We start from the raw sequence: 58,120 nt of genomic DNA, 5'->3' as shown, positions 1-58,120 counted from the left end.
TAGATGTTACTAGTACAAGCATAGTACTGTCCAAAATCAGGCCATTTGTTTCAGAACGTCAGTATGAATAAACCATAAGGTCTACCTTGAGACCATAACTTCTTCAACATATTTGACGACATGTGGATCTAGTCAGCAATCAGACCTTGATTTCTAGATTCATTTCTACACAAGTATTTGTCACAGCGCATTCAGACATATCTTGAAATTAAACATTTATTAGGGTTTATTTTGTGAAAAATCTCAGGTTTTGGTACATTTAGGCAACTTACCCGAAATATGATATTTTAATGAACTTTGGGAATCCATATAGTAAAGTGCACTGTACTGTCACTACTTTTCTTGTTATGAAACGTACAAGTACTTTCACAGGCTAAAAGTAACAACAAAAGTCACAGTACTTTATCAGAGTAGGAAAACTGCCTCCCTAACAAATGCATTTCTTAACATAATACCAAGAGTGTGACAACATTAACTATTAGGGAGAAGTTCAGGCTTGAAAAAATATTCAAGTGCTAGGCAAATAAGCTTGTAACCCTGTATTTTCTGCCTGGGGCAAATTTCCCACTGCCTTCCGGGCTCATTTCCCCCCCAGATAAGAAGGATAACCCTCTCTCAGAAAGACACTAGACTACAAGGCTTTTTGAGCAATTTCTTTGGAATCTAGCGTATGCTAATACAAATGCCCCTATATTGCTTTCTTTACACAGAAAAGATCATACTTTGTCATGGATTAAAAGTCTTAACTTTCAAAGATGACAAGTTAGTGAAAGTTTTTACTCTAATGTACTTCATGTGTGCGTGGGAAATAAGTAAGAAAAAAAAAATTCAAGCATCCACAGCCTTCCCTGAAACCAGGCTCAGCAAGCAAAGATCTCCAAAAGCAGAGTAACACCCCAAACGTCAGAATTTTTGCCAAACACTGCTGAAGAGCAACACTCAAGCACTTTTAGTGGGAAAAGAGGTGATAACAATTGACATGTGGAACAACATCTATTGCTGCTTTGGAATATTTGCTGTGTATTGCAGATAACAGGCCTTGGCAGTCCATACTTCCAAGTCACATTCTTATCTCTTCCATTTTAATCTTACCATTCTACTGAGTTATGGACCTTTCAGCTGGTCACATACTGCTTACTTAACACAGCCTGGACTGCTCACTTGTCTAACTCAATAAAATAGAGCACAGTACATTGCTAAAAAACACCAGAGATCATACAACCTGCTCATGCTTTTTAGACATAATGGACATGATCAGACGGAAGAGACTCCTTTCCATACCGAAGACCTGGATGAAATTGCTTAAGAATCCATTTGCAAAGCAAAACTCTCATCAAAGAAGAAAAAAGACAAAAAGAAAATAATTGCAGGAAATAAGATAAAAATGATAACTCACCACCATTAGCCACTGGGTTTCTAGGTGCTGTTTTCTTTTCCTGTGGAAACAAAAACATCACATCAGACACCTGACCTGAATCTGCTGCACAAAATATTCAGTTATTAAACATCTTGCTATCCATCTGTCTCCAATTTAGTGTACTACTTCCTTCCAGATAATTCTAAAACAGCTGGAGAACTATGTTATCCGTGGTCCAGTGCTGCTAAGCTGGACTAAGCTAAAACAGCCAAAGGTTTGACCACCCAGTATTCTCAAATGAACATTTCCAGTTCCAGCTCCTTTATTCAGACTTCAGATGAAGCATCTCTGAGTCTTTCTTGCAGAACAGCTGTTTCTTAGTATTACACTGTCAACAGAATGAAGTGTTTAACAAAAGTCTATAATAATCCGCATTTTCAACGAACGAATTTTGTGCAGCAAGACAGGAGATAGGTTGTGACCTATTTTGTTCCCTTTCTGCTATATTATGTAACACAGAAGACCAAGAAGCCAGAAGTAATAAGACAGTTGAAAAATTCCAGGCCTCTTGAATTCTGTAGGACTCTTCTTCACTGACCAATCTATGACCACATTTTTACATACATTCATTTTCTAACAGATATGTTCACATAATCAAAATACAATGAAGTAAAAAGGCTAGCTGCAATAGAGTTTTGATAGGTAAAATTGGGAAATAACAGTAAAAAGCTGAATTTCAAATAAGCCATAGTTTACTGAGCAGTATATGGCTTGTATATGTGTATTGATATACAAAAGCTCAGCAGTGCAAAATCACTATCACGTTTAGTAAAAAATTCTAATTGCGGAGTTTAAGCTACTATTGCTGATGGAGATGAACTGTCATTATTTTGTTACATGTAACAATCAAATCTGCTTCTCATAATAAGTAGAAGGGAAAAAGAAAAAAAGAAAAAAAGAAAAAGGAGAAAAGGGGGTAGAAGGGGGGAAGTGCCCCAGAAATGTTTCAGAAAGGAAAACAAGTTACACAAGTGTTCCTGCGTGCAACTTCACATTACAAGCCTAATTTTGGTTTAAATTCAAATTTTATGATCTACTTCCAGCTGCCTAAAATCTATAAATAAAAATAAAATTTAAAAAAAAAAAACAAAAAAAACAAAACCACATGGAGCACCAATCATGAAATGATATAAAGATTTCTTTTATCCTGAGATATATTTTGTGTATAATAAAAATGTACTGTAGAAATTGTACTCTGAGAGAATAATTCTTCTAGTCTTGGTAAAATGTTAGCTGCTCAACTTCCTGTGCAGACAAGCACCACCCATCTGATTGCCAATTCCATATGCTTTTTCATATTTTCTTTATTTTTTTCTATCATTGTTATTTATTCCAGTTACTGTGATCCTTAGTTATCCTATTTTTCACAGGTATCTCAACAGATAATTTTGAGGAAAACATGTACTGGGCCATATAACTGGAGATCTAGGCTCACAGAGTGGATGGAATTGAAATTTTTGATCACAAATGTGACTGAAAGATGAGTTGGAGGGAGGAATACAAGTATCAATAACAACTACATCAAGAATTAGATTTAGCTCAGCATTATATGCATTTACATTTTCAGCAGTTTATTTTCAAAATATGGGAAACTTCTCAATAGAATAAGCTCACACCTAAAGAAAGAAATCCTCCTCTACAAGACGATTTCTCAGCAACTGATATTTTAATTTAATTTTAATCCAATTTTTGTGAGTGGATACCACAATAAGGAAACTCACTGACTTTTATAATTGTGAATATTACCCAGCCTATGAAGTTTCATGGATGTGTGCCAGGAGGATACCATGTACAACTGAAAAAGACTGCAGGAAATGGTACCATTTCCATTCCTGGAAATAGAACTGGTTGAATCTGTAATGAATATTTTAGGTATCACCAACCTTGTTTTGGAATACAGGAATAAATGGATTATATTTTGATGTGTTTTTTTAGCCCTAATTTCTATAATAGCAGAGAAAAACACTTCAACATCTGTATTCTGAGCATTGATTTTAGCACGGGTAGAACGGCCCAAATAATTAGTAGAATCTGAAGCATGCCAATTCTCCTAGCAGCATTAACACAAGTAATATCTGTTTTATTGGTACTGATATTGACTGAAGTAGAAAGATCAACAACACGAACTGAGTCCTTTGCTTGTCCATCAGTAGCACAGCCATTTTTTCTACTCCTGAGACCCTCACAGCACATCTAGGTTAGGATCTTGCCTGAACTTGGCATTCATCTGTCACCACCATGTGTTTTTTTCCCCACATAAATCGTACTTCAACATACACAAGACTACTAGAAATTGTGGTTCTGTTATTGCAGTTTGAGTTCATCCTACTGAGTAGCCATCCTGCACAGAGCACGGAACCCAGGAACAATTCTCTCTCATAGTAGAACTCTAGTATGGAGTCTTTCCTGGGCATCTGGAGCCTATTCACAGGAGTGTTCCCAGAATCCCTCCACCCTCCACATTTCCAGCAGTTTCCCTGGAGTAATTACAAACAACCTAGTCATACACGAGATAAACAATCCCCAGTTCAATCACTGAACAATTACTGTTGCAAAAACCGAGCAAAAGAAAAGATTTGTAAACAATAATGTCCAAATCCCAGCAGATAAAGAGAAGGCAAACATCAGATAAGCTTGTCAGACTCATTTCCCACTCAGGGAAGCATTAACATTTGTTCTTGGCTTTTCATTAATCATATGCCCTGATGTACATTTATCCAAGTGTAATTTTTTTTTTTTTCCTACAGCTCTGAACATAGTATAACATTTAGTAATGGAAAAGCAGAGACATTCCTAATAAGTGAAGTGTCAATTCTTCCTGAATCTTCAAGTATATCTGCACATAATATGGCTCTTGGAAAAAAAATGAAACGGAGCAAAACAACAGCTGCAAGGACAATAACACTTTCGGAGTTCAGCCACCGTAAATGTCTTTATTTTGCTGAAAATCTTTTGATGAATCATTACTCATTTTAACTGCCAGTTGCACCAATTAAAGTGATGCAGCTTAAACAGCAAAGCTAATTTACAGTTTTTCATCAAGGATGAAATGTTTTAAAATAGACCTAAGTTGTATTTTGTATGTCAGTCATTTGCTAGAGGTTAATAAAAACATTAAGGAATAAAGGTAGGCAAGCATCAGAGTAGTAAGAATGTGTTTTTGATGAATTGAAATACTGCAATTTCCACAGTTATGAAGTATTATTCAGTCAAACCGGAACACCACATAATCCATCATAATGCCATGAATTAGCTACAGAAACAAACACATAACCAGAGTTTGTTACAAATCACTTGAGTAATCTAGGTCATTTGACTAAGGAAGCATTATAATGCAAAAATTATAAACAGATGACATTTTCAGCTACAAGGATGGCAAACCAGGTTATCTACTATACTGCAGATTAAAATAGATTCTTTAAAAAAAAAAAAAAAAAAAAGAGAGATTATTAAAAATGCATGCAGATTCTACTTATCCAATGCTGTGATGAAATATTAATTATTTAAAAAACAAACAAACAAACAAACCAACAAAGAGAAAACTAACCCTCATAGAAAAGGTGAGTTACTCAAACAACAGAAGAAAAGTTTCTAGTTTATTAGAAAAGCCTCATGTGGACGCTCTTGATTTCATTCCCCATGGCTCACCTGCAATTTTATGTTGCAGGTGAGTAATCAGAAATACAAATTTTCATCTGCAAAAATATTGTTTGTTACCCTTTCTATCTATAGGATTTATATGTAGGTAGTCACTTGTAATTGCTCTATATTATCCAACCAAAAAAAGATCATTTTATTCAAGCAAATCACTCACTAATTAGATAAAACTCAAAGAGAAACAATAGCTAAATATGACAGTAGGAAGGATGTACTTAGATCTAGCTTTTAGAGATGTGAAACGTAACAATATTCACTTAGCTTCCAAAACATCTCACAGAGCAGACTCTGGGCACTATACAGCTTAATACCAAATACACAAAGTTTCATACATGTAACCACAGAACAGAAATGTCATTCCAAATTGTTAGCACTCATGTTAGTACATTCTAAAGTAGACAGCTAGAAAAAGAACGAAAAAGGCAACAAAGTTGTCTTTTTCTACAAATTCAAGATAGATTTCCCAGTGAGTTCTTCCTGGTACAGCCAGAGTTCCAGTAAAGAGGAGAGAATCAGAAGGAGGATAGACCACAATTCTGAAAGCTGGAATGAGATGAAAGATGATAGGCATGTGAAATTGGAAAAGCAGAGAGGAGATTAGCAGCTCCTGAGTCAATGAACACAACAGTATACGCTCTTAGCTTTTCTCTCTCAGACAGTCTTTACTTTCTGTCGTAAGCCCATGTTTTAAATGATTGCACAAACTAACACTGCTGTATTTTATGCAAGAGGAACCAATGTCCAGCAGAGAACATAAAAAGGCCTCTTCCTGACTCAGAAGCTGAAATGTCTTTTTAATGTTGTGCTCCAATCCTTTGACCTTCCATCCCTTTCAAATGAGCCTTTATGCTTCTAGGACAGCTCTATTTGGCCCATGAAAAGTTTACAGGCATTGGAATTTGTCACTTAAAATTGACATTCAGTTGATGTTTTAAAGCATTCCAAACTGTTTTCTTCACTGTTAGAGCTACCACAGAATACATGTGCTCAAGATATACCAAGGGAAAACACAGGGTCCCAACACAAGTACCCATGTTACCTGTGCTATTGCTTTCTCCTACAGGAAGATAAAGAAGACAGACAAGGAGAGAAACTGGTAACATCTCTGAGCTACAACGCTGGGAATTGCCTTGTTCCCATTCCCTGCTCTCACAGTACCTTAAAAGATCTCTGTATCTCTTCTTTCTCTTTATGAGGCTACCAAAAACAGCACCTTGGTCTCTCTCGGCATTTGGGAGGATAAATACAAGAAAACTTGCATGTTAATTAATAAAGCGTTTGGGAACCAAATTTACATTTCCTTACAATAAGCTAAATTTTGTAAGGATTATTTCTTACCCTAAGCAGGTTGTTTCAAATAGCTGTGCCCTGCAATAGGCACCAGATGAGTGCCTCTGTTTTCATTCCTAAACACACTTTGTGTGTTCTGGAGAAGAACAACTAAGAAATGTTTTCTTATTAATAGTTTCCATTTGATCTGCCATGATTAATTGAAGAACACACTATTTCATTATGTTTCTCTTCCTGGCAGCCTGTACAGTAATTGCACACAGTAGCTAGAGACAAGCGGACTAGGAGTTCTGGAATGATGAACAGGAAGGATGAACAATTTGTAAATTAATCTCTTCTTCTAGTGGTAAAAAACAACTGAAGTATTTGTATTTTTTTTAAAAAAAGTTTATACCAGTGCTGCACACTGAATCATGTCAACCTATTATGACAGAGTTTGTATCATTCAAACAATGAACGACCTCCAGCTTTCTCCTGAAGCTCATTATTCTCCAAACTTGATTTTAATGGGAGTCCAAAGGAAAATAAAAAGATTCTTGAGTAAGAGATGCCAATTTCAGATAGAGATTAGAGCTTTTATTACATTGTTCCTATTGTACATGACAGTGGAGAATCAACCAGATAAATTCCAAACTGTGGTTTGTTACTGGGGTTGGACTGCTTGTGGTATGTAGTATGGAAGTCATGCCTGTGAGAGAAAAAAGAAAAAATAGCCTAAAGAATGTGGACACAGAGACTGTTTTTTCCTTACTATAAAAGTCAATCTTCTTATTGTGGTGACAACTAATTATTTTTTCTTCTGTTTTTCTGAACTAAATATTCAGAAATTTCACACTACAGATTTTAACTGCAGATGAGTTGTTGTTTTTTTTAAAAATGTAAATAAATCTTTCTTACTAAAATGCAGGAACTACCTCTTAACGTCCAGATTAGTAGGGGGGTTAGTATATGTCAATATATGCCACGTGCTGAGATCTTCAGAAGAGCCAAGCTGGATAACCAGAACCAAAGTCCTTTCTAGAGACATACACACAAAACAGAAGAAACAGACCACTCTTTCAGAGAAGTTGTATTTCCTAACGTCCAATTAATCTCCCTGACAGAACCATTCCCTCTAGTCCTACCACTAGTTCCATGAGAGATGAGGCTGACCCCACCTCACTACAACCTCCCTTCAGGTAGTCATAGAGGGCATGCAGGCTGTTGTTGGTCACTGGTATAAAAAAAATAATAATAAAAATAATTTAAAAAAAAAAAAGCATAGCTAATGGCGGTGACTATGTTGAAAAAGAGGTTTTTTGTAGCTGAGAATTTGCTCTTTCAAATAATATTATTGTGCTGTTTGCATTTGTTATAGCTTCCTTGAAAATAAGTAGGAGGCATTACTTTAAGAACAACTATCCACAACCAACTAGGTCATCAGATACCACATGAATGAAGGAAAATGATCTTACTATCTTTGAAACATTCACTGCTGGGGAATAGTTACCTTCTTTTTGATGCATGAAATGAAACTGGGGGAGGAGGGAGAGTGGGACTCCTCTGTATCACACCTAAGAAGATTTCTTTCAACAAATTATTACATTGACCTGTTTATCCAATCAGATCTTGTTAATACTCAACCAGAACAAGCAGGCATAACTCTGACTGTCATTTCAGGCCACCAATTTATGCAAAGAAACACACATATTCCTGATACATCTTGGGTTCCCCACCAGTGTAACCACACGGGCACAGAACCACCCTTGTTAACCAAGGCACTCTGAGAGGCAGCCGCATAAATCCAGGCAGACTGTAGTGTGAATACAGTAATAACATTTATGGTATAAACCTACTTCACCCACAATTCAGTCACTTCTGTATAAATCAGAATCCCTCTGGGCTTGTTCCTGGAGTTCAATGCAACCTAGAACTCCTAAAATCTACAGTTTAAGTGGTAAAATACATCACAACAAAATTTTTATTTAACTGCTGACTCTATTAACGTATTTTAAACTCCAGATCAAGTCAGCAAATCCCTGATTTTGCAAGATTTTTCCATACACAATATTTTTGACACCCCTACTTAAAAATAAGGAAAGACATCAAATGACAGGCTTTAGTCAGGAGAAACTATTGCACAGTTTCATCCATCTCATAATTTGGATATTTTTCCCCAGATGTTTTTTCTAGAATTTTTCAACATTTTTCAATCCACTGTTTCTAGTTTCAGCACCTTTTTGCAAGTTCAAGTTTTTTGCCCTCTCTGCAATCTACAAATATCAAATATACAGAGTCACTGTTAGCTATCTTGGAAATCATTTGGTCAAACTTCGCCACGCACTGTTGCTTTTATCTTTTTTTTTTTTTAATGTATTCTTCCATCTGTCTTCTTCATGGCCGCATTTAGAGCAAACATCAAAAAAACGCTCTTTTCCAGCTAACTCAGTTGTTAAAACTCATTCAAGATTGTCCTAGAAGAATATTTCCATAGATGGAAGATAACTGGTTATGAATAGTAGCAAAACAATACAAAACAAAGCCATTTATCTCCTTTGTTTGGAGCACTTAATTCTAAATATTTCCAATAATTTTCACATGGCTGACACAAAAGAAACTGATGATATATGGTCTCACACCAAAAGCCTGCATGATGGGTGGCTCTTAGAGCTGAAAATGAGGGTAAGCACCACAGGAGTGAGAGCAGTGACTTAGAGGCTGATCATGCAGTAAGAACTACTCACAAAAGAGAGGAAGAATGAACATCCAGAAGGGAAATCCAGATATATTTAAGGAGCACTGAATCTCAAGGATGAGACCAGTGTTGTAAGGATTAATACAATATTAAGAGCTTATAAGATAGAAATTTCAACAAAGTATTGTGCCATGACAGTTATCTTTTAGATGCACCCAAAACAGCCAGCTCTGTCTTAGCTAGCAAATCTCAACTGTGTATCAGACTGACAAGAGTCCTAGGATAGTCAGTAGTCGAAGTCCACTCTCAGCTGCAAATTTTTTGCTGTGCACATATAAACTAATTTTAATTGAATAGCTTAGATATGTCACAAGTTGTAAGCATTCATCCCATCACAGCTGGGCATACCCAACCCTAGCCTAAAGATGCAGATTCTTTTTCTTCCTCTTAGCGTTTCAGAATTACACACCTGTATGGAATTGTATGAATTCATATATACGCACAAATTTCATAACATTGACCTAGGGTTCAAATTTGAGGGTGACTGTGGTCCATGTTTTTTTAGATCCATATCTGAATCTAGGGGAGTAAGTCCAGGAAATGGAAGGATTTGTTGTTCTATTGTGCAGCAGTATAGAACCAAGACATCACTTGTGTAATTAAACAAAGGAAATAAAGGTACACCTACATTAAAATTGAGGTGTACTGGGTTTGAACTTTCAAAAAAATTAGAAAACAGTTAAAAGCAATGCTCTACAGGTGCCATACACACATTCTACCTATTCAGACTCAGACACCTTTCACCTGTGGAACTCTGCTGTTTCAAACAACTCCCAGCAAAATCATAACCCTTTGTGTGCTTGTGGGGACAAAAAACATTCTTATATCCAACTTCCTTCATTTGCACACAGGGATTTCTGCTTCCTCCACCTGAACAGACTGTTTCTTAGAAACACTAAGACTATCAAAGGAAGTAATTCACAGCCTGCATGTTTCTCACATAGCATTACATGTGGCTAATGCAACAAAAGACTGGTTTTGCAAAAGGATAGAATTTCTCTCCTGAGTGGTGGGTCACATTATTGACAATCTAGAGTGTATTAGTCCCAGCGCTGCTAGCCAGTCAAGGGCATTGTCTCACTCCGTGCTGGTGTGGCCACACCTTGAGCACTACGTGCAGGTGTAAGAATGTAAGAAGAACTATTAGAGAGTGTCCAGATGAGGACTACAGAGACGGTAAACAGTCTTAAAGGGGAAGACGCATTCAAGAGAGGCTGATGTTTCTGGGTTTGCTGAGCTCAAAGCAGACGCCTCATGGCAGCTGCAGCTCCTCACAGGGAGCAGAGGGGCAGCGCTGAGCTCTGCTCTCTGGAGTCAGCAACAGGACTCAAGGGAACGGCAGGGAGCTGTGTCAGGGGAGGGTCGGGTGCGGTATTAGGTACTTCACCAGAGGGCAGTACCTCTGGTGTAACAGGCTCCCCAGAGCAGAGATCACAGCCCCAGGCTGCCAGAGTTCAAGGAGCATTTGGGCAACGCTTTTAGAAATATGGTTTGAATTTTGAGCGGTCCTGAATAGCCAAGAGCTGGACTTGATGATCCTTGTGGATTTCTTCCAAATCAGGATATTCTATGAGATTACACTGCTACCCCAAGGCAGAGCCAATGCCTGCAAATCACAGATTCACCATGAACTGTACAACAGGCTGATTCTTTATTCCTTATCCCAACCTGAAATCTACATTAAAAGGGGTAATCAAAGATAGAGGACTGTATCAAGCAATATGCAAGACAACCAATTTTTTGAAAGTTCTTTTGAACACTTTCCATCTAGCATTTCCCTCTCTCTGAGTGCCAACCCTAGAGGTTAAGCAGTATGAAGGATTATTTCATGCAGAAGCAGAAATCTATAAAGATAAGTGAATTTGAAGCCTTTATAGATATATTTTTGAAAGCTGGGATCCCAAATTCACTCTACTGCTACACTAATGCATTACAGATACAGTCTTAAACATATTAATGTCATTTCTTTTTTGTGTGGAATAAATTTTAAGAGTCAGTACATAGTTCAGTAATTTAGCTAATTTATTAATTGGCTAAAACAGTAATCAGAGTTAAAAACAAGGGAGTAGAATCATTTAAATAGATATACTGCTTTATCTGTGGCCCCATGAAACTGTAAAAATGTTTCTACAATTCTGTAATTTAAGAACTAGGACCATTACTAAGAGAAATGCCTGGGATGTTGAATAGGAATGCAGACTTACAGAGGAACTAACCCGATAACACAGTAAAAGGCGTGAGATTTCTAAGTTTCAGAACATAACCAATATGCTTAATTACCAAGAAGTAGAAAAGCACTTGAGAAGCAAATAAGGTAATAAATACATTACGAGAGGGGTGCTATACTTTATGACATCTGACTGTTCTTAAGAGTTGAGATGCAATCCTGTAGATCTATCACATAATACTTGAATGCAATTACTGCCAGAAACAACCGGAGTTGAAAAATACCCCTATACATATTTACATGAGCTTTCCACTTGTCACAGTAGACAGGACTGTAACATTGTAGGTATACTTTAAAAAAGGAAAAAAAAAAAACAAGAGGAAAAAAGGAGGAGGAAAAAAGAGGAGGAAAAAAGCTTTCTGATCTCCTTGTCTCAATGCAACATCCTTCGCCTCACTAACCTTAGGGTCTCGTATCATTTCTTTGACAAACTGCTATAATTAAAGTGGCTTTAAAATGAGTTCGCACTGCCCTTCCTATTGTTGGAGTAAATTGCAATAGACTTCAGTGTGAAAAAAAAAACTTAAGGTCACCATATTTTAGAACCACGTAACTTCAAATTTCAATCTCCTCCCTCAACATCCAGAGTTTGGTGGCATATACAATTATGAGTAAGATCAAACAAGCCCAGTGAAGGATTATTAAAATAATCAGTTCTATAACCTGTATCGTGTATCAACTTGAAGCAATTCAGCAAAAGCACACATATCAACAACATAAGAAAATTTCCTGTTTGACAAAATAAGCTTGGTTTTTTCACTTATACCCTTGTAGTTCTACCCGCCAAAAGCTAAAAGGTTCGTAAACAACAACAAAAATATAATATACCCAATGGAGACTGATGTTTATCAAGAGGGTCACAAATGGACAAATGGAGCAGGTGGAAGCTTCCAGATCATGGGCAGACACAAAACTGTAAGTGGGTGAACCTAAGAAACAGGATAGTCTGTTCTCAAAACTGAGATGAAGCTTTAAGTGACTAGGACAGCACCACAGCTACAAATTAAAAACTCCTTAGTATAATTGTTTCTTTATTAACAAAATCCAGCCCAATTTCAGCCAAAGTTTTTGATGTGTTTATTTTTTTCCTTTTTCTCCTTAATGCAACTTTGATTCAAAGCTATTGGAAAAAACACTGTGGTTTCTGGAGCCATTTAGTCTAACAAAATGTGGGCAGATCCTGCCGATAAAGGAATGATTTCACCAAAATGAATTTCTATAATCAAAAATAAACTAGGATGGGGAAATCCAGACCAGCCTAAATGAAAGAAAACTTTAAAAACATGAATTATTTGTTGCAGCACAGTTAAATATTAATGCAGCCTCTTTAAACTCTTTCCAGTCAATCACAAAAAATGACAAAACATGGGGCTAGAAGGGAAATAAAATGTAATGTCTGGCTAACTTCCCCTCTCTGTTACATCTAAACACTGGAAAGACTCAAATAATTTACACACATGCAAGACAGAATTTGGCCTTCAGAAACATATAGTAAAGCCAAGGATTAAGCCAGTTTTAAGCCTCTGTTAATAGAGAACCTTCTAGTGCTATCCTACTGTAATTAGTCTTAAAGAGAGCTTCTTAAGTCAGTTTGATAACATAAAAAGAAACAGCCACTTTCTCATCACTTAAAAAAAAAAAAACACAGAAAAATTAAACAAAAGCAAAAGTGTAAAAAAAAAAAAAAAAAAAAAAAAAAAAAAAACCAACCAAAAAAAAAACAACACACCAACCAACCTCTCCTGGCATGCATCTGAAGACTCTCCTGGCAGCTCCACTCCCCACGCAGCAACGCTCACTACTCTAGCTGCAGCTGAAAGTCATTAAAGAAGATGAGGAACACCTGGTCTTCCCTCACCAGCTGAAAATGATCTGTTCTTACCCAAAAGGTGCCACAAAGGGTCTTGGTTACTATCCTGCAGATGTTTTGGGATACTGTTTAAATGTTCAGACTGGGATGTTTTCCCTGTCTTTCTAATTTAAACCTGCAAGGCTGAGAGTTAGCTATTCCACACTGTGTCAGGAGCTTAAGCAGAAGAGTTAAACAGGTCAGTACAGCAAGGCAATATCTCTGTTGTTACCTGCTGGGAGAGGTCATGCAACTCCTACCCTTTAGAAACCACACTTTCTCTGTTGGTTGTTTGTAATCTGGTCAGTCCTACTTCAGCTTGCTAGTTACATCACACTTGTAGGAGAAAATATCTTCAAAGCATTCCTTACCCTGTGAGCTATTTGGCAAAAAGAGAACGAAGACAACTCTTCCTCCTCTGGCTAGACTGAGAAACCCTCTGTTTCCTTTGCTCTTTAGATGTTACGACCAAAACCAAATCGTATTTGAGTCGCTTTGAATACTTCTTTCACCTGCAAAACTAGGGTAAATTTTGACGTTTATGAAGACATTTACAGGGGATTTTCAAATACTTTTCAAAAAATATGTTTGCTACTCTGTGCCTTCCTGATTCTTTTGTGCTGACTACTGTGTCCCAATAACATTTCCAGTAACTGCCAATACATTAGAAACCATGAGCAGACTCACGGGTAATGAGGTTTTACTACTCAGTTATCTCTTCTATGGTGTGATGTTCTGTTTTCTCTGCATGTGTAGGTAGTAGTTACCTCAAGCCAACTTATAAGCTATCTTTCTTTCCTTATTTCTGAAAACTCTTCAGTTCTAGTCTTTCATTTGTCTTCAGCCACTGAGACAAACCTGCACTTTCTTCTACAAAGCCTACAGCAGTCTATATCAAATAGCCAGGGATATCCCTGGGTTGAAGGCTACATACAACATAACATTATTCCTATTGCATTTTATCTCCATCTACTCCTCTTAGAAGCATTTTCTTCCTGTTACACACTGCCTACCTCTCCATTTATTTGCCTTGGAAAATTTCTCCCCAATGAATGTCCCTGCCTACATGTCTTTCTCATAGCAGGCCCGGAACTCAAGCAGATTCTGGATTAAAAAAACTGGTAGCAAGTGTGCGGAAATACAAAGCAATAGAAAAAGAAAGAGAGAAAACTAAGAATGCTTGAATGAGGTCAAGCTTTCCTCCTGGCAAAGTAATAACCCTCAGATTAGACCACTGAAACATCACCTGTGGCATGGTGGAGAATCCACTCTTTTTTCACAGACTCATGTTCCCTGCCACACAGTCAGTTTCCTATGGATGTTTGTGACAAACATCCAAAAAGCTCTTCTGACATAAGAATTTCATTTGTTGAGTCCTAGTTAAAATCTAAGATTACTTTGCTGTCTTGATTATGCTAATTTTTTTTATTTCTTTATTTGAAACACTGTAACAGTAAAAGAAGGCACAGAAAGTCCAGGTGGTTCCTGCAATGCACTGGTAACTTTCTGACACAGGTGGTGGAGGAGCTAATGAGGGGTATGCTACTTAACCTTTTTTTTTTTTTTACTAACAAAGAAGGGCTGGTTAGGGATGTGATGACTGGGGAACACTCAGGATGCAGAGATCAACAAGATGGTGGAGTTCAGGATCTTATGTGGAAGAAAGAAAGCAATAGGTAGAATTGCTACCCTGGACTTCAGATAAGCCAGCTTTGACTTCTTCAAAGACCTACTTGGATGTATCCCATAGGCTGGAGAGTTCGAAAGTAAGGGGAACCATAAGAGCTGGTTGACACTTAAAAAGCACTTCTTCCAAGCTCGAGGTTGGTGCACCCCTAAGAGTAAGAAGTCAGAGAAAGGTGGCAGTGCAAACAGAGTATGTATATAACTACCCACAGAACTATTCTAAAATCTTTCAACTGTGCTGTCATGTAATTTTTTTCTTATTAAATCTTGAACAATGCTGCTCGTTGTAGAGTAGAAGCAAGCAGGAATTTGTTTTGAAATAGCAAGGAGGGAAAGGAACAGATTTAACTCTGATCCCTCAAAAGCACATGTGTAAATCACTGATATTTTACTCCTTATAAAAGGGAAGCAACTCCTTGGCATTCTAACCACAGGATTCATTAATGGAATAGATTACATTTAAGGTTCTCTCCAACCTGAACTATTTTATGATTCCATGATATCTAATCACTAGAGATCAGTTATAAATCCACGCGAATAGAAAACAACAGCATGACTTTCAAATTGTTAGTATGTTATTTTTTTAGTATCTATCTCATAACTGAACGCTGTTGTGGGAAGGCTGAGTCTTGGTATGGATTACATCTGTTATGGAATGTAGATCTTTTTATGATGGAACCGTAATAGACTCCAATTAGAAATAGCTGGTAATTTTGTATGGAAACATAAAATACTGATAAGCAACTCAAATGTCAGGAATGTAAACTGAAAAATAAGATATTGTTAACAGCTATCGTTATTGAAAATGTTATACACCATTTGGTTTTAAAGCCAGTTATTCCTTCAATAAATACACTGGAAACATCTATGATGAAATTTTGCAGTGATGTTACAGTAATCTGTTGTTTTTAACCTGGCAGATGGCTCAGCACCACAACATTGTTTGCCCGTTCCCTCCCTTCCCAGTGGGATGGGGGAGCAAATCAAAAGGAAAAAATAAAGCAAAACTTGTGGATTGAAATAAAACTATATACAAAGAGAAAAAGGATACCCCCTACAAAACTCCTTTTGCATGATATCATATGGTATGGAATATCCCTTTGGCCAGTTTAAGTCGGATGTCCTAATTCTGCCCCATCTTAACCCCTTCAAAGTATGAGCTGAGAAACTCATCCCGACTCATAGGAATGGCCTTGGCTCTGTACAACACTACTTAGAGGCAACTATAAACATCAGTGTGTTACCGACACTGTTTTCTCCTAGAACCAAAACATGGCATCATAACAGGCACTTTGAAGAAAACAATTTCATCCCAGATGAAACCAAGATTCAATCCTAAACATTTAGCTATTTTATAACTCATGTACACAACTCCATTTCCAAGGCAAGGGAGAAGAGACATTAAGAGAAAATGGTTGTCATGGATTAGGATTGGATTAGAGAATAAATGATTTAAAGGGACCAAAAATGCTGAAGATTATTGTCAGTTACCATTTTAGGTCATCTTTCCCCTTTTGCAGACATAAAATATGTATTTTCCAGGCTTTGCCAGCAAATACTTTATTTCTACAGGAACCACTTGAGTGTTCAGTAGATCAAAGGTAGTCGTAAAGGTCTGTGTTCCTGCAAATCTGGTGAGTGTATGTTTACCTTACACAAAGGTTGTAATGTGAAACTTACAAAAGGCATGATATACACAAGAATGAATAAATTGATAGTTATGTATTTCCTTTAAAATTTCTTCATGATAGTTATATAAGAGGCATTATATGGAGAAGAAAAAAAATGAAAAAAGTACCTTACGTTACTTACACTGACATAATAATACTAACCTAGCTTCTTCTTGCATAGCCTTTCTTTATGCTTAAGTAAGTCCGTGATACTGAAGACAAAAAAGAATTCATGTTCATATATTTAAGCATATATGTTACTAAATGTGCTTGGGCTTAGACTCCACCTATTTTATAAATTAAATAAAAAAAAAAGTAATCATTGTCTTTCCATTAATCTAAAATATTATCTTATTATTCTAAAATAGTTAAAATGCTTTGTGGTAGGATAAATGAATTAGGAATAGATTTTAAAATTGCTTTTATGAGATAAGCTGCATTGTTCTTCTTGCACTACGTTAAATATATTAAACATCCAGATTCACAAGACTCATCCACAATAAGGCAGATTTTTTAATAGAGGAGTAAAATCTGGGATGAAACAGACTTTTTGTAGTCATGAAGATGAAGAAACTGAGAAAATAAGCATCCATTCTGCATGAAAACAATACATCTAATCACTTCAAGAAATAATTGTATTGTTTTACGCAAATGAAAATATCTTAAATCTTCTCTCACTTCACCTCCTTTTTTATAACCCTTGTCCCATTGCACTCAGCAGATTTACTCTTGGCTTGTGTCCTGTTCTCTGTCAGAGCCTAGACTTCAACTCAAAGAACTCTATTTAGCCTTCACAGAGTCTGGATCCAGATCTGACTTGCCAAATTATTTTCATCTTTCTGAGTTGTGACCTTTGACTTCCAGAAAACTAGTGAACTCCCCTCAGTGCCTTACACATTCAAAGCAGCACAAGAGCCAAGACAATGACAGCATAATCACTGAAATCAGTGCTAATCACTGAGGTAGATTCATTACCCATTTCTTAAATAGAAAGAATGTGAGCATATTTCTTAATTTGGAAATAGAACTGGGCAGTTTCTAAAATATCATGCAAGGTCACAAAGTTAAAAAGAAAACTATCAGTAAGATAACACCTCAAAGATTCCTTTTAATGAGATAACTTATTATTTTACTCAACTTCTCCGAAGTGTATTTGTCTGCTCCAGTAAAAGACAAAATGTACCATTTGCCAGGTGACAGACCACAGCAGTCAAAATGAGTTATTCAGTTAAGGAGCATTAGAACAAGTTCTGTGTATTCCTTTTGAGTTTGGGGCTCCTCAGAGCCTACATTTCTCCAGAAACCTTTCTCTCACCTTCTGTCTCTATAAACTATCATCCCTAGTGCAGTCTCCACAACTCTCTCCTTTGCTGACTTCACTACCCCAAATTACACTGAGATATAAACATAGATTTAGATTTCAATAAATGTTTCCTACCACACTGTTTTGTTTTCTACCTTCTCCAGAAGTACTGAATGTTGAACACTGACAGAAACAAAACACTGAATTAGGTAAACTAGCCTAGATCTCTGAGGTAACATGGTATCTTCTATCTATGTTGCTAGTCTCACTTTACGTTAGGTAAATTTCCAGGAAAAATATTGGATGCATGTTTTCCCAAACTCTTCATCATCAAAGTTATTTTATGCACCTAGATGAAGATACTTCATAGTGAAGATAGTAACATGGCAAGAAGCAAAATTAGAAGAAATCAGACAACATTATACAGAACAGACAGGTACAGAAGGAGGTGCATAGCCTGTCAAAGGAGCACCCAAGCTTCAAAGTAGTAGGACTATTTATAATAGGAGGAATTTCAAAGCTGCCTCATGTCAAAGCCAGAGATCATTACAAGGACTGCTTGAAAAATAATGCCTTCCATTTTATTATGTTGGCCCACAACATCAGAAGCAGATGTTATAATTTAAACACTTCAGATTAATCAAAAATTCAAAATCCCCAAAGCGAGTTTTTTTTTCAGAATAATCATCACAATGAAGATTTCAGGCAAAACATTCACAATCGGCTGCAACTTCAAATTAGAAATGGATAAGTCATTCTGCTTTTTACATTCAGTGTAACATTATGTGAAGGCTACTTATTTTTCCCCCTCAGACCAGAGCAGGAGTTCCTTCTGCTAATATGAAACACTCCTTTTTTCTGTTTTAGTCAAAATGTCACTGGAAAGATGGAATGCTCAAAGTCAGCTCAGATCAGCTGCAATTTTATGCATCTGTGTGGCCTTCTATGTACACAATAGCCCTCTGTAGTTATATGACTTTGCATCCCAGGAAACTGATCAAGGAGAAGGCTTATAACTTATGACCTTTGAATGGTCACTGAATTCCTCACTTCAGAAAAAATTGCACCCTCTGACATTCAGTGAATGTTTACGGAGACCAAACAGTGGATGTGAGCACAGTGAGGCAGTGGGTGGTGTGTTTCAGCAGGGACAACAGCGGGTTCGCTTCAGCTGAGTGTAGTTTTGTATGAGTGCAGCATGATGACAACTATGTTGAAAAAATAACGATCTGTAACTGAGAATTTGCTCTATCAAATAGTGCTATTATGCTCTTCTTATCTATTGTAGTTTCTGTGGAAATAAATAGGAGGCATTACCTTCAGAGCCACCTACTTTCATTGCTGAAAGAGAAAAGAGGGGAAACTGAAAGTCTCTGAAAGTTTCTAAAAAAGAAAAAAAAAAAATAGGTTGGCTGTAAAACCTCAGATATGTCACAGGGAAGAAGTGCTTTTGGAGAAGCTCAACTTGAGCACAAAATGGAGGAAAGTAACAATCTGTGACTTCCTACAGCAATCCATTCAAATCAGAGGGAGATTTTGTTACAAATTATCTGATGCTTTCTTGCATTCCATGGCCTACATCTTTTATAAAAGCTTAGAACTGTGTTGTCTCTTCCAAACTGTGTTTGTATATTTCTATCAAGCTATAGCTAGTGGGCTAATTCTTCAAACAATTGTATGGTAGATGAGAGGGTGAAGCAGGATCTGTTAACGAGTGTTCAGCTTCCCTCCACATCATCCTAGGTTGTCCAAAAACTACCAGGTTATAAGAGAATAGCATTTAAACAAATGCATTGGACTGGAGAGTTGGTATCCCAAGAATTACATACGGAAGGAGCATATTTTAATGACCAGCAATAGCCAAGAAAGCCAATGGGTAAATGGCAATGAAGTGAAGAACACCTGATCCTACTGACTCAAAAAGAAATTTATAATAATCATATTCTTGAGACCAAAGGGATTATCAGGTCTGATGCCACAGAAACTTTTTTCCCCAGGTTACACTGTGCAAGACTGTGGGAAAAGTTCTCCTCATACACAAATCAATGAGGAACATAACAGCTGCTTATGTTCCTAATGCTATACGATCTTCAAACATCGCTATTTTCCTGTCTCAATTTCATCTCCTGCTTAGACTGAAATGCTTTATGTAAATGCTTTATATACAATAAATAATTATAATTAACAATAATATTAATATTAATTAATAATATTATCATTATATATAATGTATATATAATGCTTAATATAAAGTGATATGGATACTTGGGTGAAGATATGACAAGGTATATTAAATTTCCTTCTGAGTTGGGACCTTCTGAAATCCAAGCTACCCAATGCAAACCTGTAACACTATATAAAGTGCTTTCTTCTCATCTTCCGCTGTCCAAGCTGCTGCCAAATTGTGATTCTATCTTCCTTCAGCTCATATTATGTACCCTTAATCTCAGATCCAGAAAAAGCACTTGAGATGGTATTACAGCAGCGAGTAAAAGCAAGTGCCACGGCTACAAACTGTTTGGAAGAATAGAGTTATTTGGGAATGCAGCCTGTGTACCAGCACTTGCTCTGAATGCATCTCACCAGAATGTTTTAGGTTAACTTCTATTGAAATAATATACATAATGTTATTCAACCAAAAAGGAAACTGTCTTAATAAAACAGTTATCTAGTTTGAAAGAATCCTAATAGACTTGCTTTCCCAGATAATTTGATAGTGGAACAAATTCTGCAGGACCGACATCTCAGACAGGATGGATGCTTTCCACTTCCTAAAAACCTCTGGTGCCCTAATAGTTTGTGTTATTTATTTATTAGACTGTGCTCAAAACAGAGCCTGGTAATGTGAGCTCTGTTAAGATTAAAAAAAAAAATAATAATTTGGTTTTGCTTTGTTTGAACTCTTACTGTCAATTCATTTGGTTTGAATAATATGCATGATATACTCGTAGATTTTGCTGTGGAAAATCCCTTTAATAAGGAAAAACATCTGAGACCTTGAAATATGCAGAGGGTTTTTTGCAAACACCAGAGTATAGAAAGCCTTGAACGCTTACCAAAGAGGGTGATGCGTGTCTATTCCATCTCCTAAAAACACTTCCTCCTTCAGATTTACAGTTACTAAGAACAGAGCAATTTTGATCAAAAGAAGCAGCAGCAGCTGTAAGGGAGAAGTGTTCAATTCTGATTGCTTCATCTGGAATGAAGGGGGTATTGGCACAACTTTATTATACCAGATGCAGTAGAGGGCTTTATTTCATTTAATCTGGAAAACAGAGGAATTTGTCACATACAAAATATGAAAATAATCTTGTTCTTCTTGCCACTACCTAGGCATGATGGTTATTGCCTGGGTCTTCATAAGAAGTTGGAGATTATGATGCCTATTTACTTTCTCCTGCATAATTGTTGCAATACCAGAGGGCTGGTATTTTGCTTCACTACAAAGACATGCTGAAAAGTTATTTTTGTTTGGCATTTGCTGGAATGCATTTGTTTTGGGAATGTGTGCTTCTGGGATTCGTGGCGGGCTTGAAGTTTCAACTGTACATCATAGTATACTACTTGTTACTTGGTACAGGGTTTATTAACACTTATTCTAAGAACCTTCTGTATACTAAAGTGATTTTTGACTGGCAGTGTATGCTGATAACACAAAATGGGCTCAGATAGAATTTTTTTTTTCCACTCCTATTCCTTTCAGTGGTAGTACAAAGGATTATTTAACCTGGTAAATGTATTACCAACTTATCAGTATTATCTTTGTTTGAACTCAGTTTTGGGGATTGTATATTCCATAACTTTATTTATGCCATTAATTCAACAACATGGCTCTGTGTGAGGTTGAGCAGGAGCTAAGTTCAAAGTTAACAGAAAATATTTATCCGTCATCTACTTGTTCGACAAATAGTTCTTAAAGGCCACTGTTTCTGACATATTAATATAATAAAACCTCATAGCACAAAGGGTAATAGCCATACAGAGTAGAGACAGGAGAAAGTCAAGCCCAGTATTTCTAGGTTAGACAACGTTAGAAATTGCATTTTCTTGAAAATAGGAAAAACAAAACAAGTTATTCACTATTTTTTCTCTCAAGGGAGAACAACTTATTTTCAACAGATTGGCAGGTTCATTAACACAAACACAATGCAGCCAGGAAAATGGAAGATCATCCAGATCATCTCCCTTCAGTACTGTCCAGTGTCACAACACCAGGTTGCCCCTATTTCAAATAATGAGTATACAGGACCATTACTTCTAAGTGAGATACAAAAATTGTGTGTGCTCAGTCTACATATAAACAAGAGCGAGTGTGCCATACGAATCAAATCTTGAAAATGTTACTGACAAATAAGAAACCTTTCTGCTCAGATTTCATGAAGATGAATTTGTAACAGCCATCAATGGATCTCAGGCAGAAGCAATTGCATAATGCTAGGAAAAAAGAAGAGTGATACAGCTTTTGGCAGACAAGAATTCTATAACAGTTTGAGATGCTCCTGAATTCAGCTTTGTTGCCCATCACTACAAAAATTAAGCTCTGCCACCCTTAAGTAGAAAGTCCCTTAGTACACAGTACTCATTTCTATCACACAGTCTCTATCCTATATTCTTCTGTCATGACTATTAGACCAAAAATCAGCATTAGTTACAGAAATCAAAGGTAAACCACAAGTAAAAGTCTCTTAAAAATACACAATATCTATTTGCACATATACTTGCAAAACATAGCTAGACAAATTTTTTTCTAGCATTGTTTTCATATTTTCATTACCAAGAAAAATCAGTGCAAGACTTACAGTTTGCCTGGAATCCCACTTACTATTATGGCTAATGATATATGACACTTCATGCTTGGTATCTTCATATTTACAACCTCCCCGCTTTCCCTAGTTCAGTGGCCACATCTACTTTCTCCATTACCTTCATGGGAAGCCAAAGCCCATAAGGTCTACATTACTAATGCTCCAAATTGTGCATTACAATTTTAAATATTAGCATCGACTGTTTCAGTCACTAGAGCAGGCGGTGAGCATAAGTATAAAATCACCGCTGAAATCCTCATGTTCTGTTAGGTAGGACAAATTAAAGTCGTGCTTTTGCAGCATTAAACCAAAAAGTTAGAACTATGAAATCCTGCTGTGGACTGAAACATCTTTCCTGTAAAAGATAAAAAGCATCAGAAGTCTAACTATAATTTAATACAATTTTTTTCTTTTTTTGCATGAAAATCATCACTGCTTCTGCTTATCTGTGAACCAGCTTTTTCTATACGCTGATTTCATTCACGTTAACATATATTTTTGCTATATTTAAATGCATTTGTTATGTACGCAGTTCCCGGTTCTGGAAAGCACTTCCTACTAAGAATAGTAAGTTTTGAACAGCGGTCACACCTTCCCCTGAATCATGGCCATACCAAGCAGTGGAAGACTACAGCATTCATAGAATCAGAGTAGCTTAGGTTGGAAGAGACCTTAAAGATCATCAAGTCCAACTACAACTTCAGCATACTACTGTAACTCTAACAACCCTCCGCTAAATCACATCCCTGAGCACCACATCCAAATGGTTCTTAAATACATCCAGTGATGGCAATTCAGCCACCTCCCTGAGGAGCCCATTCCAGTGCTTCACAACCCTTTCTGTAAAGAAGCGTTTCCTGATATCCAACCTAAACTTACCCTGGCACAACTTAAGGCCATTTCCCCTCATCCTGTCACCAGTGAGAAGAGACCAACCCTGCTCTCACTGTAAGCACCTTTCAGATATTAGAAAAGAGCAATAATGTCTCTCCTCAGCCTCCTCTTCCCAGACTAAACAGCCCCAGTTCCTTCAGTTTCTCCTTATAGGCCATATTCTCCAAGCCCTTCACAAGCCCTGTTGGCCTCCTTTGGATCTGCTCCAGCACCTCCATGTTCTTTCTGTACTGAGGTGCCCAAAACTGAACACAGTTCTCGAGGTGAGACCTCACCAGTGCCGAGTACAGGGGCAGGATGATTTCCCTAGTCCTGCTCACCACACCATTCCTGATCCAAGCCAGGATGCCATCAGCCTTCTTAGCCACCTAGGCACACTGCTGGCTCATATTCAGCCGACTCTCTATCAGTACACCAACGTCCCTTTCCATTAAGGAGCTTTCCAGCCACTCCTCCCCAAGACTCTAGAGTTGCCTGGGGCTTTTGTGACCAAAAATGCAGGACCCAACACTTGGCCCTACTGAAATTCATGTGGTTTACCTTGGCCCATCGATCCAGTCTATCCTGGTCCCTCTGTAGTGCCTTTGTCCCCACTGGCAGATCAACACCCCCTCCCGATTTGGGAATTGTGCTAGAAGCTCATGCATTAAAGAGAAACAGAGAGTGCCTTAAAGAGAAACCTACCTAATTTGATTCCAAAAATTCCTTTCTTGCTTCACACCCTCTGTCCTTTGTTTTCTAAGCTATCAGTCTGCTTTTATACAACTGGTGTCAGAGGACAGCGATGTTAGCAGGGCATCTTCCACGGGCTGCTCAGAGCCTGTGATGTAAAACCACTGGATTATCAAATACTGAGTGCATCCACAGCGCCACCTGCTGTGGATGAGGGGCAATAGACATTTGCTTCCCAAGTGTGTATATCCAAGAGTTTTCCTTGTGAATGTATCAACAATACCCATATGAGCAAGCGATTGAAACAGCCTACCTCTTGTGGGCCTGTCCAACTTCAACGATTTTACCATTCCATGAACTAACTGCCAAAGCAGAGGTATGCAAATAATTACTATTCCCACACCCCCCCTTCCTCCCCGCCTAAGCATCAGTGCTATAAAGCCTGTTCTAAATTTTAAATACAAGATGTTTGTTCCTTTTCTCAGACTATTGTGATTAATAAAGATTTTGAACCCAAAATCTAGTAAACAGCTGATGATACACAAGCAAACACCATGAGAAAAGGCCACATTACATATCTTTCACACACTCTTGGAGAAAATTCTGCTGCATACCACTTAAGCGCAAACTGTACTCCAGGAAAGGAAAACTTTAATTCTGCCTCAGGCTTAGCTACCAGTTTCACGAGTAAACAGAGAACCTTCAAGAAAAATAATCATGCTGAGGACAAATTTGCTTTCTACTTTCATTCCTGTTGAGGACCTAAATAAACTCAGTGAAGATGACCCATTACTGAATCAGAAAAAACAGTGACTGCTTATGTCCTCTGAAAAGAGGAAAGCTAGGTAGAGCATCAGGCAAAAGGTAAGCCCAGACTAGTGATGAGAAGAGCAGTCTTTGCCTAGGAATGATTCCAGAAGAGGCTCACCCAAGTGCTGTGATGTAGAATTCCCCCATTTCATTAGCTGTATCACTCAATGAAAATAAGGAAGTGGAACTAATTGACGTTATGAGAATAATAGAGTGAGATGAAATTTCCAGCCATTCTACAAGCAGCAGGAAGTAGCTGATGATGAACTACTTTAAGCACCCACAAAAACTTGGAAGCAGCAACTGTGGACTTGTTCAGAATTTGCCAACTGACACACTCACTGATCTTGAATGTATGGTCAGCAAGCTGGTGCCTGAGTGCAAACACTGACTTGTTGCTGCTTCTCCATAAAAAAGTGTAATAGAGTAATATATGACAGTAATCCAAAATTAACTCCTGCTCAGATAACCAGTATTCTATCCACTCTCCTCTCATTTTCACTGAGAGTAGAATAAGCATACACAATTCTTCAGTCTCCTGCTCATGAATAAATTTCATTCTCTGAAAACGTAAAAATGAGAATGAATAATGGAAAACCCATTCAGCAAATTTGCCTTGTATCCTACAAGGCTGCTTTCACAGCTGCTTTGGGAAGAGTAGTCTGTCCTTCCCTTTAGGCCATGAGAAAAATACCAATTCATCTAACTCAACTTTTCTCAAACCCGAAAAGACACAATAACAATTCTCAGAGTATCAGCAACAGCGGCTTGCTAGTGATAGTGGGAGGAACTAACTGCCCTACCTACTGATGAGCATATCCAGCACTCATGGTCATAGCAGACATCAAAGGTTTACAGACACACTTGTTCACCCCTCCCAGCAGTAAGATCATGCTGCATGGAAGTCTGGAGAACAGTGTGGCGTGGATGCAGGAACACAACAGAGGCTGTCCTGCTACCGTGATACTCATCAGTACATTCATACTAGCCTACTGAGCAAGGAGCAACATCATGGCTGCACACCAAGGAGGCAAACAAAGACAAAAAAAAATGCACTTCTTGTTCAAGTTGCATGTGTATTTCTGCTTAAATTAATCCAGGAAGAGAATAATAATTTTTATATATATATATATATATATATATATATATATATAATATATTATATATATATGTGTATATATAATATATATATATATTATATACACACACATATATATATTATATATACACATATAATGAATATAATATATATATATTTTTTTAGCACATCTTATCTTTCTGAAAATATTTAAACATTTCCAAAGCAAGATTTTGGTACTGATGATCTTGGTTTGTGCTTTCTTACGCAGCTCCACAGCTAGAACACTTACAAAATAGAAAGATGGGAAAAATACCTAAAAACCTAGACCTTAAGTTACAGGAAAACACTGTTTCTTAATTCTATCTGTTCAAATCCTTGATTAGTTTCAGGTGGGTTTCTATCTTCTTCACATTCATTTTCAACAGATACTCTAGCAAAATGTTTAATGGGAGACAGTCACTGAAGCAAAGATCTGTAAAAAAATGGGTACAGAAAATGTGCCTAATGTGTTTTAAAGTGGTACTCTCAGATGCTTGTGGTGAAAAATAGGTTTTACGTTTTTTTTTCTGAATGCCACTGAAGTCAGTGGAAGTCATTATGGAGAGTCCAAAGTCAAACTACAGGAATACCATAGGTGATTCACACTGCTACTGATTTGTATCCTTGTAATGCTTTGGTGCCTCGTTTGTGAGCCATGGACACTTTGAGTAAGGGATCAAAGACAAAGAACAAAAAAAGCGGTTCCCCCCAACTAGTGAAAAATACTCTCCATTTAAAGTATATTTTGATACTTTGTACAAATTGCTTCTGAACAAACGACAAGCCAAACTATTCGGCAGATGCTGTTTGGTGAATACTGCTGAATAATGAATACATTCTAGAAGATTGCAAGCAGGAAGGCAGAGAACACACCAGATAATTTTTTCCTCATGCCTTTTTTTTAATCTATCTCTCCTCAGTAAATACGTCAGGGGCAAGCTGCCATGGGTGGTGTTGATTTATTTGATTAATAAGTGTCCCTTCACTTACTAAGCAACCAGTAAAATAAAGTTTCCTGCAATAAAAGTATTTTATACGCTATAGTAAATTAAATTGAATATTTTAATGCCTCAAACAATGATGTATTCTTAATGATCATGTTCCCATCACATAGCTTTACTATAAGTAGTTGCATCTTCAAGCAATTTCTAAAATAAAATGAGATACAGAATTATAAGTTGCTGCAGTTGGTAAGAAAAAAAACATCTGTTCCTTTCTTACTTGGTCAGTTCCCTTATGGCTTCAAGCAGGACACAGGGCATACTATGTATCACCTAAGCATGATACAGAAGTAAAGCTACAAAGGTGGTGCAATAGGATGTTTTAGCATCAGAAGTACCACAGGTTTATTATCAATCAAGCTTAGTAGTCATCTCAAAATCTGCCATGTTAAAGTATACTTTCAATAAAAGTAAACTGAGATACCAGAGATGAGATAAAAGACACCATTTTTAAACCAAAACATTTTAAAGGAGGACACTTTTGTAGAAATGAATTTACTACACATTACAGGCATACCATACAGAAATGTGTTTCTACAACATATGGAAAGTATCTGAATCAGTTAGACAATGACCTTCATAAATCACTTCTTGTTCCAACTTTAAATTATGTCTTGTTCTCTCTCATGGGATATTCACTATATCTCATACAAACTCATAGTTGTGTATGCACAGTATTCCTACCTTTATAGAGAATTATATCATATCAACACAGAGAGGGTATGTAAAACAAAGAATAAACACATTTTTATGAGACTCTGACCAGATGAACCCACATACTTCACTTTTTATCACTTCCCTTTGGCTTAAGGGAATATTCTTTTTTGTTGTATGTGATTTATTAAATGGACTAACCAAAACTTTGGGGAATTCCTCTTCAAACTTTATCAGCAGAGCACTGAAATGCTCTGTGGGTGGCAACGGCCAAGCCAGTGCCACACAGAAGAATAACGTGGGATGAAAATCCCATTTCCCTACTCTCAAGTACATGAAGGCTCTTCATGGTTCATTCAAGCCAAAATTCAACTACCTATTAAAAAAATGAAGATTTGTGGGATTTTGTGCAAAAGTGTTACAACTGAGTGAAGGCTATTGCTTGTGGTTGACTTACCTTTCCCTTCCTGTCACAGCTGTAGTTTGAGCAAACGCTGTCTATAGTATTGTTCTTCTGTTTTGCCTATAACAAAAAATATTCTTTTAAAAATAATACAGAAACATACTACGTAACTGAATGCTCTAAAATTGTATCCCCTGCTTTTAGCAAATGTCCACCTGTTGATCCTATTCATGTAGTCTCAAATGAGCACCTCATATCAACACAACCTTCCTAGAGATTTTATATAATAACAATGCAGCTTTACTTACCTGTTCAGCATATTCTATTTCTTCTCTAGAGCTTTCTAATCCATAAAAACTGACAGAGAAAACTTATAGTCATCTGAGTCAATGATACAGCATTCAATACTTAGAAATATCCCCAAATCCAAAGGTTAGTACTAGCCCTAGAGACAATTATCTGCACCCAGATGCTTTAATTCAACAGCTGTTAAAAAACGTTTTCATGAAGCATGTATGCAAAGCTCTACCTGACCACTGCTTTTGCAAAGATAGATGCAAGAATACAATACTTCATAGACATGATTAATACTGTAACTGAGATATTTCTATCATATTTTTTTTCCTTTACTTCTGAGGTTGGAAGGAACCTCTGGAGATCAACTAGTCCAACCTCTCTGTTCAAGCATGGTTCCCTGGAGCACATCAACCAGGACTGTGTTCAGGCTGTGTTTGAAGACCCCCATTGAAAGAGATTCCACAGCCTCTCTAGGCAACCTCTTCAGTGCTGTTACCATCACAGTAAAGAAGTTTTTACTCCTCCAGACAGAACTTCTCTGTGTTTCAGCTTGGGCCTGTTTCCTCTTGCCTCTTCAGTGTTCACCACTGAGAACCCTAACCCTAGCCCCAACCTCTTGACTACCTCCCTTCAGATACACATTGAAGAGATTCCCCCAGAACCTTCTTCAAGCTGTACAGGCCCAGGTCCCTCAGTATTTCCTCCTGGCAGAGATGCTACAGTCCTTTAATTGTTTTAGCTGCCCTTAACTGGACTCTCTCCAGCATGTCCATGCCTCTTGCACCAGGAAGCCCAGAACTGTACACAGTACTGCAGGTGAATGTTCTTCTTCACCAGGGTTGAGTAGAGTGAGAGATTCATCTCCCTCAACATGAGGGCAATACTCTAATACACCACTCTAATGCAACCCGGATACCAATGTCCTTCTTGGCCACAAAGACGCATGGCTGTCTCATGGTCAACACATTGCCCATCATGATATGAGGACAGCATAGGAGACAGTATAAAAAACTTTGCTGAAGTCAGGTAGACAACATCTACTGCTCTCTACTGCTGTTATCTATGCAACCAGTTGTCCCATCACAGAAAGGACTTAGATTAGTTCAGCATGATTTTCCTTTGATAAATCTGTGCTGACTACTACTGATCATCTCGTCTTCCACATGCTTAGAGATGGCCTCCAGATAACTGTTCCACCTCCCTTTCCGGGGACTGAGATGAGGCTGACTGGCCTGTAGTCTCAAGTGTCTTCCCACTTGCCCTTTGATGACTAGGGTCACATTTGCTTTCTTCCAACCCTTAGGCATGTCTCCTGACTGCCATTACCTTCTAAAGATGATAGAGAGCAGCCTGGCAATGTAGTTCACCAGTTATCTCAGCACTCAAGGATGCATCATATCAGGGCCCGTGGACTTACGGATGTCAGAGTACCAGAATTATCTCTAACCCAATCCTTCTTAACCAAGGGAAACTCTTCCTTTCTCCAGAATTTCTTACTAGTCTCTTGGGTCAGGGATTCCTGAGGGCTGGCCTTGGAGGTGAAAACATTCAGTAAGAATATAAGTCTTTGAAAAGGTGCTGGAACTATTACTACTACTGCAGTTATTTATGAACTGAACTTGTTCTACAATATGCTGACACATGATAAATACAATGTTAAAACTCTCGGAAGACAATCATGCTTCAGCAGAAATTACATATCCGTCTTGACAGTTCAGTTATATGTGGTAAAATAAACATTCTATAGCTGTTTATTTTATTGACCAGGTTTTGAATTGAATTTTAATCTGAAATTGTTAGTAGCTGTAAGAACACAGAGGGATGGCAATGAGATGTCAGTCTGCACTCTAGAGATTATTTTGAGATCAAACATTTTCATAAAACAGATTTCATCCTTCCTCTCAAACCATATTCCTAGGCAATATTAAGAATATCAAACCCCAAATGAAAAGAAATTATGATACACAGTTTTAAATCAAGATGTAGTACGGTTGTACAGTATATAGGTAAAGCACATCCACATTGTAATAAAAACAAATGACTAAAGCACAATTATAGACCGCAGGTAGCTGTGAAGAGAAAGAAGATACCATCGGTGCTATTTTTCAGTGGAGAGAAAACACTTTCAAGAGGATATCTATCTGTCAAACTTCACTGCCGGTTAACAATTCATCTTCCCCTATGCTATATAAAAAAGTGGTAGAATTTGTCTCTTCAGAAATGCAGATAAAACTCTTCCAGCCTTGTTAACAACTTACACTATAGCGAACGAGCTGAAGCTTCGCACAGATTACCTTTGGCTTTGCACAGATGAACTTTTCTGTAACATCACATTACTTTCGTAATGCATTTAAGTTAGTGGAACTAGAAAACACTTATCCAAGATTCATCATGATTAAATAAAGCATTTCTAACATTATGACATCAGCTTTCCCTCACTGAGACTCATCATATGAATGCTGTCAAATTAATCACTTATTCTTGGAATGCCTCATTTGCATAATTGACTTCTCACATATGTGCCAGAACAACTAGATCAGGACTATCTCCACCAGTGTCTCCGCAGCATCCACCAGACTTTCTCTCCGAAAGTGGAGGGATGAGAAAAATTCCTGAACGTAGCAACTAGTTAAATCCTTTTACCACATACAGTAAAGAGGCCAGACTAACAACTCCACAGCCAACAAAGGAAAGAACTTCCTATAAACCGTAATCCAAACACCAAATTTTTGGGGAATTTGAGGGAAGGAAAGCGCCATCCCACTTAAAATGCGTGTTTTGACCATACACAGAAGGAGATATTTATTGTGTCACAATCAGACAAACAAACCATTTTTTAAATTATGAGACACTGAAAAATACAAAGTTTCAGAATTTGGGAGAGTTCCAGTTTTCCCTGTTTGAAAATTACACTCTTATTTTCATTCCTTTTTTTGCTCCCTTTCTCCTATTTCAAAAGACAAAGAGTACTGGAAATCAAAAGCTTCCTATGCAAATAAGTCCTCAATGGGCAAAAGAGGATATTTCAAAAAAAATGCATAATAGTTTAGGGATATGTGATATGAATGGAAGAGTCATGCCTCATGCAAATATTTTGTTTGTATTTTACCTGCCTATGCTTAACCTTTCAGAACATATTTACTGACATAAATAGTAGCATTTCAGGTCTGAACAGCTGCTAATCAACTCCTGCATCACTTAAATCCTGGTAACCATTTGGAAACTCAGCATCTTTGAGAAAAAAAAAAAAAAAAAGCTTCTGTTTGTATGCTTAGGGCCTAATATCAAATGTGCAATCTATTAATTTTTCGGCATGGAAAAAAAATCAGAACATATAACCAGCCACTCAGCTTGTAAATCTGTCGGTTTTTTTTCCCCTCAAGAGTCACAGATGGCTCACGTGCCCAAAACCAACTTTGCAGCCTGTACCTACGCGGGTAGGCCTAAGCAGGCATGTCCCACTCACAGCCCAACCCAGCTCTCCCTGCAGCTGCCCCCTGCCCCACTGAGCAGCCTGGTCCAGCCCTTCTGCTCAGCATCAACCAAACCTTGGTGTGTGCCCTCGGCACTGTCTAGGCTGGAACCAGGGCACAAGGAGGGCACAGAGCAGTGCTAACTCAAGTTATGACAAATACATTTACGCATTGTGATTGATTGGCTAAACACAGTCTCCGTGAACAACAAAAAACACACAGCCATGCTTTCTGTTGCGATAATGGAATTTGAGAATGGGTTTTAAGGTTGCCAAAAAAATCATAAATATTTTGCTATTTTTGTGACTCCATTTTCAGTTGACGTAAATAAGTTACCTGCTTATTCTTGCACGGAATGTACACAGTTGCAGATACTCAAAGAAAAATGCAAACATACTTCTTTCCCAGACTTGTGTAAGCCTTCTCTTAACAGAGAGAGCTATCCCTCACCTCACAGTCACACCTTACATCATCACTTCCGGCAGTAGATACAGTTGCGCACTACAGTTTTCAAAAGTGAATTACAGGAGGAGTAAGATTTCATCCAAAAAAATATGACAAACACTTTGAGACCTCACTAAGAATTGGAGCCACTGCCATCAAACCAGAGCACCATGTTAGTTTCTGAAAAATAAGGTCAAGTGTCACACTGGTGTTACAGTTTTTGTTGCTCTCTCAAACAAAAGAAGTTTTGTTACTTATAGAAATGAATTATATAATTATGTATTTTACATCCAGTCCAAGATGACTCCTCTTCAATCAGTGCAGCCCAGGCAAGCCAAAAGACTCATGGCCTAAGCCCTACAGTTGTCTTACAGACTCTCACGGCAGCTACGACATTTGGTATAACCAGAAGGATTTTAACCTGTAGACACAAGCTGTCCTTTCCTGCTGAGCATTAACCACTACCATTTCGGTGTCTCTGCCAGGCTAGAAAGGTCTGATAAGGAAAATGCTTCCTTAAACTATATATTCTCAGAGGTGATGCTATTGCCATTTAGATCTGTTTCTTTCTTCTAAATTAGCCAGTGATGTGCAATCTACAGAGCTAAAGGGACCAGTGACAAGTTTCAGACGCCTCCCCCCACTCCATATTAAAAACAAACAACCATTTTCCCTCCAATTTCAACAACACAAGAATATCAAGGGAGAAATGTGAAAACTTAAAATGCCCTCACAGTCCATTGCCTCTTAAAATAAATGTGCAACATAATGCTTAACATTGCACATTCCAGAAATAACCTTCTTGCCCTTCTCATTCTGCCCTGCTTCACGCTATTGACAAGAACCCTCATAAACCACGACTCAACAGCAGCATCTGGCAATTTTTAAAGTCCTGTAATAAAAACAAGAAAGTGTTGATAAATTTACTTGACACTTAAAAATAAATCTAATTCAGCCATGGATTAATAGAATTTTTATACCAAATAAATTTGCAAACAGTTTTACTAGAATAAAGGCTGACAATCATTTCTAGTGAACTCCTGATGCTAATTTTCATGATAGTTGTTGAGATGGTACTTTACCTATGTTTTCCCTTAGTATTGCAGAATAAAAGAATGTCAGGTATTTGCTTTAGGGTTAGGTGTTTGCCTGGGTTGTGACCACGTGCAACCTATTTCAGGCTTTTTTTAGGCATAAGTTTTGCCAAAAAGCTATATGCCTCATTAGTTAGGCATGAAATGTGCTCACGGAAGTTGTAAGACCCACAGGTTGTGCCAACAAAGCTTCAGAACTTCTGCGAGGCTTCCAGAACTTTGTTCATGCTGGTTACAAGTAACACAATTTAAGACAGAGTTAAAGAATAATGTATCCCCATCTTTAAAACATACGTCCCTTAAATGCCACAAAAGATGGAAATTTGTAATCAAGCTTCTCATGTGTGATCCTATGCTTTCACTGTCCCTCTACTTCAAATCTTTTATACCAACTGTCTTTGGTACAAGATTATTCTCTCCTTACATTTGCTTTCTACATCAGTCAGCAGATTACCCTCATTCAGTGCCTTCAAGTATTAAAGAGATCACAGTATCTGGAGGCAGACTTGCTCTGGTGCAACTGGTACACGTGAGAACAGGCTACAGTTTGATATCACACCTTCAGTTTGAAGATGCAGTTTTGTGTTGAACTTTCCAAACTGCAGGCATAACACATTTTCAAAATGATAGAGTAAATCTGCTTAAATTGCTTGGTGTAGTGGGTCTGGAGTTTTCTTCACAGAAGCTCAAATAGTGTTGTTTTAGAGTTGTGACCAGAACAATGCTGATAACCCACGTCTTAACTATTGCTAAATAGTGTTCACACAGCTTCAAGGCCTCTGTTTCTCACTCTGCCCCTCACTGAACAGAGTAGGAGTTCGCTGGAGGTTGAGAGGGGCCATGACTTATTAAGTAACGTTTGCTTCAACACAAAGTTTTCTTGCTTTTACTTTCTTTCTGCTTATTTGAACCTTCTGAGGCTGGCTGGGTAGAATTGAGCAAGCAGCTATGTAGTGCTTATCTGCCTACCAGAGTTATCCCGTAGCACTTGGACATCATGCTCTACATGCAGAGAGATTTCAGAGCCAGTAAGATAAAACATGCCAGAGTTCAGTTGGGATGAGACTAGCTACATTACTTATGTAGCTTTTGCATTTCTCTCTTTACTGCTGGTTGCTACCATTTGGTTTCAGTTACCTTGGGCATTGGTCCATCCAGCTCAAAATTAATTCTAGCAGTGGCCAAAAAACGTAGGAGACTTCTGTATGAGGTCCCCAGCCTGTTTTGAGAGACCTTTGAGAGGCTCAGATGAGCATCTGCACTTTTCACTGCTATCCAAACTAGAAAAAAAACCTCTGAATATTTTGAGATTCACACATCACCACTATACTATTATTTCTTAGACACTCAGTGTTGCCAGTATAAATTAAACAAGCTTTGTAACCTATAGTTATGACTACCCATGTAATACAGCATAAAGTACAATGCAGAGAACACAGCTGCACTCACTTTAGTTCCACAACTCTACACAGTTTCGACACTGTGATGAACTCTAATTGCATTGAAATACCTTTCTGTCTCTCATGATCAGAAATCTTCCCCTTACATGCATTTGTCTGTGTAACACTCTGCACCTATAGGACACAGGGAGGATGACAGCCTCACCTTTTAACCCCATCCATCCCAAGAGCTGAACAATGGCTCATATCACATTGCAAGCAGTTTTATGGAGACAGGGTGACTCCATGGCCTACTGGTAACATACCATTTACCACAGGTTTCTCAACTATAAACTAAAATGGAAAAAAAAAAAAAAATTTCTTTTTCCCCTTCATTTTCCACTGGTTTCCCACACTGAAAATAACATCCTGATTGACATGTGAGACGAGGTACTGTACAGCTTCAGTAAGGAATGTTAACACACAAATATAAAACAAAATGTGATGAGTAGGTAGGACACAGATTGTGAGGAAGCCTGATCTGGCTGGAGAAAAGTATAGCTGAATAGTCACCAAGTTACTCTTGCCTTAAAACCAGAACAAAACACCAGAAGGACATATAGATAATAAACAACTCACTAAACCCAATTATGCAGTCTTTCATCTCTTGCCAGCTAAGAGGAGACAAAAGTGTTCCCAGATAGTTAGAAAACCCATCCACACCAAAATGTTTTGGCTTAAATTACAGTAGTCTTTTCATTGGCCAACAGCCCTGAAACTGTCCTCTCACTAGCTTCTCTCTTGCACATGGGAGAAAGGTACACCAGCCACAGCAGAGATGACGGTTTGTTCCACTTCTGCTTTAACAGAGGAGCCCATCCAGAGATGTGGGTACCAAACCTGGGATCTGCATACATGTTTTTGATTTGGGGGCTGCTCATAAGCTAGTACAGGTAAATAGAAGGCAGCTAATACATGACATGGCCTGAATAACACTTCAGAAGTAAACCAGCAGTTTAAGGGAACTGTAGGGACAACTTTCAGGATCAGCATTATTATTAGTTTAGCGGGCTTCCACACAAATATCATTATATATATTGAAAGCAATAATTTCATGTTCATGTATTAGGTAAGATGGTCTAACACTGTTGACTTCAAAACAGCAGTCAGTTTACACTGACCAAGAACTATATAAATCTGTTTGTATTAAAATCACAATAGTTTAAGATGCAAATTCCTCCTTTTTCTTCTGATCCTGTTCTAATGGCTCAATGCTTTCTACTTTAAATATTATCAGTCCAGGGTTGGCTGCTCTCCTTCAAATTCCAACCAAGATGACAAAAGTGACTGAAGTTTAGAAGAATATTTTTATAGTAAGTAAATGCAATAGGCTCTGAAAGGTTCTAAAATAAACATTTATAAAAGCAAGGTAGGCATTTCTTTGTCAGTTAAAGTGCTCATGGCTCAGAAGTTAACATATATTTTTATGTGTTGGCTTATTGGATCAGACATGGAGACTTTTATTACAGAAAGTGGAAACAGATTGTGGAAAAGAATGTCAAAAACGCAGATGTAAAAAAATTTTACTCTCACTAAAGTTGGAGGCAGTAACTGGTTTGACTCTGAGGTGTTACACATACAGAGAAAGTGGACTGAAATGAGATGAGAGTGGTTTAAATTAAAAAAAAAAGAAGAACTTGACTGAAGTTGACTTCCACAAAAAGAACTTCACCATAAAAAATAAACAGCTAGAGATTGAACATCATCATGAAAGGAATGTAACGCAACTGTTACAATACATTATGCAGATTTCAGAAACACTTCCTTTCAGTCATAACCTTACATTAAATCTTCAGCGAAATTAAATGTACAATAAATAAAATCAAGTACTCGAGGAGGTCTTCGGATTATTTCATTGATCTACTCATTATCAACTTCTGAAAAAAGTATTTCTAGTTGCAATTCATCCTGCAGAAGCAAAATGCAGAAATTTCTAACTTTAGTGCTTACTCTCATTTTCTCTTGCTCCTCTAAAATAAATGAGAGCATTACATTAGTCTCCTCTGAACTCTGTGGCTGGTGAAAAACCCCATGTATCTAAAATTTCATTTCTTACAACTGGTGTATGAATAGTACTTCTGTGGTTATAATAAATAACTTTGCCTGAGACAGTTTTAATGAGAATGGATCTCCTTCTGGTTAGCATAACGAAAAAATTCCATCATTCTACGCAGTTTCATTCTTTATGGTGAAAAACTGAACGCTCTATAAAGAAATGAAGACGTGTTCCTTCACATACGAGAATAAAAGTTATGGAAGATGTCCAAATAAAAATGTGGAAGTATCTATTTTTCCAATGGTATTTACAGATACAAATGCATCCGCACAGATTGAATTAACAGTATATTCTGCATAATCTGTGTCAGTTGAAATAAACCGTAAAAATCACTAGTATTTCAACTCATTTTTATTTTTATTTTTTTTAAACAATAGGATTGCATGCAGTGCCCTGCTCAACTCGTCAGAAACTGGAAAGGAGCAAATATAACAAAAGAACTCCAAGATCATCCAGTCCAGTCATCCACCTATCACCAATATTTCCCCACTAAAACACATTCCTTAGTACAACATCCGAACGTTTCTTGAACACCTCCAGGGACAGTGACAATCACCACATAGCAGTAATTTACTAATGATTTATAAGACCTAACTAGCAACAAGCTTTAAAAAAAAAAAGTCACAACTAAAACACATCAGTTATATCTAGGAATTCATTCTTGTTTGTTTTAGAAGGTTGCGGCTCATCCTGAATCTCCATCAAAAGATTGGCCTCCCTTCCCTTTCCTGGAAGAAAGGCTCACTAGCATCAATGGGTTTTTCCCCAGTATGCACATACATTCAAAAAAAAAAACAAAAAAAAAAAAAAAAACAAAAAAAAACACTAAAAACCTTTCACAGAACACAAGAAAAAGTGATAAAGTGATAAACGTTCCCAATTTTCAGAGTGTAAGCAGAGCCTAGGAAACAACAAGCAAACTTGGTTGTCTGAAAAAGAGAAGATAATTCAGATTTTTCTGCATTTTTTCACATGGAAAACTTGTAGACTGTTCTAGCAAGGCATCCAGTGCCACTAGTCACTTCAGAAAATCAAAACCTTTCACACTGCACTCCTCCAGAACAAAAAGAATAGAAAACAGTACAACTGCAATTAAACTGAGACATGAGGACTGCCCTTTTCAAGACACAACTCTCCAGCCCCATATTTTAGTGGGATTTTTTTTTTTTTTAAATGAGGAAAAGCACAATTTTTTCATAACTGGATTGCAACAATCTGATGAAGGCTGCACAGTGGATGCAGAATCAAATATTTATCTGCAGTATAATTATACACAAAAACGTTTGTTTCTCAGTGTTCTAGGAGACATAATAAATTCACTCACAGGAAGAAAGCAAATGAAAGTAATTTTTTGGCATTTGAACTTTTTTGGATGTTTACTTAACAGAAATAATGCTTTTTATTTATATACGTACATTTTAATTTTGCCAGAACAAACCTTTAAAAGAACAGATGGCCACAGAGAATGCTACACCCCATTTAACCATTATATTTCAATAATGAAGCCACAACATTCAGAGCAATAGCAACAAAGCCAGTGCCTACTTAATAGCTTTACGTGGGATTTGAACTGATAAAGTCATGGTGATATTAATATGCCTGCTGCAAACAGACTAAATACCAAGCAACAAAATAAGTCCAAACAGAAATATATCTTTGTTCACTCACTGTTGGAATGCTGTTTCACTGCTTGGAAAATGGCTCCCAGCATCATCTTGTCTCTGAGTTAAATAAAGGACCTACACTATCAAGTTTATCTCCTCTGCAGAGCCACCTTCTTTGTGCACATAAACATCAATATATCAAAACATTCTGTGACAAAGAGTTAAAAAATAGCCCTTGCAAAGTCCCAACTGCAAAGCACATCATTTTCTCACCTCGCTGTTTCTTTTCTATTATGATATCCTTTCAGTCTTTTCTAGTCCACATCCCTATATTTTCCCAAAGTTGCATGAACATAAGTTCTAAGATCTCAAAATTTTATGCCAAATAGAATTTTAGCCAGATGTAACAAAACCACATCTGGAGAAGATAATACAATGATGTGACTACTAAATTAAAGCAGAAGATACAGCAGAACTGAAGCCTGAGGCATATGGCGATTCACTTCGTAGCTACATCAGAAAGCTGCTGGTGAGGAGAGAGGGAAAGGCTATTAAGTTCTGCCAAAGTCATCAGATTTCTCGTTAAAGTTTTTACACAAATATGGAAATGTGAACATGAATAAGTGAATGAGCTTTTATGAGATTCTCCTGTGCAAAGATGGAGATGGATTTCACTGCATCCCTTCTCCTTTATCAGAATTCCATCAACAAGATGCCTCTCACTGAGCACTGCAGTTCAAGTTCGGCCTTATCACAGCCATACACTACAGAACAACGATCAAGCTTTACAGATCAGACAAGGCCTCAAGGGTCTTCACGTTAGCAACCATTCAGTAGCATTTGCCTGAAATACCACTTTACAAAATTATTTTTAACTACCCTTTCTCTCCATTCTGTGATAGGATTTTCAGACTTCTCTGTCACACTGAACATGTGTATTTCTTTTCTTTGTATTTATCTGCTTTTGGTTTATATTTTTAAGCCTTTCATTTACCAAAGACTATCATTTTCAATCTTTATTTCTGATTTCATGGATTCAGGAGAGCTGGCATTTCTAGATTATTTTCAGTTCAGCATCGTCAAAAACTTCAGTAATTAGATGTTACCACATCTTTTCTAGGTGATTAAGAACTAAAGGCCCAACAAGCTTGACAGAAGTTGCAAAGTCTGATCTTTATCAATTCTTCTCCCAGTTTCTTCTTGTCAGCTTAGCTTCCTTACATTCAAACAGTATTACAAGTTTTACCAGCCCTTCACAAAAAAAAAAAAAAAAAGGCACTTTATGACAGTTTTCTATGCAATACACTGAAGCCAGGTTGGTAAACATATCTACTGTAGTAAGCGAGACACAAGTAAAGGTGGCATAGCTACTAACATGCAGAACTTCAAATTAAATGGCAACGGTCCATAAGGCCTTATTCTCAAAGTACAAGCCCTGAGCAATCCAGCTAAAGGAGAAACCCCTGACAGTTCTGACAACTAAGCAGCTGTAAACAGTCATCCTTTCCTCCTGAAATTCAATAGATTTTCAGTCTCTAATATCAGTAACGCTGTGCTTTTATGGACATCATAAAATAGATTTAGTTATCTATGCAAAGGAGAAAGCGTTTCTTTGTTTAAGTAGTCCCTCAAGCCTTTCAAGGCATTTAATTGGGATACAAGTAATTAAGTCTGGATCCTGAGTGCAAGTGCAGGAAGACCTTGTAATTGTTTAGATGTGTCTGCATTTTCTTTCCAACTGACCTTACTCAAATTACAGTGTCAAATTTTTTATCCCTCAAACACCACCTGAGTTTTCTAAGAATCTGTGGAAGGCTACAGCCTTTCACTAACAGCACATACCTGGGGAAGGGGGAGAAAGTGTCAGCAAAAACAGCATTGCAGATTTTTGTATTGTGAACGTTTATATCTGCCTTCTTCATGTGGTTCCCATTCAGCTCTCAAAATGCAACTAAGGAAAAAAATAAAAGATGTGTTTAAAAGTTTTGCTGTTGCTAAACTAAGTCTTATTTGCATCTGCCGACAAAAAGTTTTATTAGCATAACAGTGGAAAGTCAATAAACCAAATAGAAGCAAAAGAGCAAATTCTCTGACAACTTTTGTTAATGACAAACAGAAAGAGCTATGTGAACACTGTCAAGCAAACTCTGGGGCAGATCCAATTCATGCTGATGCCTGCTTTTCAGCTTTTGACTTCAGGAACATCATTACTGGACCTTGAGTTTGTTACACTGGCATGTATTACAATTCCAAAATATAGATACTCTTGGGAGACAACCTGAATGGACAGATGTATTAAAAAAGTTTGACATTATACACAGTTTTCAAATAGGCTTTATCAGAACTCCAGGAGAAATATCATCTAATTCTCATTCTCTCAGTTAATTGTGTTTCTAAGAGATTCTGTATCTTCATTTCTATTTTCTTTCTTGCTTAATGCAAACTAAGTAGAGTATATTTTGTGGAAACTTTTCAATGCTACCCCTTAAATTCCTTCTCTCCCTCCTTCATACACATACGTACATCAAGGAAATTTGTGACACAGGCAGAATGTAAAAGCAGACGAGCAAGCAGTGTGCCCCCACACACCAGAAAGCCAACCATACTCCGTGATGCATCAATAGAATCACAGCCAGCAGGTCAGAGAGCTGATCCTGCCCCTCTGCTCCACGCTGTGAGACCTCACTTGGAGTAATGTGTCCAGATACGGAGTCTTCAGAACAGGAAAGAAATAAACCTGCTAGAATGCATCCAAAGGAGGGTCACAAAAATAACACAAGCAATGGAACACCTCCCTTCGAGGACAGGCTGAGAGAACTGGGGCTGTGCAGCCTGAAGAAGGCTCCAGGGAGACCTGAGAGCAGCCTTTCATTATCTAAAGGGGGGCTATAAGAAGGAAGGGGAGAGACTCTTTAGCAGGGTCTGCTGTGACAGGACAAAGAAAAATGGTTTCACACCAAAAGAAGGGAGATAGAAGGAAATGAAGTAGATTTTTTGTTTTGATTTGGTTGTTCGTTTTGTTTGTTTGTTTTTGTTTGTTTTTACAGCAAGAGTGGTAAGGCACTGGAACATGTTGCCAAGAGAGGTGGTGCATGCCTCATTCCTTGTTTTCCAAAATAAGGCTGTAGGGTCTCTGTGCACATAATGGAGCTGTAGGCGTCCCTGTTCACTGCAGATGAGTTGGACTACATAGCCTCTTTAAGGTCTCGTCCAAATCAAACAGTTCTATGATTCTATATACAGTCACATCAATACTCCGTGGAGCAGAGTATACTTTCTCCAAAACCGGAGAAACAATGACAAGGAAACAGTACAAGAAGAGAACAAGTGGATTGTTACTCTGTCCCAGTGCATACTTCCAGCTGCTAAAATTGCTCAATTTCTGATACTTCAAAAGTAGTATCTTCTTGGTATATTGAATTATGGTTTATAGTAAATGACAAAGACTCACTGACTGTGTTGACTATTAGAAGCAATCTTCTCTATAACCCCACAAAAAATAAATATTACCCTCTACAGCTTGCATGGTACAGACCACACAGGCATTGCTACAAATACCTTCTTCCACATAAAGGGAGTAAGGTTAATCTCTGGTAGATAACTGCCAAGCAATGTGACAACTTAATCAATTCTGTAATCAGCAGCCTCCAAGGAAACAGAAGAAAAACAAAACAAAAGCAAATCCACGGTCGCAGAAGGTATCACACTGCATAACAATGTTTCATGTCTCAATTATGTATTTAGCAATCTACTTGTCTTTTAAATTGCTAACATCAAGAAGAAAAACACTGAAGCCTATATTAAACCAGAACATGTTCTAAACCCCACTAAAGACTGAGAAATAATTTAAAGATGACCTATGCAAGGTCAATGGTGAATTAAAACACGTAGGGGAAGAGGGGGATGGTAAACTAGTACAGTACTTTTGAAGAAAAAATAATTCATAAAGCCAGAAGCAGCTTCTTGGAAGAAGAATGTACTACGTAAGAGAGTTAATGTTACACATATCTGTACCGCAAGAATGCCTGGAAGGCCTGTTTCAGATCATGGCCTTACTGCATTAAGCATTATATAAATCAAAACAAACTTAATAAATAAACCAGCTAGAGTTCAGCCTCCAAAGTCTCCTCTGACAGCAACAGGACTTAAAGTTACATCACATCACAGACCAAAGTTATGGTTCTGTGCTGTTAATTACGTATGAAGTCACAGCTGTTAACACCTTGTTATTCCCTGTCCTTCACAGTTACACTACTAGAAAAATAGGGTTAAAGAAATTCAAGTTTGAGCATTAAGAATAAATTGAGGCTAATTTACACAGAAAAATTGAGAGAGCTAATTAGTAAAGGTATTTTAATGTTTGAAATTAAAAAAAATCACTTCAAACATTTAGAGTAAAATCCTGGGAATTTGAACTGAAAATAACAGAAGTAGTTTTAAAAGGCAGAGAACTAAAAAGTGTTTAAGCAATATGAATAAAAAGTCATCCTCAAGGGGAAAATTCTACAGTATCAGTGTATCAAAAAGCAATTTTTGCTTTCTCCTAGCATAACAAGATCAAAACTTCATATTCAAGTGTAGAAAATTATAACCTACTCTACCAAATACGTAACATTTCCTCATGTAGCTTAATCGCTACAGGAAAAATATCCTTAAAATGCCAGTCTCTATCTCATCTTACACTAATGAGAAATGAGGTTCTCTTAACAGAAATTTGCATTTTTAAACCCACGATACACATCCTTGTGAGTATATTTATGTATATTGAAGCAGATAGCAAGAGACTTTGCTTTTAATTTTTTAGGCAAATGTCCTAACTTTAGAAGCTTTGACTCCTTTGAAAAGACATATTTTGGTTTTAGAATTTTGCTGGCTATAGGTTTAATAACAGAATCTCAGATATTTTATTTTGAATTTTACAGCTGTGGTAGCTTTCACCCCTCTTAAGCCAGGCCCTACTTTTTCTGCCAAAAACGTGCAATTACTTGATAACTAGCAGAATCTGACTTAAACTTGTATCCTCAGTACTGACTTCTCAAGTGGCTATCACAAATGGCCACTGAAGGGCAATTAAACTGACAAGATTGCAGCAAGTGGGAAGCTTGCTTATCTTGTACTTGTCAACATGTACATAGCAGTTGTCCTCTCTGCCAGGAGCCCCTAAAGCTCTGCGAATTGGAACCTCCTGCTTCAGCTGACTGCTTGGCAAGTTGTTCTTGCACTACAGCTGAACACTGATTTTCTGGATGAAGGTTTATTTTATTTAAAATTTCTGAAACACAAATCACTGAAATTAATTTTTTAAACATACAATTTCACTGCACTGTTGGATAGATAAGTGTTTTATATGCAATTCTATTCCAATAAAAAGAATTTTAAAAATAGTTTTGGATCTGAGCTGAATGAAAAACATTTTCCAAATTTCCAATGATTCAACAACGGTTCGGTGATGCGCATCCACTAACTGCATCTCTAATAGTACGAATGATCCAACAGAAGCTGCCATGCTCTTACAAGCACATTATTTTAAGGAAAATCTGGGAGCTGGGCCAACTCTGAAGTCAAAGACTTCCCAGCCCAAGAAACCATTGTAAATACTGTGCTAATACACACCTACTGAATTAAAGCCACGATCTTCTATGATATTACTCTCATATCATATACAACACGATATTCTATGGTACTATGAACTGTGATAGAACTATGGTTCTATGATATTACTGTGGTAAGGACATACTAAAATAATTCACTAGCATATCATCATTAATTCAAACTACATAATCGTGCATATTGAAAGTGGTGCAATTTATCCATTGAGGAGACAGGAATAATAAAGTCATTTATCCTCTGCATTAACCCTGCCAGATGTATCTTTTAATTTCACTACATTAAACGATAATTATTTGCATTATGTTATTCGCTAGTAGTTACAAGAGAGTGGGGTCACATTCATGCATAAAGCTGAGCATTTTAATATTAAAAAAAATTCGATTTATAAGGAGCCAACAGATAATGCAAGGCTAGATACAAGGAAACATGTAGAAGGCAGATGCCTAAGATTCTCCAACAAAGTGGAAGCAATAGATGTGTTAGAAGAGAAAAGCATGAGCTCTCCATCCTGTCAGACAGCTACCTCCCATTCAGCTAGGCACCTCTGAACATCTGCCCACAGAGCCTTGCTCCAGGTTACATGGAATGAGCAGTAAATCCATTTCCTTCAAGATCCCACTAGCTCTTAATCATTAGAGAGCCCTTCCTTTTTTTGTTTCATTCACTAGGTTTAGAATAAGAACAGCATAACCAAAGCAGTATGACACAGGACTGAGGGACATAGATATACCTCTTTTCCCTTGAAGCAGTTGCAATTGCAGTCAAAAGTTTTGGAGCATTCTTGATTTCTGGGGCTAGTTTTTGGTTGTTTGTTTGGGGTTTTTTTTGGGAGGGGGGAAGAGGGAGGGAGGGGAAAGAGGAGGCAAGCGGAGGGATGGTTTCAGGCTTAAGAAAGTACAGTAAGATGGTTCCACGCTTCTTATTACCTTATTGCCACAAATAACAAACGATACTTGTTATCAATTAACCCACGCAAAACAACCCACTGTACAAGGACCAATTGTGGTAAACAGAGGACATTCACACACAGACAAAAGTCATTCTGGACAATAACTTTACAAACTATATCTGACTCACTAAATTCTATCTTGTCATTCAATCAGTATTCCCCCATATTACTTGTAAAGTAACATGATACTCCATGCAAATAATGAGGACAGTGGAAAAAACACTGAAAAAAGTTCTAGAAACCTTTCAATTGACTTGAAGGGAGAGTGAAATAAATAGGTTTCCTGGGAAAATATGAAAACAAATGGTTTAATCCCTGCTTTCATTAGAGTCACTGTGGAACAAGAAAATCTTTCCAAAACTTAATAACTTCATTTACAGCTATTCATCAGCACTAATCCAGAAGGCTTGTTGACATCAACCTATCCCTCACCATTCAGGAAATTTACTTCTTCTTCACTTCCCTTCTCTCTACAACATAATTTAGAATTAAGAAATCTGAAAAGTTCACCAGCATAACATCTACATTCAAATCCTTCTCCGTCAGCAGCATGCTATCAGTCTCAGTAGAAAGTGGTTAACACTGTTTGCAAAAGCGTTCCTAACACATTCTCCTTGGTTCCTCAGTTAATGCCAAAATAACTGATAGCTGAAGTGCTATACATTCTGTCTTCCTGTGTAATAACAACTCAGTTTTACCTTAGTTTGGGGATGTTAAATACTGAACAGATGGATTTGATGCATTATTCTATTTACTCTCTGACCCACCCAGAAAAAACTCAGCCAGGAAGATGACAGGCATGATGTACTGGAAAACCCAAATCAAGGAAGCAAAAGCCAAACAAAGCAAGAATAAAATTATTCTGCAAATTCACTTAATCTAACTCCAAGTTTTAAGGTTTCAAGTTTGACCCTCCTCCCAGCATCATTAAAGCCTTGTTTTGTTCCCCCCAAGTATCAGTCAGCAGATACATGCTAAAACCATCCCACAGGATGGGATGAGCTCATGCTTGAACTTTGTGCTTCTGCAACATACTTGTCTGAAAATGAACAAGTAGGTTTACTTTTTTCTACAGACACTTCACTATTTGCTGGAAAAAAGCAATAGACATTAAACCTTACATTCTCATTCCTGAAAAGAATGTTTCTAGTTTCCTGTTTCTAGTTCACTTGGTCACCAGCCGTAATCTGGATGATGAGTGATGCCATGATCATAAATCCTTATCTGACATGAAAACTGATGTTAAAGTCTGCCTTTAGCTTTTGAGTTCCTTGTCTGTGCACTGCAATGCAAGTCTGCTTTTCATAACAAATATAAAGAATCTTGAAAAGGTACATACAACTGTATTTGGAACTGCAGTAAGTGTTAGAGCTAATTAATCTATTCACGTTTTTATTAACATTCTCACCTTGTAACTGAAGCATTACTCAACCAAACTGCTCCAAAATTTCAAGAGGAATCTCTGTAAACAACATTCAACCTTCAGTTCTCCACCTAGGAAAGAATTATCCATGTGCATTATTTATCTATTTCTGGTTGATCATAGTCAGAGCTGTTTGATTTGTCTTGGAAGCTATCAATTCACATATAACAATAAGTATATAAGGCATTTATTAAAGCATGGATTAACTTATTCTTATAGAATAATTATTGCCAGGTTTTTTTGTTACCAAAAAAAAAAAAAAAAAAACTATATTATAAGCAGCAAGAAGGAACTGTGTTTACAACACAGAACCAGTTTCATTACTCCGAAACCAGTTTCCTCCCACTGAATTTAAGGAATTAAGAAGTTTTAACTTCCAGCTTGCTTACAAAAAAAAAAAAAAAAAAAAAAAAAAAAAAAAAAAAAAAAAAGCAAGTGGAATATTTTCATTATTTAGTTTAAGAAAAAAAAAGTATTTCTGAGTCTTTGAAATAAGCACTGCTCAAATGAGTCAGATAAATTCACATTAAGAAAATAAAATCAAATTAATACTCTTCATGGTATTTTCTTAATTGTTTTTCTATGTGAATACTTTCCGGGTTCCACCCAACATCAGGATCTGGCTAAGATATTGAAGTAAAGCCAGAAAGGACACTTTCATGCTCTTTCCAGCTCACAATAAGCTTCTGGCATGCAACTCATTCAGTTGCCTGTGGAACAAGAAGAAGAAAGTGGCAGGGAAATGAGCATATGCCTGACAGCAGTTAGAGTCAGCCACCCAATGAGGAAGCAAATTATAGCATTCAAAGAAGCAGAAATAAGTAGAAAAGAAAAGCACATCCAAACGCAGAGTAGTCATCCTCAGATGCAATCTTCCTGTGTTTGTTCCACCTTCTATAATACGAACGGGCACAAGACTTCAATTGTTCATACCATAAATATGTTTATAGTTGACATTTTGAAGATACATTTCTAACGGCCTATGAATCTCTTTATGAGGTTGATTTCCACACTGCTGAGTGCTTCATTAGAAATCAAAAATGTTCAGTGCTGCTTGGGATTAGATGCTTTTAAGAAACACAAGAAGATAGGGAATTTGTTTGAAAACAGGTAGTAGTCTGACAGCTGCTATGACAACTCATTAGTGGTTTCTGACTGCCCAAATGAAAGTTCATAGATATTTATTTGGAATGGACACATCTGGAAAATAATCATAAAGGCCCAAAGAAAAATGAAATAAAACATTTTTAATAGTTATTTAACACACTTGGGCTCTGACATTAAAAACACTTGATTTTCACATCCCTGTAAAAATAGTAGAGGTGAAGGGAATTACTGTTCGGTCCCTTCCTGAGTACGAGTTTATAGTGGGAAATAAGAAGCAAAATACTCATTTCTTAATATTTTAGTTACAGGTATATAAACCCATCAGTCCAATAACCAAAGTAAGTCTTCCTCAAATTCTGATTCCATCCTTTGTCCAAAACTCAAGATTCTAAACCACATCCCACTTCACGGAAACTCCATATGCCGTGTCTCTTCATCATTTCTCATTTACTTCATTCAAAAAGTTTGATTAATCTAATTTTTACTACAGTCATTAAGCTCAAGGCTAGATTTTGCATTTGAGAATATTTTTGCATAAATCACAGGAAATCTAAGGTCTGCTAACACTGAGCAGTGTTTGACCTCAAAACCTTTCCCCTTCTCCTAGTTTGCAAGGATAACTTTCCTCCTTAAAGTGAAAGACTACAGCGAGGAAAACAACTGAGATCTAATGTTTTTTTTTTTTTTAAGCATTTCCTGAAGTTGTTGGCTTTCTTTTTTCCCCACCACTGGAAGATGAAGATTAATGAAAAGACAGAAACATATAACTCCCATGGAACAGATATTCGTTTGTGGAGGAAGCAGGTCATACAGTACAAAGATAAATATTTTTTCTTGTCTAACAGGTGGAAAGTCATACATGCAACTTTTTCAGAACAAAGAAAGGAAAGTCATTTCATTCCAAAGCGTGTCCTGAAAAAAAAAAAAAAAAAAAAAAATCCAAATCCTTCCATGGATGAGTTTTAACATCACAACAAGCAATCAATTTTCATCAGAGCAATTAGATTTTTTTTTTTTATTATTTTTTATTTTTTTTTAAAACCTTTTGTTCTTCCCTTTTCTCCTCCAAGGTTCATGGTATAATTTAGGATGGAAGGGACCTCCAGAGCACATTTGATTCAACTCCCATTGAAAGCAGTTTATTCAAGACCTTGACTAGTTGCATTCTGATTATCCTAAAGAACAGAGATACCACCTATTCTCTAGCCAATTATTTCTATTATTTAACTACTCTGACAATATTTTTTTTCCTAATAACAATTCCCCTTCTTGCAAATGGCTTTGACTCTTATTAACTGCTACGTACCTCCAATAAAAGCCTGCCTTCGTATTCTCCAAATCTCCCATCAGATAGCTGTAGAAAGTAACAAAGTCTCCCTTTAGCTTTCTCTTAAAGGCTGGAAAAAAAAAAAAAAAAAAAAAAAAAAAAATCAACTCCCTCAACCTCTCCTTACACTTCATGTATTCATTCTCTGACCATCCTTGCAGCCTTCTCCAGGACTTGCTTCAGAATGTTAATACAAGGCCAGATCCCCTGACTCGTGTTTTCCTTGTCCATCAGAAGTGCCAGGTCCTTGCTGGAATAGTTGTCCCCTAACCCTAAACGAATCATCAAAACCAAACCAACCAACCACAAAGAGTTAACTATATTTATAACATTAAGAAGGCATTCTGGTGAGAGTTCCTAGTGCTTTGCTTTACCGTTGTCTTAGAACTCTATTGCTTTGTTGTGTTTTTTTTTTGTTGTTGCTTTTTTTTCTTTTAAATAAAGAGCTTGAATTTTGACGCAGAGGTCTCACATTGTAAAAAGATGAATGGGCAGAGATTCAAAATCTTACAAATGTCCTTAGAATATGCCAACTACAATTTCAACACTTATGTATGTACTGGGGCTACAGTGCCATTGCGTGATCAATAATGAATCTGGTATCTTTATTTCTCAGCCTAATGTCAGATCTTAATAATCTCATTTTTACAGAAAAATGAATTGACTCAATGTGAGTAATAAATAAAAGTAATTTACAAATAGCCTTGGGTTGAAACCAAACTATTTAAACTGTTGTTTAAAAAGGTCAGCTAACCAATATTTATTATAGTCAAGGGACTCATTAGCTTACATAATACCAAGACACAGGAGGAATTTATAAAGAAACTGTTTTGAAAGAAAGGCCTTCTGGAGAAAGGTTTCAATTGCCCTCATCCAAACTGAAAAAAAAAAAAAAAGAAAAAAAAGAAAAAAAAAAAAGAGAAAGTTTCCATTAGTCATTAAAAATTTAGAAAGCCCTTACACTGTGCTTTTAAAACCATCTTAATTGCATGAAATTTCTCTATCAGAGAAGACAACATATTCTGGTTGCTTTTTTAATTTCGCATGTTATAGAACAAAGACATTCTCCAAAATGGCTAATTAACAAAAACCCCTTGCTTTTAATATTAATAGACCCAGATGCTGTTTATGTAAACCTCTGACCAGCTCCTACAAAGTATGTAGCATTACTTATCAAAATTAAGCAAAACACCTCCTAAGACCTGGCTCCCAGGGTCAGTGACAGTTCAGTCATCTTTAGAGCACTGAAAGACTAAGGGAACTCAAAAAGCTTATAGTTTTGAAGGCAGGATACTAAACATTCTCAGCATTTATTTTTCATCATAGGATGCCTTATTACCATCATATTTTCTTATCTTGCAGTATTTTGTTCTCCTATTGTACTGAAAATAGAGCTTAAGTTCTTGGCAGACTGCTTCCCAGTTAACTCAAAACACAGAATCACAAAATGATTTGGGTTGGAAGGGACCTTATAGATTGAGTTGCAACCGCCTAGTTGCCCCCCACCAGATCAGATTGCCCAGGGCCCCGTCCAACCATGCCTTGAACACCTCCATTGAGGGTGCAGCCACAGCTTTCCCAGGGAGCCTGTGCTAGTGTCTCACCACCCTCTGATTAAAGAATTTCTTCCCTGCATCTAATTTATATCTACTCTCTTTCAATTTAAATCTGTTATCCTTTGTCTTGTTACTACACTCCCTGCTAAGAGTCCCCCTCCAGCTTTCTAGTAGGCTCCCTTTAGGGGACCTACATTGTACTCATTTTAGCAGGCACACATGAGGCATGCCAGAACAGAACAGCTATGGAGAATTCTGTAAGTGCTATCATCCTCAACAGATTGACATAGTAACAGCACCTCTCGTGCCATAAAATTTTACATGCCATCTTGAGATGTCAGATACCAGTTTAAAAGCATGAATAGATATAATATCCCATACATCCTAGATGGACATCCTAGCATATCAAATACAGAAAAGAGATATTAAGTTAACACACTTTAATAAACAGCTTACATCAAATTTATTAAAATTTAGATCTTTTTATGTATAAGTTTTTATATATCTATCCTAATATTCTGTATTTCTAAGAAGTCACAGAATATTTTATGCTCAAGTTTAACGATTCCTAGAATGAACAGCACATTTGGGCAACTAGCAAGTGTGGGCAACTGCATGGAATGAGATAATTAACACCAATTCAGAACGACAATATGTAGGCAATGATGTGGTACCCACATTCATTAGACAACAGTGCGATTTTATACATACTTCATTTTCAACCAGTTAACGATCTATTCTTTAAATAGCAACCCTGTGATTCTGAATGCTTGTGCTAGTCTGAAAGAACTATAAAGGAGCACTCTTAACTCACATTAGCCCTTTTGAAAAAGGGGTAACTTACCACGAAGCAGTATAAGTTTGAACTTGCAAACCAGTAGTTTCCATTGGGCAGCTTGTTCCCTCTGCATTAACATCAGTGCTTTCTACAACCAGTTTGAGAGTCTGCACCATCAACCTCTGTGAGTGAATCACTTTTTCCACTGGAAGATATTTTGTGTACAACAAGTCACAGCATGCAGAATGCAGAAGCTCCATTTAAAAACATTAGTGTCAAGAATATATCGAGAGGAAGTGACACACTACTTGATATAAAGGATTTTTCTTTTCTTTTTTTTTAAGCCACAATGAGGAATAATCTGCAGTTTATGGGTAAGAACTTGCCAAGAATGAGTGTTCCAAACCCTTCTCCAGCAACAACAACAACAAAATCATAGCATGCCAGCTGCCAGCTCTGGTTGCTAAATTTCAGCTGGGTATAATTAGAAAAACCTCACATGTGGGAACTCAGGAATTAAGTTTGCTTAGCAAAAAATGCAGCAATCCTGCAAACACTTCTTCTCTAAAAGGTTTTAAAGTCCCTCACTACCACAGTTGTTTATTTCCATCTTTATAAACTACAACAAACTATTTTTCATTCTAGACTTCTCTTAACATCCTGTTGCAAGGTAGGCTAATAGTCTCAGAGTCATTACTTTGGTCTTTGCAACTGCATCTTTTGTTATGATCAACTTTTGTTTAACTAAAAGCACCTTCCATCTTCATAAGTTCCTTGCTGAAATCAAGGTATGCCTTCCTGAATAGTGTTTTTACTCAATAAAGTTCATCTGACATCCACAGCAACCTACTGGCAGTCAGCAAAAATTACAAGCTATCAGCTCTTTCCAGCACAAAATGAAAGCAATATATTAGGATCACTTTGCATGCATTATGAATTTCTTATTTGCCAGACAAAGGCATAATTGATAATATCAGTTAATAAAAAAACATATGTCCAAGTTTTAATATGCTATTAGCAACAATGGTGGGGAAACTGAAAGCTAAATTTAACAGTAGTAAGCAGCATTGTCTTTCGAAATTAATTAAAAGACTTAAAATAGTTTTGGAATTTTAATCATGAAACTGGAGCTTCCACTAGAATTGCCTGCCTGCCAAGAGAATCACAGAGCCTCAACTACTGCTGTTTACGATTTCCATATTCCAATAATTTTTCTGTAATAAAGCCACAAAACCACTAGATATTTATTCCTATTGGCTTTTCCGAAGTTCACAGATCCATCAAGCATCGTCTTCAGGAAATACGTTGTTCGTCTTTGACATCATTAGCCTACTTATGTTCCCTTCAACCTTTTAAGGAAGAAGAATTTGGTTACAGACAAATATGCTTCTGCACGTCACCTTTCTTTGTCATTATAGCATCAGTGCACCATATGCAATCAAGGAACTTCTTCAGGATAAACCAGAGAGCAGATGAACATATTCTGCAGATGGTCCCTCCTGTGAACCTAGTCCACATGGTGTAAGTCTGCACAGTCCTTCCCTCCCATATATTTCACACGGATACTCCTACATCATACATATGAAAACAAAACAAAGAAACAATCGCTTCTCTAGGTAATTTGTTCTAATCTACAACCATAACCACTAAAAAAAATACAGCTATATATCTCATCTGAATTTCTTTGACTAGTTTTGAGACACTAACTGTAACTATGTTTCTCTCTAGATCAAAGACCTCTGTCCATCACCAACTTAACCTAACTTGGAAGCTTTCTTTTGTTGTCAATCAAATGACTTATGAAACACCATGCCTTTCTGTAAAATACTTTCCACTTCTAAATTTATTATGATACTATTCTGATCTTTTGGCATCACCCCTCTTCTCTTAGGGAAACATAAGACTGCATTTGATGTTAATCTTCCCAGCTCTACAGAAGTTGTAAAGAACCATTCTCTCTCTCTTTCCTGCTGCTGCTCTGTACTTACAAAAATTAGGAAATCTGCTAGCCATTACAGTTTCAATGCGTACTGCTATATCGTGAAGGAAAGTACAACGATAACAGCAAGGTAGCAAAATCTTCGGCTGCAACAAATGAGGACAAGCCCAAATGCAGTGGCTACGGATACAGAAATGAAGGAAAAAAAGCTGCTTACCTTCAGAAGGCTTCAAGCATGCAGGAATCTCCAGAGCAAAATACCCTTGCTTCCACTGGCAGCCATTAAGTGAAGTCTGGGAAAGGGTGGCTCCTGGCTCTACCCATTCTGTTCACTCAGATAGATTGCATGCACCTGAGCTCCGCTGGGTTGGCCCTGCCTTCCCACCAGGTGGTCAATCACTGGTTCAAGCTGTGACTTAGCATTTTGCTACACCTGCAAATTAAGTCTCAATATTTTTCTCATTACAATGCCATAATACTTTTTAGCTTTCCCACCCTACAGAATTTTCATGTTATACTGGCCTTTTAACTGTTTGAACCACTGCCCTTGACCTACTTCTTGTCCCACACAAAACAAAGAAAAACAAAACAAAAAAAAAAAAAACGATGCCCAAGTGAAGGTACAAAATTTGCTGCTTATCCACTGAACTTGGTAGCTATTAGTTATGAAACGCTAAAGCCTATTAAAGTCATTTTCTGTAACAGAAAGATCTTATATTTTGTTATTACTCTTAGTAAATTAAGGCAGATCTACTTTATTTTTTAGAAAGATAAAAATGTAACACAGAGCTATTAAAAAAAATTACTAAATCTCATAGTTTTGTCTACTAGATCCACCATAAATGCTCTTTAAGTTATATTTTTATATAAGTTATATTAAGTTCTATCTTTAAGTTATATTTAATCTATTTTGAAAGACAAAAGGCACATCCATTTCTCTTTCAAATATCTCCAAGATATCTTGATACAATGGTCAGCATGAGAGAAAACTACAGCAATAGTGTTTGCATTAAAAAAAAACAAAAACAAAAAAACCCAAAGCCACTACGCCCACCAGTATTCAATTCCCTTCCCTATAAAATTTAGCAGTAGGAATTGAATTACTGTCTTCTACTCAGTTCCATATTACGTTGCCTTGAGCAGTACAGGTGCTCAAAATACAAATTATACTTAGAGATCATCCACGTTTTCAGAGGTCACATGTTTTGGGTTGTTCCTTTCTTCTTCCTTCAAGTAACCTACAAGATTCCTAACTATAAATTGTTCCTTCCAGCAACCACACGCCATGATTTTGCTGGCTATTTTTATTCATTAATACCAGCTGCTTCACAGTGCCTGGAAGTAACAGAAAAAATATGCATATATGTTTTAACCATATGGTAAAATCTGATGAAGGATGGCCTTTTATGTAGGATAATTCATAAACCTGCAGTAAAATTCAGTCTTATGCAAAAGGCAGAGCTAAAAGTATGTTCTCCACTTGAACTTTCAAGGACCTGCATCAGTTTGTTTCTGAGACAAACTCGGACACCTGAGTTTGCTCCCATAAAGTCAGCAGAGCAATATCTATTTTCCATCATGATGGACTTTCTGATCAAGTGGAAATAGGACTTACAATGACCTTCTGTACAGAGATAGATTTTACCATTGTGCTTGAAGATAGCAAAGCGTCATGCTGCAAACCAAAAGGTTCTCTTCCAACTCCCACTAGTCATGATACACTTCAGTTCCAAAAATGTTCTGTTGCCACTATTTGCAGATATTAACATATAGATTGAAGTTCAAAAGGGATGAGAGCTGCAAAAACTATGTATTCAAATGACATGCCCTAGTAGTCTAAGAGCAAAACAAAATTAAGAACATTACATTCTAGCACTTAATTATGTACATAAGACTACTTAAGCAAATATTTTTTTCAATGCACATGAAATGTTTCTTACCTCGTAACCACAATAATCCTGAACACAGAATCATAGGACACATCAAAACAAAATAAATCAAAATAGAGAGGGAACTGGGGTTTACAGAAGAGTAACAACAGAAGGTAGAAAAGAGCCACTTATGAATTAGGAAAGTTAGGATCAGAATCTAAACTAATTCCAGGAAACTAATTCTTTTTCCAGAGGTTACAGACCACTGTAACGTAAGTGCTATCTTTCCAGGATGATCTGCCAATTCAATTAATAGATTATTTTTAATTTGCTACATAACAAAAGAATAGGGCTTTTGTTTGTCCTCCCTCTACTGTTTTTTGTTGATGTTGTTTGTTTTTTTAAGACTATGTACACCTGTGAATGTTCTTTCACAGCAGTCTCCAGTATTTTCCCTGTCCCCACTTTCTTCAAGTTTAACGTATTTTTTCACTAATATAGCCATATTCTCCAGCATAAGAGAAATGGATATTCGAAACCTGCAAAGGGCTGAGCATTCATTTCTGCTGTAGCTAAATCAAAAAACTGTAAATAGAAAAATATATTTATATCACCTGGAACACAATGTTTTCAAGACTTACCACTGGCTTAAACAGAAAAAAAAATATATAAATGTGAAACAAAATTGTATCCAATTGGATGATTAATTGTCATAGAATTCAATTGTCAAACTTCTTAGACAAAAATTGTCAGACTAGAATTAATCTCTTAAAATGATAACAAATTCTATTTAACTAAGTGGTTATTAAAGCCACTTAAAAGAACATTAAAACATTAAAAGAGGATTTTTTTCATTATGTTCTCCATGAACATCAAGATCATTTAAACCATGATTTCTCTGTTCTTTGTGTATTACAAGAGGAAGAAATGTAACATCTTTAAAAGAGCCTTTGTGAAACCCTGAACAGTAATTACATCTAATAGCAGGGAGAATCTCTTTATCTTTGGCTTAACAATGGTATTAACTACTCTTTCTTTGCTATTGTGCATGTACACCATTATATTAAAACCATTGTAGTTGTATGTGCACTGATAAGTATTGCAAGGCCACACTGAGCATGCATCTCCGAGTAGGGAAGGTATTATGCTGAATGCTAAAAAGCTTCCTTTATCTGCTATATGTTTACTTTGGAAATATTACTCATTGATAAAAAACACAGCACACATTAAGTTTTCCCAGCTTTACATACCCAGAGGTGTGTATTTTTAAGATAACATTAGCCAGCTAATACCTTCTCGTAGAGCCACTGAGAAAAAAAATCTTCCTCAGAAGGCAATTCCAAGAAGGCTTCACATTCTGAATCACCACATAGAGAAACCAGTGCATGTCTCTTGCTCTCTACTGATGGTGTTAAGGTTTGGTAGGGTAACTTTTATAAGTAACACTGAGTGACCTGAAAGTGCTTACAACAATATCTTGTATACTGCCTTAATCTCAAAAAAATCCTACATTCTAAGTCTGAAAAAGACTCTATTTGCTCTTCCTCACTGATTTTCATACTACTGACTTTTGATATACAAAGCTTGGCTGCGTGGTAGAAATGTTTTCCTAACCAACAGCAGACAAAAAATGACACAAGATCTCAAAAATCATGTATTACTTCTGCCAGAGGCTAACACCTGTCCCCTGCACAAAATAACCAAGCTAACTAACCTGAATTAACTTATTAAGTAATATGGCAAAGAGCTCATTTTTCCCTATCAGTACTAGCCTGCAATCCCAATCAGGATAATGAAGTGGATTTGTCACTGAAGAAAACAAATGAAAATCAGTGGAAACATATGTTGTGTTTAAGATACTTTCTCTGTTTTCAAATTTCTTTATAAGAATATACATGTATTTACAAACAAGAATACTTTAATCTCTCTTGAACGTGAATATTAAAAATATACATATATGCTTCCCAACTGTCTCCTCAGAACCAGATTTGTTTTCTTTTGAAAGCAGTGTTTTCAAAAAGCTCCTTTGTATTTCATTTAATCTGATTTATGTATTTATTTGCATTTAATCCTACAGTTACTTACTCTTAGTACTAGAAACCTGTAGAACTAATTCTGCAGGCCAGAAAGGACCAGTAAAAAAAACCTCACCTCCTGATCAGAAGTTAGGAAAAATCTCATCTAGTAAAACAATTTAATCATATTGAGTCCACTTTTTGATCACCATCAGGCAACTTGTCCCGTGGACAAAGGCTAGCATTTCTGGTGCACACTCCCTGCGAATGAAAAAATCACCACAACATGAAAAACAAGTACAAATTTAGTTTGAAATTTTTTACTTCTAAAATTGCTGAAAACTTACATGTGTTCTTGATGTGAATTTAACTATTTAAGCCACAAATAAAAACATTTATGGATGATGAAATAATAATCTTCTGCATATAAATCCAAATAATCCAAAAATAACACAGTGATAGAAGTCAGAAGCAACAATTTCTTCTGAGAAGGGATGAAAAACTCAATCTAACGGTAGAAAAATGAACATAATCTTACATCCCTCAGGCTCTGGTAAAAAAGAATTCCTTAACATAAAACAGTATTCTATAAAACCAGGTGACTCAGAAAAAAGTAAATCAGTATGCAAAAAAATTTGCTACAGAGTTACAGAGAGAGAAAATTAATCATCTAATTTGTTATTTTCATTATGACAAAGAGTGTGTGGTGTCATTATGCTAAATATTGGCTTCCACCAGAAGGAGATGAACTGAAGGCCAACAAACCAAAAATCAGTGGCTAGGTGCTTCTTTCTTAAAAAGAAAATATGCAGCAGAAGGGACCATGTTTCAGAAGTTTTACCCAGATAAACAAACTCCACAACTGTCTGTGTAAAAGAAAACTTAAATAAGCCTGTAATTAAATCCTATTTGGTTCCTGCTCATTTATTTGGGCAAAAGATCAGAG

At 36.9% G+C, this 58,120-nt stretch overlaps 1 long non-coding RNA gene across 3 annotated transcripts; it reads right to left on the bottom strand.

The window, feature by feature from the left end:
* Positions 1–22,061: 22,061 nt before the first annotated feature.
* LOC125692235 (uncharacterized) lies at positions 22,062–57,503 on the bottom strand. 3 transcript variants are annotated; one of them, XR_007376533.1, is made up of 7 exons: positions 53,506–57,503; positions 51,416–51,554; positions 48,995–49,085; positions 46,567–46,652; positions 40,442–40,550; positions 28,247–28,312; positions 22,062–22,267 (listed from the first exon to the last, which is right to left on the bottom strand). It is a non-coding gene; the product is annotated as an uncharacterized LOC125692235 (long non-coding RNA). The 3 variants fall into 3 exon arrangements; XR_007376532.1 differs by lacking the exon at positions 22,062–22,267 and adding an exon at positions 26,288–26,567 and having other exon boundaries at positions 53,506–57,502; XR_007376531.1 differs by lacking the exons at positions 22,062–22,267; positions 28,247–28,312 and adding an exon at positions 38,022–39,850 and having other exon boundaries at positions 53,506–57,493.
* Positions 57,504–58,120: the final 617 nt, after the last annotated feature.

The sequence above is a fragment of the Lagopus muta genome, chromosome 4 (assembly GCF_023343835.1).
Source record: "Lagopus muta isolate bLagMut1 chromosome 4, bLagMut1 primary, whole genome shotgun sequence".
NCBI lineage: Eukaryota > Metazoa > Chordata > Aves > Galliformes > Phasianidae > Lagopus > Lagopus muta.
The sequence above is the reverse complement of the archived record's forward strand: the minus strand, read 5'-3'. Positions and strand labels throughout refer to the sequence as shown.